The sequence below is a fragment of the Triticum urartu genome, chromosome 7A (assembly GCF_056163025.1).
Source record: "Triticum urartu cultivar PI428250 chromosome 7A, HENAU_Tu73, whole genome shotgun sequence".
NCBI lineage: Eukaryota > Viridiplantae > Streptophyta > Magnoliopsida > Poales > Poaceae > Triticum > Triticum urartu.
In genome coordinates this window covers 95,316,398-95,388,486 of record NC_141879.1, presented here as the reverse complement: position 1 = coordinate 95,388,486, position 72,089 = coordinate 95,316,398, and the positions used below count along the sequence as shown (strand labels likewise).

The 72,089-nt window shown below is 46.5% G+C and overlaps 2 protein-coding genes and 1 long non-coding RNA gene across 3 annotated transcripts; 2 read left to right on the top strand and 1 right to left on the bottom strand.

The window, feature by feature from the left end:
* The first annotated feature begins 14,118 nt into the window (after positions 1–14,118).
* Positions 14,119–17,727, top strand: LOC125521724 (subtilisin-like protease SBT3.9). The gene is made up of 10 exons (XM_048686787.2): positions 14,119–14,223; positions 14,381–14,472; positions 14,561–14,658; positions 14,736–14,900; positions 14,997–15,610; positions 16,038–16,105; positions 16,189–16,455; positions 16,546–16,663; positions 16,790–16,961; positions 17,054–17,727. The coding sequence occupies exons 1-10, from the start codon at positions 14,143–14,145 to the stop codon at positions 17,590–17,592; spliced, it is 2,214 nt and encodes a 737-aa protein (XP_048542744.1). The 5' UTR covers positions 14,119–14,142; the 3' UTR covers positions 17,593–17,727.
* A 23,089-nt stretch (positions 17,728–40,816) lies between these two features.
* Positions 40,817–42,226, bottom strand: LOC147958177 (uncharacterized). The gene is made up of 2 exons (XM_087531986.1): positions 41,687–42,226; positions 40,817–41,584 (listed from the first exon to the last, which is right to left on the bottom strand). The coding sequence occupies exons 1-2, from the start codon at positions 42,224–42,226 to the stop codon at positions 40,817–40,819; spliced, it is 1,308 nt and encodes a 435-aa protein (XP_087388112.1).
* Positions 42,227–67,305: 25,079 nt separating this feature from the next.
* Positions 67,306–70,113, top strand: LOC147958176 (uncharacterized). The gene is made up of 3 exons (XR_015611855.1): positions 67,306–68,424; positions 68,560–68,758; positions 69,576–70,113. It is a non-coding gene; the product is annotated as an uncharacterized LOC147958176 (long non-coding RNA).
* The last annotated feature ends 1,976 nt before the right edge of the window (positions 70,114–72,089 follow it).

Genomic DNA, 72,089 nt, shown 5'->3' with positions numbered 1-72,089 from the left:
ACTCTTATCCACTTACATGCCTCAAGTCAAGTCTAACAAGAAAGATTCTTCCTCTAGTAGTAACAATGATCATGCTAAATCCAATATTGTTGCTTCTAGTAGTTCTCTTGATTCCACTAATGATTCTCTTAGCCAAGTTACACTTGAGCAATAAAATAGCTTATTGAAGGGAATTATAGAGAAAGGAGTGTACAAAAGCCTTGCCGGGAGTAAGCAATTCGAGGAAATTGTGCGCAAGCAAGGAATGCACCAGAAGAATCAAGGTGTTGGTTTTGAACGAAAGTTCAATGCCAATGGAGTTGAATGGGAAGAAGATCAATACCCCAAGACAAAGTTTGTCCCTCAACAAGAGAAGTATGACACTTCCTTCAAGGGGACACAAGCTCAAGATGATCTTCCACCACAAGACTACGAGCAAAAAGGCAAGGACAAGCTTCAAGAGGAAATTGATGCATTTGAAGAAGCTCCAAAGACCTTAGTCAAGTGGATTCCCAAGACTACTTCAAGTTCCACTTCATCAAGTACGACTACAACTCCAAGGATTCCCATCAAGATGATGTGGATCCAAAAGAAAAAGAACTAGAAAGTTCTTGAGGGTGACTCCGCCAACATACTTCATTCTTATCATTTTGGCAAGAACAAGTGCAATCAACTTCCACATCTTGCACTAGTTCAAGGAGTCACAAACCCTCTTGTTGGTAAGACAAGGGACAAGGTAACCTAAAAGTTTTCATGGACATCATCCTCGTGTGCATCACTCTATGTCTATGGATATCCTTGTTTGTTCCTTGTGGGACTAACCCATGTAGGTATTGAAAGTGCAATTCACTCAAATGGATAGCTCCAAGAGATCTACATCAACATTGAGCATCCACATCTTCAATATCTACATGAAGTCATCATCGACAAAACCAAAGGTTAGTTCATCCCTCTTAGGGGGGATATCACATCTAGGGGGAGCTTTACTCTAAGACTTGAGCTAAAGCAACTCTAAAGATGTGAACAAATCAATGCTTTATGTAAAAGTGGTAACCCCACTTGAGCTTAAACGATGAGTATGACCTATGATCAAGTGTTCTCACTTGACTCCTAAGTCAATATACTCATATATAGATGACCTAGTCATCGCAAATTGCTTGATAGATGCTAGAATTGGTTGTGCATGCCTTGCCACATATTTCATTTGCCATCTTATTGTGTGAGCATGCTGGTTGCATAATTTACTCATTCGAGGACATCCACTTGTTGTTTTTGATTGTTCGGCTTTATTTGTTTTTGCCAAGTGGATGGACAAGAATGCCTAAGAACCTCCTCTAGCTATCTATGCTTTTCTCATCTCAAACTCCATTCATGCTGCATCACAAAATTTGATCAAGTCAGATTCGAACCACTCTGTGTGAGGAGCGCTCGGTGTCCTCGATTCGTCATAGACTTAAACTTCCAAAACCTCTTTATGATTCTCGGTCTGACCGATACTCCACTTTCGGTCCTACCGAGATCATTAAGTTGATCTAGGTTTTCGATCTCGGTGCAACCGATTTGAACCTTTCGGTCACACCGAGTTTCAGTAACTGCACGCAGTTATGAATCTCGGTGCCACCGAGTTGTTCCACTCGGTCACACCGACAGGGTCGGGCTATATATAGTCACTGGCAAAATTTGGAAATTTCTCCGAACCCCTTCGCCCGCGCGATAGCCTGCTCTGCCCTTGAGGTCTCCGGATCGTCTTCTCGCCGCCAGCAGCCTCCAGTCGCTGGTCTCCATCGCCGTCAACGGGAATTCTGCCCCGCCGTTGCCGCTGTAGCAAGTCCCCGCCGAACTAGGGTATGGACTTGATCTTTGTGCTATTCCTCAATATGAATCCTAGCACATTGTGATCATACTGTTTCTAGCCACGTTTGATAAACTTCTATCCAGTCAAAACGCTCATAGGTTAGGTTTGATTCGAAAATTCTAGGTTTAGGTTTCCGCCGAAACCATCTCGGACCCACCGAGTTGAAAAACTCGGTCCCACTGATTTGGCTTATGCCATTGCACAAGTGAGACTCGGTCTGACCGAGAATTACTTATTGGTGTGACCGAATTTTGAACTCAGTGAAACCCTAGCAGTCTCGGTGCCATCGAACTGTGACTCGGTCCTACCGAGTTCACTAGTTTAGGTTCCAAAACTGCTTCGGTATCACCGAGTTTGAAAATCGGTAGATCCGAGATGATTTCAGTGGGAAACTAAAACTAAGTTTTTGGATCATTCTTTTTGCAAAAATCTCTGCATTTTGTGATGCTCATCCACTCTATCTCTTCTATAATCTACTCACAGGGTCAGCAGTCAGTTTGCAGCATGTCAGACTAGAGTGATAGCCAGAATCTGTTAGAGCAGCAAGTGGTCATGAGTGAGGGCACTAGTCCCTCCAGTTCATCTGATGAAGGCAGCAGGAGCACTCCTAGCAATTTGCCAAAGGCTGCCACGAGACAAAGGAAGAAGAAAACCTCAGACTCTGAAGATGAGGACTATGTGGCAGAGGAAGAGGCCACTTCCAAGAGAGTTGAGCCAGCTCAAGGCACAAAGTCAGGGCTGAAAATCAAAAGGCCAGCAGGCAGGCAGCCCATGTCAAAGGCAAGAGCCTCAACTGAGAAGCCCACTCCCCAAGAGCCAGTTGTTCATAAGGCAAGAAGAGAAAGGAAAGGGTAAAGAAGACTGTTGCTAGAGTACTTGGCAAAGCTTCCATCATGGAAGAGGAAGAAGAAGAAGAGGCAGCTGCACCAACGCCCAAGGCACCCAAGCTAATGGGAGATGCCATAAAATCAGGGGGAGCTGCTTCCAAGGCCAAGCCAGCTCCAAAGCCAAAGCCCAAGAGGAACACACGGAGCATTCCTGCAGCTGAGAAGAACAAGGCCCCAGTGCCTGAGACTATTGCTGAGGATGAGGAAGAGAATGTCCTTCGTAAGCTCAAGCCCAAGATCCTAGACCACAACGATGCTCATCCTGTGGCTGAGGATATGAAGCTCAGGAGAGACTCAGGGCTCAGGAAGTGGAGAGAAGCAGATCCATATGCTTCTAGGAGAAGGACTGCAGTGGACTACAGGTTTCATACCAAGGAGCAGCAGGATTTCTATGAGACTGTGCTGCTAGATAAGAAGCTCATTGTCTGTGATATGTGATGGGTTGATTGGACGTATATCAAGGAGAATGAGGAGTACTACCCAGGAGTATTTGACAGCTTTAGTGCTTGTGGAGTAGCTGACTTTGTTGGGCAGAAGCTCACAAAGTGGAACGAGGAACTTATCATGCAGTTCTACTCCACAGCACACTTTTATCCAGATGGGAGGATCACATGGATGTCTGAGGGTACAAGGTACCAATCTACAGTGGCTGAGTGGGCACAGATCATTAATGCCCCAGAGGAGCAAGATGAGGACTTGGATATCTATGCCAAGAAAAAGATGGACCACAACTCCATGTCCAACATGTACAAGGAGATTCCGAATGAAGCACTTGACACATTCAAATTTGGCTCAGTGCATTATCTGCTCTCAGGACTGCCTACGATCAACTGGATCCTTAGGCACACCCTTCTGCCCAAGTCTGGAGATCACAAGATGATCAAAGGCCATGCTATCAACTTGCTACATGTGTTTGATGTGCCTCAGAAATTCAAAGTCATAAGCCTCATAGTGGAAACAATCAAAAGGACTGCGGCAGATCAGAAGAGGAGCTGCGGATATGCCCCTCAGATTCAGGAGCTCATCAACTCCAAGATGGGCACGGGCGTATATTTGTTGGATAAGGAACACCTGCCCATCCGTCCAGATTTCGAGGACAATGAAGTTATCATGACTGAGAACGAGCCATCATCTGCCCAAGCATTTGCAAAGAAGGAGAAGGCGAGGAAGGAGAAAGCTGCCAAGATGCCTACTCAAGAGGAGGCATCTGAGTACTTTTTGAAGACCAAACAAGAGCAGCTTGGTTACTTGATTGCATCCACGCTGAGGATTGAGCAAAGTCTGGCCACCCTCACTAAGAACCAGCAGAGCCTAGAGAGAATCATGGAACAGAAGTTCTATGACTTGGATGTCAAGGTAACGGAAGTTCAGTCTGTAGTGGAGCAGCTCCAGGAGGACATGAATGAGAGGAGAGGCAGGACCATGACTCATGCTTTTTCTAGAGTGCCACGAGGCCCGAGGTCGTCTGCCGTGCCAGTTGCTGACACCAGAGCCATCACTTCAGCAGCAGCTACAGCCTTAGCTCCAGCACCTACTTCAGCTCCAACTCCAGCGACTACTTCAACATCTACAGAAGCCTTCGTCCTTGGAGTGATCCGGACTCCACCACCACCTGAAGATCAAGCATGAGCGTCGATCTAGTGCTATGCATTTTCTAGGAACTTTTTGGTAACTTGTTGCCAAAGGGGGAGAAGATGTATAGATCATAGGCCTCGAGAGAGAGAGAGTGTTGCTTTTCTTTCTTGCTTTATTTGGTGGTTTTTCGAACTTTTTCTGCTTTTGAGTGCTTGATACTACGTCATTATTTGTGAGACATTGATGATCATGTGTTAGATCATAAGCTACACTTAATGCTTGCTTAATGCTATTATCCTATCTATCCTATGTGATCATTTATTATTCTTGGTGATGAGTGCATGTATTTCACTCTTATCATTTTGAGCGCTCCACCAAGATGTATGTGACATGGAAGAGTAACCCATGACTCTAACTCTTTGTGCATTTGCAGTCCAAAGCAAATTTTAAATATGCACAAATCTAGGGGGAGCTCTTACTTATCACATACTTCTCAAAGCGACGATATATTTCATGCTTATTATCATTTGTCGAAGCTTTAATCTATGTGTTGTCATCAATTGCCAAAAAGGGGGAGATTGAAAGTGCAACTATCCCTAGGTAGTTTTGGTAATTCATAACAACATATAGCTCATTGAGCTAATACTATTCCAAGATAATTATTTCAGGAAAGCTCAATGATTGGCATGGCATGGATGTGAAAGTGGAACCCTCAAAATGCTAAGGACAAAGGATTGGCTCAAGCTCAAAATCTCAAGACTCTTCATTTTATATTTTAGTGATCCAAGATCACATTGAGTCTTTAGGAAAAGCCAATACTATTAAGGAGGGATGAGGTGTTGCTTAATGAGCCTCTTGCTTCATGTGCTTAGTGATATGCTCCAAAATCCTCAACTACTTTCCCATATCCACATATGACCTAAACCCTAAGCCAAACTCGGTCCTACCGATTCTTCCTATCCGGTGCCACCGAGTTTTCACTTGTCATTAGCCACTGCCAAACCCTAGCAATTCGTTCCTACCGATAAGGATCTCGGTCTCACCGAGATGGGGTTGCAAACTCTCTGTTTCCCTTTCATAACTTTTCGGTCTCACCGAAAGAGCGAATCGGTCCCACCGAGATTGCAATGTAAACTTAGTGTTTCCCCTTTGTAACTTTTCGGTCTCACCGAGTTCCACTCCGTCTCACCGAAAGAGCAAATCGGTCCCACCAAGTTTGCCTGACCAACTCTCTGGTTAGCTAATTACCAAATTCGGTCTCACCGAGTTTGTGTAATCGGTCTCACCGAGATTACGTTATGCCCAAACCCTAACCGAATCGGTCCTACCGAGTTGCATGTCAGTCCCACCGAAATTCCTAACGGTCACTAGGTTTACTACTTCGGTCAGACCGAGTTTTCTGATTCGGTCCCACCGAGATTGGTAAATTGTGTGTAACGGTTGGATTTTGTGTGGAGGCTATATATACCCCTCCACCTCCTTCTCATTCGATGAGAGAGCCATCAGAACACACACACCATTCCTACTCATATGTTCTGAGAGAGAACCACCTACTCATGTGTTGAGACCAAGACATTCCATTCCTAGCATATGAATCTTGATCTCTAGCCTTCCCAAGTTGCTTTCCACTCAAATCTTCTTTCCACCAAATCCAAATCTTATGAGAGAGAGTTGAGTGTTGGGGAGACTATCATTTGAAGTACAAGAGCAAGGAGTTCATTACCTACACACCATTTGTTACTTTTTGGAGAGTGGTGTCTCCTAGATTGGCTAGGTGTCACTTGGGAGCCTCCGACAAGATTGTGGAGTTGAACCAAGGAGTTTGTAAGGGCAAGGAGATCGCGTACTTCGTGAAGATCTACCGCTAGTGAGGCAAGTCCTTCGTGGGCGATGGCCATGGTGGGATAGACAAGGTTGCTTCTTCGTGGACCCTTTGTGGGTGGTTGCTTCTTCGTGGACCCTTCGTGGGTGGAGCCCTGTGTGGACTCGCGCAACCGTTACCCTTGGGTGGAGCCCTGTGTGGACTCGCGCAACCGTTACCCTTCGTGGGTTGAAGTCTCCATCAACGTGGATGTAGGATAGCACCACCTATCCGAACCACGGAAAAAACATCCGTGTCTCCAATTGCGTTTGAAATCTCCAAACCCTTCCCTTTACTTTCTTGCAGGTGGCATGCTTTACTTTCCGCTGCCTATATACACTTTGCATGCTTGCTTGAATTATGTGATGATTGCTTGACTTGTCCTAAATTAGCTAAAATCTACCAAGAACTAAAATTGGGAAAAGGTTAAGTTTTTATTTGGTCAAGTAGTCTAATCACTCCCCCTCTAGACATACTTTCGATCCTACAGCCGCCCTGACGACACTGACGACATCGACACCGCCAGGCTGCCGCCCCCGACCGTCGTCGTCGTCGCCCCTACCCCGGCCTCACTGCACCCTGCCCCGACCTCGCCGTCGCCGCGCCCTGCCCTGACATCGCTGCCGCTCGCCTGCACTGTGAGCCTCACCGCGTCGTTCCCCCTCCTCTCCCCCTTCCCCCCGGCGCCCCAACGCCGCCGCGCGCCCGCCCCAACGCCGCCGCCCGCCCCTACGCCGACGACGAAGGCCCTGTTCACATATATAGATTTTTCTGTTCATATTGTAGTAGCAGATGGTATGTATGTATGTTCATATGCAAAAGTTAGGATTTTTTCTGTTCATAGAATTTTTTTGGGTGATATTATTGTAGAATATGCAAATGTTTGTATGTTCATATGCAAAGAATATGTCATTTTTTATAGAATTTTAATGATTTTTTTCTATTGTAATTTTGTTCATAGAATTTTTATTGTTTTTTCTGTTGTAATTTTGTTCATGAAGTTTTAGGATGAAAAAAAAAGAAGAAGAATAAAAAAGGGAGGAGGAGAAGTTTCGTTTAGTTTTAGGATTATTTTAGTTTATGTTTAGTTTAGGAAGAAGGAACAGAAAAAGGAGAGGAAGAGGAGAGGAAGAAGAGGAGAAATAAATAAGAAGAGGAAAAAGGAGAAGAAGAAAAAAAATACATATTCTATTTTTCTTCTCCTCCTCTTTTTTTCTTCTTTTTTTCTTCGATCTTCTCCTCTTTTTATTTCTTCTTCGTCTTCTTATTTTTTTATCGGGTATGTCATTGTCGATATATCCCCTCCCGATAACTTCAACACGAGGGGGGTCGATACACCCCCTCCCCGATAACATTATTTTCCCATGTATGTATGTCGTCGTTGTCGATATAACCTCCTCCGGATAACTTAGACATGAGGGGCGGTCGATATATATACCCCCTCTCGACCATGATAACTTATACCACGGGAGCACCCCCGGCCCTCTCGCTCGACCAAAACTCTCAAGAACACCCAAACCCTAGAAAAATACGATGTCGGTCTCCTACCCCCTCCCGCCGCGCCCCTACCCGACAAACTCTCTTGAGGCCACCCAAATTTACCAAGTTAAAAGAGCGTTGTCGTCGAGGCCACCCCAAACCCTTGAAGCGTTGCCGAGGCCACCCCAAACCCTAGAGAAGCGTCGAGCCACTAATATGATTCCTTATTGTGATTAGCTAGCTAGTTCTACATTTGCCACTAATGTATCCATCTGTCATGTTTGAATAATAATTGCCATGTTGTAAATATTTTCAGAAACTATGGAGCACCCCCGAGACGAAGCAACAGAAGCGGTGTTGAGGGACATAATCGCAGCCGGAAGTGATGCCGTCATGTCGTTTCTCAACGAAACCGGTGGTCTGGAAGGACAGGGTGAAGAAGCAGGCTACGGTGATCGAACAATGGAGGAGGAAGGACATGATTATGATGGCTCCGGTGACCGAATGCCAGTGGAAGAAGGACACCTTGATGACGGCTCCGGTGACCGAATGCCGGTGGAAGGACACCGTGACGATGGCTCCTATGACCGAACGGAGTCTGGCCAGGTATATATATTAATTAAGCATGTGCTGACTATAGCTAATTGATGCATTAATTGTTTTTGGTATGTACACATATTAATTAATAACTCTTGTCTTTCTTCTTTTTTCTAGCCCTCCGGATCGAGCACAACTTCGGTAAAGAGACGAGGCCCGAAGAAAAAGTTGTGCTTGGATGAAAGGTTTGAGATCACAGCAATCGTGCGCGATGGCCAACCGGTTGAACCCATCCGGACAAAGGAAGCATTTGCTGCTCAGTGTGGGGTTCCTGTTAGGGACAAGATCCCGATCAGCATCCACCAATGGTATAAGCGGGCTAAAGATGACCCTGAGGTGTCTTATGTCAATGATATGCAGAAAGATGATCTTTGGACCGCGCTGAAGGCAAATTTCACCCTACCACTAGAGGAGGATCCAGAGAAGCCAGTTAAAGAGCAATTGATCAAGTCTCATGCTCTTAAGAAGATGGCAGAACTATTCAGGAGGTGGAAGAATGAGCTGAAAACAACGTTTGTCGACAAAGAAGAGACACCAGAATTCACCGGCCAGTATGAGGAGATTAGAGATCAGTGGGACGAATTTGTGGCCCACAAGACATCAGACAAGAGTAAGAAGATGTCAGCGACAAACAAGAAAAATGCTGCGAAGAAGAAGCTTCACCATCGCACGGGGTCAGGTGGCTACCTCAAAGCCCGGCCATTGTGGGCCAAGGCTGAGAATGACCTGCTTGATAAAGGGGTCGAACCAGAGACATTGAACTGGCCAGAACGTTGCCGGACTTGGTTCTTTGGGGTTGGCGGAACCTTGGACCCTGTATCAGGGAAGTGTCATTGGACGAACGAGCAACTGCGAATACCCGTCACGAAGCTTCGGTAGTATATCGATGCAGCACAGCAAGGGACGTTCATTCCAGACAGAGAGAACGACGAGCTCACAATGGCCCTCGGGAATCCTGAGCACCCTGGACGAACACGAGGCACGCTAGGCTCCGTTCCGTGGAAGGCTGGGTTTCCGGACGCAGGCAGTTACAAATGCCAGGAGAGGAGGAAGAAAGTGGAGCAGACCCAAATGCAGGGGCTGCATGCAAGGGTACAAGCGATAGAGGAACGAGAAGCATATCACGGCAAGTGACCTGCCGAAGCTTCCCCCGAAGCTACCCCGCCATCTCAGCGGAGAAGCAACGTGGCTTCCACCGAGCTGCTTCAGCTAGAGCCTGTCTTCATGGCTCCTGCTACCTACCCCGTGGACTTAATCACGGAGTCTCAACCTTATGACACAATGGATGAAATTGAAAGTCAAGGAGGTTGTTGGCTCTGTTGCACCTCCTGAACCTGGCGCAACTTTTCACTGCCGGCCGATTCCAGAAGGATATGGTAGGGTGATGGTGGATGCAATAACTGACGGATTTGAGGATCTCGAGCATGACCACCCTACGGGTGAAGGTGAGACTCGGCTGGGTTCTTCTCTGAAGAATCCATGCCTATGGCGGAAGGAGCTCATCAACCTTCCGAACTGGACACCTCCGCCTCCTCCTCCTCCTCCTCCGGCGAATCAGGGCACTCCGCCTCCTCCTCCGTCGAGTGATCAGGGCACTCAGCCTCCTTCTCCGGTGTGTGGCGGCACTCCGCCTCCTTCTCCGCCTGCGCCGGCGCGCCCGAGCAGCCAGCCTCCTCCTAATCTGCCTCGCCAGCAAGGGCGGAAGAGACCCGCCGCCGCTCCGGCTGCTCCGACGCATCGTAGTCCTTCTCCTCCGCCTCGTAAGCAACGAAAGAAGACAGCCGCAGCCGCTCCGTCTGCTCCGGCGTCTAGCAGTACATCCAGAGGCGGGAGGCAATATATATTCGGTCCATCTCTCAAGTCTCTAGAGAAGTTACCATACGAGAGGACCGCGGAGGAAAACGTGAAGATCATGGAAACCGAATTGAAGGACTTCTTTGATGGGTTGAAAGCAAAGGAACATCCACCTCCGGAGGAGAAGATAGATTAGGTGAAATTAAAGCGCACTATCGATGCCCTGAGGAAACCACCAAAGTCTCGCCCAAAACAAACTATGAGCGCATTACTGAAAAGGTCTATATCGAAGCGGAGCGGTCGGGAAGTACTATCAGTGATCGAAGGTTAGAAGAACGACGAGCTGGAAAAAAAATTGCCCAGCTCGGCGAACAAGCGAACCAATTGTGCCCCCTGCTCAAGGTGTCTAGCGATATCGTCGCTAATGATCAGAGGATGGTGCCCGGTTATACCAATCTTGATGATTACCTACCCGACGATGTACATTATGAATTCTTGGAGGTGGACGAACACAAATACCATTACGGGAAGCCTCTCGTCAAAGATGAAAAATCTCTAACAACGATGATGCGAAGTTTTCATGATTGGTACATGAAAACCTGCAGAGAGTCTGGGGGATGAGTACTTTGACGCTGAGAGTTAAAGAGGAGCACGACCTCGTTGGAATTGATCTGTTGTCTATTCCATTTGAGAAGTTCTTCCAGTTTTTCAATCAAAAGACCCTCGATAAATTAACGGTCACTTGCTACTGTCTGTAAGTACTACTTCTATCATTAAGTCTCTATATATAGCTCAGCTCTTTCATTGCATGTATTTATAATTATCCTCACTATATTATGCAGATTGAAGATCGTCGAGTGCTGAAAAGCAGAAATATATGATATTGGGTTCATTAACACAAATCTCATAGATGAATATGTTGTTAAAAAGAATGCCAAAGGAGCCGAGGCCAACTTGCTCAAATCGTTGGTAATAAATCAAAACAAATATAAAATACTCTTTTCTTACAACTTCAAGTGAGTGTTACTGTCTTGTGCATATTCGGTTTCCCTTATTACTCGAGGTTATAGTAATGTAATTAATTGATGAGTTATGCATGCGTGCGCAACTTCCACTATATTCTCCCAGAGATTAAGCTTGAGCAGGGACTAGTAATCGTCTTAGACTCGAGACGAAAAGATCCCGAGACCTACGCGGACATGACTAAAATTCTCAACAAGTAAGTTCAATCGATCATTATCGCACCATATCAGCAACTTTTTGTTCATTTCCTGATATCTCAAGTAAGAATTATTATCTTTGTCTTGCAGGGTTTGGAAAAAGTTCACCGCAGAAGCTCCGGGACTGCCAAAGGAGCTGCGATATACATACCCGAAAGTAAGTACTACTGGCTAGCTACTTTCGCGCATCTCCCGTTGATTCTAGCTGCTTTCATCGATGCCATTTATAATGCTTCATTATCAGTTTGATTGACCTCTATTTCTCGTAAAGTGCTTGTGGCAGAAACAAGGAAATGATTTCTTTGGATACTACGTCTGCGAGTTCATCTACAACGCGACTTGCAAAAATAAGCGGGGCTACTCTCAAAGACAATTTGATATGCGTAAGCAATAATATTCACAATTTCATTTTATTACACCATAATTTCTGTTGAGTTTCATTCATATATATGTATTAACCCCTTTCTTCAAATTAGATGTGGCAGATGCGGAATGAACTCCTACTAGAAGATCGCATGAAAGCAATTCAAGAGGAATTGGCGGGATTCTTTGTTGACCACGTCATCAATAAAGCCGGAGAATACCATGTTGAAACTGAGTTCTTACATAATTAGGGGAGATTGTATTGTAAGAGATCTTATTGTATATATGTAGCCAGTAGCGTCGGATAGATATACGAAAACTTGTTGTTCGCGCAATCTCTCGGAGAAGGAGAGGTTCACTTCTCTTGGTATGCATGACGAACTTCTGTACTTAATGGTTTCCTTCATTTGCTTACTAGCTAGCATGTCGAGGGCCTCTTTATACGTATACTACGTAGCATCGACCAAGCACGAAGATAAGAGAGGACACTTCTCTCTATTAATTAATTAGCTACCTAACACAATATGTGAAACACCTTAATTAACCATACAAAACCCCCAAATCCCCCCTTTAGAAAAAAAGCAAAAACCCTAGCCCCTGAAAAGCTGACGCGTGGATGCCTATAGGTCTCGGTTGGTGCCACCAACCGGGACCAAAGGCCCTCCTGCCTGGGCTCGCCGCAGCGGCCACGTGGAGGCCAATCTGTCTCGATTCGTATAAGAACCGGGACTAAAGGCCAAGGGCTTTAGTAACGACTCTTTAGTCTCGGTTCCTAAACCGGGACAGATGGACCTTACGAATCGGGATAAATGGCCCTTTTTTACTAGTGATGCTGGATAGCGGTCGATGTGTGGAGTAATAGTAGATGCAGAATCGTTTCGGTCTACTTGTCACGGACGTGATGCCTATATACATGATCATGCCTAGATATTCTCATAACTATGCGCTTTTCTATCAATTGCTCGACAGTAATTTGTTCACCCATCATAGAATTTGCTATCTTGAGAGAAGCCACTAGTGAAACCTATGGCCCCCGGGTCTATCTTCCATCATATTATTTTCCTGTCAACTTGCTATTTCTATTTTGCAATCTTTATTTTTCAATCTATACAACAAAAATACCAAAACTATTTATCTTATTATTTTTATCAGATCTCACTTTGGTAAGTGACCGTGAAGGGATTGACAACCCCTTTATCACGTTGGTTGCGAGGTTCTTGTTTGTTTGTGCAGGTACTAGGCGACTTGCGTGTAATCTCCTACTGGATTGATACCTTGGTTCTCAAAAATTGAGGAAAATACTTACGCTATTATGCTGCATCACTCTTTCCTCTTCAAGAGAAAAACAACGCAAGCTCAAAAGGTAGCACTCCTTGACTTCTAGTTTCCTTGATGATTAGATTTGGATAGCCGAAGAACACAGATTCTCACTGATTTAAACAGCAACCTCCAGGTCCCTTTGTTCATTTTTCTTGCAAACATGTTGCCCAAAAAACATTTATCTGGTTCCCAAAAAAGAAGAAAGAGGAAACGAACAGATGAATTTATTGGATTGCAGAAGGGTGCTATCAATGATTTTATTATAGCTTTTCACGATTGTTTTTATCAATGTATGGAATCAAAATTTTCCTCCAATGTCTTCGCTGGGCCCATTCATTTGAGTTCGCCCTGGGGCCTCTGAAACTCCAGGACCGGTGCTGCTTCCGGCCTCTGCGTCATACCGCTACTGCTTCCGCCAGCTGTTTTCCTCGAATCGCCATCGTGACCTGGGAGCGAGGTCGACTTGCATGTAGGATCTTCAGATCTAATTTGCTGACACTGACATCATTTTCTTGCCAAGAATATAAATGCAAAGGAATTTCCAAACAAAAGAAAACAAAGACGAGAGACAGCTCACGGAGGCCACCACACCACACTACATCCGCTAGAATTAATTGATTGTTACTGGAGTATATAAGATCGATATCAGCAAACTAATATTTACCAAGGAATGTTTGAATGTGTCATAAGTCAAGTCGCTTTCCCGGCCGTGTGTATTACGTACTGCCAACCGCCGCGTATTTAGAATTAGGTCCAAAAAGAAGATCCTGGCATCCAAGCCGCCTCTATTCTTTTATGCGTACCGAGCGGCGGAAGATTGTACGAAAGTCGATCGATCAGGTTAATTAGTAGGTCATGGCATCTTTGTCGCCAATATTTTATGCCCAACGAGCCGCCCAAAAGCTTGTTTAAAAGTCATTACATCAGAGACCACAATTAATTATAAATGGTTTGGCGCTAGTTGTTTAATCCTGGCAGACCTGATCAAACCACGGAGCCTTCTTCCCTAGAAGCAACGGACAGACAAGTACAAGGTGATGTAGTCTTTCTTTCTCACGTGTGCCACCTAACAACGCGTAAACAAATACTCGGTTTGAGGTGTTCTTGCAGACTTGCACCCCAGGATTATTTTTCCTGCTGGATGCTATATATACTTCGAAACGAGAAACGAGGGAGCACACAAGAAACATAGCACTCTTCTCCAAGTCAGACATGGATTCCAAAACATCATTCTGCGGTGCTCTCCTGCTACTTGCGGCGCTGCTGCCTCTTTCAGCTAGCGCGTCGAGCAAAGTAAGATGCATGGCTGATCCCTCTTAATTTCACAGCATTTAACTTAGCTTCCTTTCCAACTGCTTTCATATATACCATCTCTTCAAAAGGAGTTTGCGTCAAAATTTCAGCTCTGGTATTGTTTGTTAAAAACTTATGCAAACAAAATGAATTTCAGCTCTATATCGTGTATATGGGGGAAAAGAAGCATGATGACCCGTCCGTGGTCATCGCGTCGCACCATGACATACTAACATCTGTTTTTGGGAGGTACCAGCTACAATTTCAAGTTGCATCATAGACAAATCAGCAGGAAACTGCAGTGATTTGCGCTCACCTTTTATTTTACTTGCAACAGCAAGGATGAAGCCTTGAGGTCCATAGTTTACAGTTACAAGCATGGATTTTCTGGGTTCGCAGCCATGCTTACCAAGTCTCAAGCTGAGGCAATCGCAAGTAAGTAATTGTCAACCCTAGTTGTTTATATCTACTTGCATGATCGATATAAACTAATCAGCATATTCTCAATGCAGAATTTCCCGAAGTTGTCACTGTGAAGCCAAACACTTTTCATGAAACACACACAACTCGGAGCTGGGACTTCCTCGCCCTTGAACATAACCAAGGACCACAACAACCGGGACTCCTCAAACAAGCGAAGTATGGTGAAGATGTCATCGTGGGTGTGATTGATTCAGGTTTGTAATCCCATCCTTAAGCTTTTGAATTCAAAACATGAGAAATCCCAACAGCAGGAATCAGTTAACTCCATGCATATGCATGCTTATTTATAGGCATATGGCCTGAATCGCAAAGCTTTGATGACAACGGGTATGGTCCTGTGCCGGCACGGTGGAAAGGGAAATGCCAGACTGGCCAGAAGTTCAACGCCACAAGTTGCAACCGAAAGATCATCGGCGCGCGGTGGTATGGTCCTGGCATCAGTGCAGAGGTGCTAAAGAGTGACTACAAGTCGCCTAGGGACATCCAGGGCCATGGCACACATGTCGCATCGACTATCGCTGGCACGGAAGTGCAGGGTGTGAGCTACGGAGGCCTAGGCATGGGCGTGGCACGCGGCGGGGCGCCACGTGCGCGGTTCGGTATCTACAAGGCGTGCTGGGTGGGTGCGGGTTGCCCCGACGCAGCGGTCCTTGCGGCCATCGATGACGCCATATATGATGGTGTGGATGTTTTGTCGCTATCGATTGCAGGGGTTGGTCATGAGCTCCCAGGGACACTGCATGCTGTGCAAAGAGGGATATCCGTCGTGTTTGGTGGAGGGAACGATGGCCCGGTGCCACAGACTATAAGTAATGCCGTACCATGGGTTACGACGGTGGCCGCTAGCACGATTGACCGTTCTTTCCCGACGTTGATATCGCTCGGAAACAAAGAAAAGCTTGTGGTACGTACCAAGCAGTTTTTCTCTTTTATTTATGAAAATATGTAAACTATTTTCCGTTTTATGACATGTCCAAAATAGCGAAGTATCCCATGGAATATACTAACCCCCCAAAAAAAACTACTAAAAATGTTAGTACTGGATAAAATGTACTCCAAAACCGAAATAGTAGCATCAATATGTTTAGTCAAGTTGGTGTCACCCTCTACATGCACAAACTTACATATAGTTTCTCTAGAAAAACTTTTGGCTCCGATTCATATCATATGCATACAAAAGGGACTACAAAACTAGCCAAAAAAAATGTTTATCTCATCCCTATTCCTTAAAGCTTTCCGTAATCCTCGATATACAAGAGAAATTGCTGGTTCCATCCCGTAGCTTTCCTAGCTTTACTTGCTCTTTAATCTGTAATTGATTTCAAATGCAGGGGCAGTCTATAAACTACAATGCGGCTATGAACAACAGCGGCTTTCAGGACCTTGTATATGCGGGGAGGTAATGAATCGCTTGATGACATTTGATTGATCGTAAATGCTGCGATTTATGAAACCATGTTGAATTTTAAAACTTATGTGCAGCTGCGACGCCGAATCACTGGCGTTGAGCAATGTCACTGGCAAAACCGTCCTCTGTTACGCACCAGCCCAGACAGCCACCACGCCCCCCAGGCAAGCACTCCCTTTGGCAATCAAAAGCACCGTCGAAGCAGGGGCCAAGGGCCTCATCTTTGCACAGTACACAGCCAACAATCTGGACCACCTGGCCACGTGCAAGGGAGTTATGCCTTGCGCTCTGGTGGATTTCGAGATCGCACAACGAATTCTCTCCTACTGGGACATGACTGAGTGAGAATTAGACACACTGTTTGAAACTCAAGGGTGAACATATGTACCTTCTTATCCAAGAACTAATTCATCTCTGTGTCATGTGTTTAGGAATCTGGTGGTGAAGGTGTCCCCGGCAGCAAGCGTTGTCGGAAACGGCGTGTTGTCGCCGAGGGTCGCCTCGTTCTCGTCCAGAGGTCCAAGCATGTTGTTCCCTAGCATACTCAAGGTATATATTATTCTCAACTTCCTAACTTGAGACAATTGTTGCCATTGTCTTGTTTGTTACCTAGCATCTCTAGTTTTTCTTAACTTAAAACTTCTTATCTAATTCTCTATACACATGTTTGAACAGCCCGACATTGCTGCACCTGGCGTCAGCATCTTGGCAGCTGACCGCAACTCCTACGTGTTCAAATCCGGGACATCCATGGCGTGCCCACATGTCTCCGCTGTGACCGCACTGCTCAAGTCGGTTCACCCTGGCTGGTCACCTGCCATGATCAAGTCTGCCATCGTCAGCACAGGTACGAACATTGAAATACAAAAAATAAACACACACCAAAACAACTCGTCAAAATATATAACTGACTTGATTGTTCCTTATTATTGGTTGCAGCATCTGTGACGGATCGTTTTGGCATGCCAATCCAAGCAGAAGCGGTCCCAAGGAAACTAGCCGACCCCTTCGACTTTGGTGGTGGACATATTGACCCAGAAAGAGCTGTTGATCCTGGCTTGGTTTACGACGTGGATGCAAGGGAGTACAACAAGTTTTTCAACTGCACCCTTGGATATTTAGATGGTTGTGAGTCCTACTACCTCAATCTCAACCTCCCGTCAATTGCCGTGCCAGACCTCAAAGACAAGGTGGTGCTTCAGCGCACTGTGACTAACGTTGGGCCGGCAGAAGCAACATATCATTTAGTGGTTGAAGCTCCAGCGGGGATAGATGTGTTCGTGGAGCCATCTGTGATTAATTTCACCCAAAGCGGTAGTAAAAGCGCGAAGTTTATGGTGAGATTCACAGCAAGGCAGAGAGTACAAGGTGGGTACACTTTCGGGAGCTTGACATGGTCAGATGGAGGTACTCGCTCAGTGAGAATTCCTATTGCGGTGCGGACTGTGATACAAGACTTTGTTGCAGATACATCTTAAACTCCGAACTAGTTATTGTACACCTTATTTATGTATCCATGTAGTTGGCATAAAAAATGTAGGAGAAACACCGAGTATTAAATTTGTATTTCATCACAGGAAATGTTATACTGGAATAATACGATTCTTTGTGAAGGGGTGGTTTCTTCAGAAACTTGTACAAAAACTACAATTAATGAGAAATTCTCGGATCATATAGATCATAGACATGAACTAGACAAAGGCACATCACGGAACTAAAGTTCCCAAACCTTTCTTTCTTGATGAAAAGGTTTCTAAACTCGAAGTGAAAAGAAATCAACACAGTCGAATTTCCTTAGCTAGTCAAATATCACTAACTTCGTAGATGGCTGCTAATGTCCAAAATGCTCGTGATAGACTGAGAATGTTAGTTGATTCATGTTTATTTGACCAGCATGAATGTACTTCATTATACTAAAGAAGTTAATTCATATTTATATTGTTTTTCACAAATTTTTTGTGCTATCACGATCTTTAGCGCTAAGCGCTAGCAAGCTTCTTTTACTCTCGTTCCTTAGACAACAACATTTCGGCCGGAGTCGGGAGACACCCCATCGCCAGCCCCCATGCGACGATGCAAAGAGGTGTCAGGCCAAGTCGCTGCAAGAATGCCTCATCATGCCTATCAGTCATGGTGCGATTGAAATCCATAGAGTAATGTATGTTCTATCTATATAGGAAACATATTTTGTAGGCGATTTGGCCGTGATAATTGATAAAGATTTTTTTGCGAGAAATTGATAAAGATTTATGAACGAATTAATAGTGCATCTCAATTGTTTCAACATGGTTATTGATAATCGATCAGCTGAACATTGTTTAGGAGTATAAATTATCTGGAATTTGTCCTTTATGAGTTTGACATGATAATTAGTAAGATTTTATTGAGTTGATCTGCTACCTTCACAACTTTGCACTACTTTCTTAATTGCTGTTATGTCAGCATTGTTATGTCATCCAAAAAGTATACATCTAGCAATATTAGAAGAAAACTTCAGGTAATATGCATAAACTATTTTGTATGAATATTCGTTTTGGATGCATTTTAAGTGTTAGTTGACAAAATATTACTGCCACATCCCAAAATTTGCCCAATTTTGGAATATGAATAATTGAATTAGATTTTTTTGTGCATTTTTTCTTGTGATTGTTTTGATCATAGCGTGTTTTTACTAGGAGATGATCAAATTGATTGTTATTTGTAGCTCAAAATAATTTTGGAATTATTTAAAACCCTCAAATTATTTTTAGGGATTATTCATAATGCCAAATTAAGCTTACGAAATGTATATGACCTTTTATTTAATATTTTGGGCTGGCAATTTTTCCCAGGTCCCAAATATTAAGTCGACCCCTGTGAAATGTTTCCCAAAAGATTTGGGCCAAACTTGATCTTTGAATCATATTCAAAGTAAAAAAAGGGAAATATAAAACAGAAGGAAAAGAATTCATATTCTACCCAACCCAGCCATGTAGCCCAGTAGCCCTAACCCTATCGTACGGTTAGTAGGCGAGCACAATGCTCAACACCAAGCCCAACGCAAAGGCTCATGGCTCATTACCCCAAGGCGAGCACACAACCCCCTCGCTCACGGCCGCTGACACATGGACGAGACTTGTCTGCTCCTCCAGCATGCTCCCATCCGTGCTCCCATCCGTGCTCCCGCATATGTGTCATGATTTGATTGGAACAAAATAAGGCCCGGCCCCACCCCTTTAAAATCAGGAGAGGAGATGATTAGATTAGAAAGAAAAAGAAGAAAAAGACAGCCATAGGATGGAGTGGGAGCACGGATGGGAGCATGGCGAGGAAGCAGGCAAGCCGGATCCCTGACACATCGGCTCCAAGCATCAGACCTATCGTCCACCTCCCACGCACAACCCACACGATGTCGAAACCGCCGGCCACCACCCCATAGAAATTATGCCTCCCTGGACCTCCTGCCCACGCCTATAAAAAACCCCAGCTCATGCGCCACCTCACCACAGCCAGGCCACTCGATTCCGAGCTCAGATCGGCGTCATCGCTGCACCACTCCGACAACAGATTTCGGTGTTGTGCGTGAGCAATCAACCCTCCTTTTCCCATGTTCAACTCGTCGTGATCCCAACTCTCTCCCTCACCCTCTGTTTTGTCCAGGAACATGCCAGAGCGAGCACAACGTCAATGAACTTAAGGAGGATCAAAGCCTTTGCCACTCCAGTTGCTCGTCGCCATCACCAGAGGGGCCAGTTGACGACGTCAACGTTACCATTATGATTGCCTCACCGAGCTTCACCCCATCAAGTCCTTCCCATTTGCTGGAGAATCAGCAAAGAGGAAGCCCGTGGACAATCCCGAGAGTCACCGCCATCGTTGTGCCATCTTCGGCGACCTAGCCACCGCTGGGTTAGCTCCCATTTGCCTTAGCCATTCGATCTCGTACGGGCTCACGATTTTATATCTCAGTGAAGTGGTATAGGTGCACGTGTCTATGCGACGTGGCCAAAATCCTGTCGTCTGAGCCCCTTCAAATCTAATGACGGTTATGTTCTAGCCCCAAACCGGTATCAACCAATAGAATCAGGCCACACGTCCCCTATTTATTTTAGTTTCTTTTTGCCAAGTTAACCAATGTAACTTCTGCAGAAAAGCCCATGTAACTTCAAAACTTTATAACATTTTACATGTAGCTCCAAGTTGAGTGAATCTTTTTTTATTATTGATCATCATGGAGAGCATTGTTCACCAGAACCAATTAATTTCACATTTGCATACTTCAAATTTGAATTTAAACCTTGTGTAGGGTCTAAATTGCAAACCATATGTCCAATTAAATTGGATATTTTTGCACATTGATCCTTAGGACGTAAGTCTTCAAATAAAAATCTTTAGTTTAATAATTAGAATTCGATCCAGCCTAAATTTGGTAGCATATCATATACTGTTGTCATGGCAGCAATTTTTGTCACTATGTAGGCTTTTGAGCAAAACAAAATTAAGTTCGAATTTGACATAACTTAAACCAGTCACTCAAATAAGCCGATTCATTTTGTTTCGTGTTCCATAAGTTCACAAATGGCTATTAGAACCTTATTACCAAAGTTTGAAACTTTTCTGGTACAAATTATTTGAATTTGAGTTCAAACTTCATTTGAACCTGGAATTCAAACTACAAGTCCAATCAGATGAATATTTTTGCAAACTGGTTCATAAGATGTTCTCAACCTACTTAAATCATCGTGGAATCTAACCTAACCTATCCAGTTTGAATTATTTAAAAATTTAATTCAAACCTAGTATAAACTATAACTTTCAAACCTATTTGAATTTCAACATGAATCCTTTTGTGCATTGATTCAAATGTTGAACCCAAACCATTTGAATCTAACAAAGGACATTCAAATTTGAATATGAACATGTTTAAATTTAGTTCATAAACCACACGCCCAAAAGCAATGATTCCTTTTGCATATTCAATCATTCAGTGAACCTTACCCATTGGATATCTTATACCCAAAACTTCCAATCAATTCCATGTTAGATCAAATTAAATTTGAATTGTACTTCAAATGTTCATAACCTTGAAACCATGCACCGAATTTAATTGAACTCAAACAAGCCTCATTCCACTATTACCTAAATTGTTGTGACCCTACCCAAATAATTTTGGGAGTGATCCATGAAAGTGATGAGTGCTCATTATAGTATCCGGAAGACATAATTGAAGCATCCGAAAGATTCTATCATCTCAACTCCAAGCTATCTGTAAGTCAACTGTAGATGAGTAGAACTTCACTAGTGAGTGGAAGTAGATTGGTTTGCTGCAAAATGAAATGGGAACTTTCTTTTATCTTAAATTGCTTATTGATGTGGGTATACTTTGTTACTTAGGTGTGGCTTGACAACACATTCAATTTATTGATCCTTGTGTGGCATATTGATCCTTGATGCAATGTATCATATTGCAGGACTTATACAGATGGAGTAAGTGGTATGAAGTAGAGTAATGATGACTATACTCAACCATTTTCATGTGAGTGAATGTACGCCCCAAGATAATATCGTATTCCGATGTAACTTATTGTAAGATATCCTTGACCTAAGAAGTGCACACCAATATTTCATATAATCCTAAACAGAATAGGCAAGTAAAATGAAAATGCAAACATTAAAACCATTCAGCTACGCATCAAAGGCGATAACTCGCGATAGCCACGTCGTCAGGTCGTTCGTTTTTTTTCGAATGTCTAGGCGGATGCTGGGGCTATCCAGGTCATCACTTTTACTGTGGCGAGGCGATAGAAAAATCTCACCCGAGAAACTTCCCCAGGTAACACCTCCCTCGGTGAAAAAAGAGAGAAAGGAAACTTCCCCAGAAAGACAGCCGTCATCTCCTCCCATCTCAAACCGAGCAGTCCACGCCGCCGTCTCCTCCCATTCCCTCTCTCGCACGCCGCCGTCTCCACCCATCCCAAATTCTCCGAATTTGTCGCGCTAGCTACTAGAGGAAGGGCTTGGACGTCGTCGTCATCCTTACCCATCGGCGCGTCATCCGAAAGAACCCCGTCGGCTCCGTCGATCTGCTAGACCTGTCCAAGGAGAGGGAGAGCAGCAGTCGCGTTTGGACGCGAGGAGGGGGAGAAGCCAACCGCGCCCGGCCGGCGAGCACCGCGCCCCGTCGTCGTTCAGGAGCAGGACAAACAGCTAGTGATGGAGCTCACATCAACGCCCGCCGACCACCTCGGTAGTTGATTCAGGTGTCGGCGACGAGCAAGGTAAATCCTCTTCGCTTGGTCACTTTGACTATGTGTTAGATTTGATCCCACTCGCTCTGACCCCCTTCTCTCATTCCTCAGCACTCCGCTTAGCCTCGCCGTTCGCGCCCACCGACAGTCCCCTGGTTGTTGCGGGTTTGTGAGTGAGGGAGTCCTGGATTAGGGGGTGTTCGGATAGCCGGACTATACCTTCAGTTGGACTCCTGGACTATGAAGATACAAGATTGAAGACTCCGTCCCGTGTCCGGAAGGGACTTTCCTTGGCGTGGAAGGAAAGCTTGGCGATACGGATATGAAGATCTCCTACCATTGTAACCGACTCTATGTAATCCTAACCCTATCCGGTGCCTATATAAACCGGAGGGTTTTAGTCCGTAGGGCAACATATACATCAACAATCATACCATAGGCTAGCTTCTAGGGTTTAGCCTCCTCGATCTCGTGGTAGATCTACTCTTGTACTACCCATATCATCAATATTAATCAAGCAGGACGTAGGGTTTTACCTCCATCGAGAGGGCCCGAACCTGGGTAAAACTACGTGTCCCTTGCCTCCTGTTACCATCCAGCCTAGACGCACAGTTCGGGACCCCCTACCCGAGATCCGCCGCTTTTGACACCGACATTGGTGCTTTCATTGAGAGTTCCTCTGTGTCGTCGCCGTCAGGCTTGATGGCTCCTACGATCATCAATGGCGATGCAGTCCAGGGTGAGACCTTCCTCCCCGGACAGATCTTCGTCTTCGGCGGCTTCGCACTGCGGGCCGATTCACTTGGCCATCTGGAGCAGATCGAAAGCTACGCCCCTGGCCGTCAGGTCAGATTTGGAAGCTTAAGCTACACGGCTGATATCCGCGGGGACTTGATCTTCAACAGATTCGAGCCACTACCGAGCACGCCGCACTGTCACGATGAGCATGATCTAGCTCTGTCGTCGAACAGTGCCCTGGAGGCTGCACCCGCATCGGCTTCGACCCTTAATTCAGAGCCAACTGCGCCGATCGAGGATGGGCGGTTGGACGCCGCCTCGGGGGCTGCGATCCCCACGGTGATTGAGCCAAACACCAGCCCTGCACTCCGCGAGACTCTTGACTCCAAGGAGCCGGACTCCTCTCCGGACTCCGAACCCTCCGCGCCCCTACCGATCGAATCCGATTGGGCGCCGATCATGGAGTTTACTGCCGCAGACGTCTTTTAGCACTTGCCTTTTGGCGATATTCTGAAGACACTGAAGTCTCTCTCTCTCTTTATCAGGAGAGCCCTGGCCGGACTACGGCCAGCAAGGTTGGGATTCGGACGATGAAGAAATTCAAAGCCCACCCACCACCCACTTTGTAGCCACTGTCGGCGACCTAACCGACATGCTCGACTTCGACTCCGAAGACATCGACGGTATGGACGCCGATGAAGGAGACAATGAAGAACCAGCGCCTGTGAGGCCCTGGAAAGCCACCTCGTCATACGACATATACATGGTGGACACCCCAAAAGAAGGAGATGGTGATGGAACAACGGAGGATGACCCCTCCAAGAAACAGCCTAAGCGCCGGTGTCAGCAGCGCCGATCAAAATCCCGCCAAAACAAATACGGTGATTCCAGCACAGGAGATAATAATACTCCGGAAAGTGCCGAAACCCCCTCCAGCAAGATTTAGCACGGGAGGATGGAGAAACCAGCCCTCATGAGAGAGCGGCAGACAGAGAGGTCGAGGACGATAATTATATGCCTCCCTCCGAAGATGAGGCAAGCCTCGACGATGACGAATTCGTGGTGCCAGAGGATCCCGTCGAGCAAGAGCGTTTTCAACGCAGGCTTATAGCCACGGCAAGAAGCCTCAAGAAAAAACAGCAACAACTTAAAGCTGATCAAGATTTGCTAGTCGATAGATGGACTGAAGTCCTCGCGGCCGAAGAGCATAAACTCGAACGCCCCTCCAAGAGCTACCCAAAGCGTAGGTTGCTACCCCAATTAGAGGAGGAAGCACTTGATGCGGCCGACCGGCCACCTCGTGGCCGCGACAGAGAGGCCTCTCGGCCCTCCACTCAAGCCGCACCCCGTACCAAGGCACGGGAATATGCGCCGGACTTACGAGATATGTTGGAGGACAAGGCAAGGCAAACAAGATCGATTTACGGATCGTGTGGGCGCCCCACGGCTCGAGACGGTAACCATCACGCCGGCCACAAATTCGGCAGGGCCGAACATAGTAGACAAGTCTCATTGGAGCTACGTCATGATATAGCCCAGTACAGAGGCGCCGCACACCCACTCTGCTTTACAGACGAAATAATGGATCATCAAATCCCCGAGGGTTTCAAACCCGTAAACATCGAATCATATGATGGCACAACAGATCCTGCGGTATGGATCGAGGATTATCTCCTTCATATCCACATGGCCCGCGGCGATGATTTCCACGCCATCAAATACCTCTCACTTAAGCTTAAAGGACCAGCTCGGCATTAGCTTAACAGCTTGCCAACAGGATCAATCAGTTGTTGGGAGGACTTGGTGTTGGGGAACGTAGTAATTTCAAAAAAATTCCTACGCACACGCAAGATCATGGTGATGCATAGCAACGAGAGGGGAGAGTGTTGTCTACGTACCCTCGTAGACCGATAGCGGAAGCGTTATGACAACGCGGTTGATGTAGTCGTACGTGTTCACGGCCCGACCGATCAAGCACCGAAACTACGGCACCTCCGAGTTCTAGCACACGTTCAGCTCGATGAAGATCCCCGGACTCCGATCCAGCAAAGTGTCGGGGAAGAGTTCCGTCAGCACGACGGCGTGGTGACGATCTTGATGTACTAATGTCGCAGGGCTTCGCCTAAGCACTGCTACAATATTATTGAGGACTATGGTGGAAGGGGGCACCGCACATGGCTAAGAATATGATCACGTGGATCAACTTGTGTCTCTAGGGGGTGCCCCTGCCTCCGTATATAAAGGCTCAAAGGGGGGGCTGGCCGGCCAAGAGGAGGCGCGCCAGGAGGAGTCCTACTCCCTCTGGGAGTAGGACTCCCCCCCTTTCCTAGTTGGAATAGGATTCGTGGAGGGGGGAAAGAGGAGAGAGAGGAGGAAGGGGGGCCGGCCCCCTCTCCTTGTCCTATTCGGACCAAGGGGGGAGCGGCGCGCGGCCCATCTCTGGCCACCTCTCCTCTCTTCCACTAAGGCCCACTAAGGCCCATATACCTCCCGGGGGGTTCCGGTAACCTCCCGGTACTCCGGTAAAATCCCGATTTCACCCGGAACACTTCCGATATCCAAACATAGGCTTCCAATATATCAATCTTTATGTCTCGACCATTTCGAGACTCCTCGTCATGTCCGTGATCACATCCGGGACTCCGAACTCCTTCGGTACATCAAAACTCATAAACTCATAATATAACTGTCATCGAAACCTTAAGCGTGCGGACCCTACGGGTTCGAGAACAATGTAGACATGATCGAGACTCGTCTCCGATCAATAACCAATAGCGGAACTTGGATGCTCATATTGGCTCCTACATATTCTATGAAGATCTTTATCGGTCAGACCGCATAACAACATACGTTGTTCCCTTTGTCATCGGTATGTTACTTGCCCGAGATTGGATTGTCGGTATCCAATACCTAGTTCAATCTCGTTACCGGCAAGTCTCTTTACTCGTTCCATAATACATCATCCCGCAACTAACTCATTAGTTGCAATGCTTGCAAGGCTTAAGTGATGTGCATTACCGAGAGGGCCCAGAGATACCTCTCCGACGATCGGAGTGACAAATCCTAATCTCGAAATACGCCAACCCAACATGTACCTTTGGAGACACCTGTAGAGCACCTTTATAATCACCCAGTTACGTTGTGACGTTTGGTAGCACACAAAGTGTTCCTCCGGCACACGGGAGTTGCATAATCTCATAGTCATAGGAACATGTATAAGTCATGAAGAAAGCAATAGCAACATACTAAATGATCCAGAAATTCTATATCATTTCCAATCAGTAATATGTCATCCACATATAATATCAGAAATGCTACAGAGCTCCCACTCACTTTCTTGTAAATACAGGCTTCTCCGAAAGTCTGTATAAAACCAAATGCTTTGATCACACTATCAAAGCATTTATTCCAACTCCGAGAGGCTTGCACCAGTCCATAGATGGATCGCTGGAGCTTGCACACTTTGTTAGCTCCCTTTGGATCGACAAAACCTTCTGGTTGCATCATATACAACTCTTCTTCCAGAAACCCATTCAGGAATGCAGTTTTGACATCCATCTGCCAAATTTCATAATCATAAAATGCGGCAATTGCTAACATGATTCGGACAGACTTAAGCATCGCTACGGGTGAGAAGGTCTCATCGTAGTCAATCCCTTGAACTTGCTGAAACCCTTTTGCGACAATTTGAGCTTTGTAGACAGTAATATTACCGTCAGCGTCAGTCTTCTTCTTGAAGATCCAATTATTCTCAATCGCTTTCCGATCATCGGGCAAGTCAACCAAAGTCCACACTTTGTTCTCATACATGGATCCCATCTCAGATTTCATGGCTTCAAGCCATTTTGCGGAATCTGGGCTCACCATCGCTTCTTCATAGTTCGTAGGTTCATCATGATCTAGTAGCATGACTTCCAGAACAGGATTACCGTACCACTCTGGTGCAGATCTCACTCTGGTTGATCTACGAGGTTCAGTAGTATCTTGTTCTGAAGTTTCATGATCATTATCATTAGCTTCCTCACTTATTGGTGTAGGTGTCACAGAAAGAGGTTTCTGTGATGCATTACTCTCCAACAAGGGAGCAGGTACAGTTACCTCGTCAAGTTCTACTTTCCTCCCACTCACTTCTTTCGAGAGAAACTCCTCTAGAAAGTTTCCGAACTTAGCAACAAAAGTCTTGCCTTCGGATCTATGATAGAAGGTGTATCCAATAGTCTCCTTTGGATATCCTATGAAGACACATTTCTCCGATTTGGGTTCGAGCTTATCAGGTTGAAGCTTTTTTACATAAGCATCGCAGCCCCAAACTTTCAGAAACGACAACTTTGGTTTCTTGCCAAACCATAGTTCATAAGGCGTCGTCTCAACGGATTTTGATGGTGCCCTATTTAACATGAATGCGGCCGTCTCTAAAGCATAACCCCAAAATGATAGCGGTAAATCAGTAAGAGACATCATAGATCGTACCATATCTAGTAAAGTATGATTACGACGTTCGGACACACCATTACGCTGTGGTGTTCCGGGTGGCGTGAGTTGCGAAACTATTCCGCATTGTTTCAAATGTACACCAAACTCGTAACTCAAATATTCTTAAGTCATCTGTGAAGGTAAGAAAATAACGATATCCGCCACGAGCCTCAATATTCATCGGACCACATACATCTGTATGTATGATTTCCAACAAATCTGTTGCTCTCTCCATAGTACCGGAGAACGGCGTTTTAGTCATCTTGCCCATAAGGCACGGTTCGCAAGTACCAAGTATTCATAATCAAGTGGTTCCAAAATTCCATCAGTATGGAGTTTCTTCATGCGCTTTACACCGATATGACCTAAACGGCAGTGCCACAAATAAGTTGCACTATCATTATCAACTCTGCATCTTTTGGCTTCAACATTATGAATATGTGTGTCACTACTATCAAGATTCAATAAGAATATACCATTCTTCAAGGGTGCATGACCATAAAAGATATTACTCATATAAATAGAACAACCATTATTCTCTGATTTAAATGAATAACCGTCTCGCATCAAACAAGATCCAGATATAATGTTCATGCTTAACGCTGGCACCAAATAACAATTATTTAGGTCTAATATTAATCCCGAAGGTAGATGTAGAGGTAGTGTGCCGACCGCGATCACATCGACTTTGGAACCATTTCCCACGCGCATCGTCACCTCGTCCTTAGCCAATCTTCGCTTAATCTGTAGTCCCTGTTTCAAGTTGCAAATATTAGCAACAGAACCAGTATCAAATACCTAGGTGCTACTGCGAGCATTAGTAAGGTACACATCAATAACATGTATATCACATATACCTTTGTTCACCTTGCCATCCTTCTTATCTGTCAAATACTTGGGGCAGTTCCGCTTCCAGTGACCAGTCTGCTTGCAGTAGAAGCACTCAGTTTCAGGCTTAGGTCCAGACTTGGGTTTCTTCTCTTGAGCAGCAACTTGCTTGCTGTTCTTCTTGAAGTTTCCCTTCTTCTTCCCTTTGCCCTTTTTCTTGAAACTAGTGGTCTTGTTGACCATCAACACTTGATGTTCTTTCTTGATTTCTACCTCCGCAGCTTTCAGCATCGCGAAGAGCTCAGGAATAGTCTTATTCATCCCTTGAATATTATAGTTCGTCACGAAGCTCTTGTAGCTTGGTGGAAGTGATTGGAGAATTCTGTCAATGACGCTATCATCCGGAAGATTAACTCCCAGTTGAATCAAGTGATTACAATACCCAGACATCTTGAGTATATGCTCACTGACAGAACTGTTCTCCTCCATCTTGCAGCTATAGAACTTATTGGAGACTTCATATCTCTCAATCCGGGCATTTGCTTGAAATATTAACTTCAACTCCTGGAACATCTCATATGCCCCATGACGTTCAAAACGTCGTTGAAGTCCCGGTTCTAAGCCGTAAAGCATGGCACATTGAACTATCGAGTAGTCATCAGCTTTGCTCTGCTAGACGTTCATAACATCTGGTGTTGCTCCAGCAGCAGGCCTAGCACCCAGCGGTGCTTCCAGGATGTAATTCTTCTGTGCAGCAATGAGGATAATCCTCAAGTTACGGACCCAGTCCGTGTAATTGCTACCATCATCTTTCAACTTTGCTTTCTCAAGGAACGCATTAAAATTCAACGGAACAACAGCACGGGCCATCTATCTACAATCAAACATACATAAGAAAGATACTTATCAGGTACAAAGTTCATGATAAATTTAGGTTCAATTAATCATATTACTTAAGAATTCCCACTTAGATAGATATCCCTCTAATCCTCTAAGTGATTACGTGATCCAAATTAACTAAACCATGTCCGATCATCACATGAGATGGAGTAGTTTCATTGGTGAACATCACTATGTTGATCATATCTACTATATGATTCACGCTCGACCTTTCAGTCTCCGTGTTCCGAGGCCATATCTATATATGCTTGGCTCGTCAAGTATAACCTGAGTATTCCGCGTGTGCAACTGTTTTGCACCCGCTATATTTGAACGTAGAGCCTATCACCCCCGATCATCACGTGGTGTCTCAGCACGAAGAACTTTTGCAATGGTGCATACTCAGGGAGAACACTTCTTGATAATTTAGTGAGAGATCATCTTATAATGCTACCGTCAATCAAAGCAAGATAAGATGCATAAAAGATAAACATCACATGCAATCAATATAAGTGATATGATATGGCCATCATCATCTTGTGCTTGTGATCTCCATCTCCGAAGCACCGTCGTGATCGCCATCATCACCGGCGCGACACCTTGATCTCCATCGTAGTATCGTTGTCGTCTCGCCAATCTTATGCTTCCACGACTATCGCTACCACTTAGTGATAAAGTAAAGCATTACAGCGCGATTGCATTGCATACAATAAAGCGACAACCATATGGCTCCTGCCAGTTGCCGATAACTTGGTTACAAAACATGATCATCTCATACAATAAAATTTAGCATCATGTCTTGACCATATCACATCACAACATGCCCTACAAAAACAAGTTAGACGTCCTCTAGTTTGTTGTTGCAAGTTTTTACGTGGCTGCTACGGGCTTAAGCAAGAACCAATCTTACCTACGCATCAAAACCACAACGATAGTTTGTCAAGTTGGTGCTGTTTTAACTTTCGCAAGGACCGGGCGTAGCCACACTCAGTTCAACTAAAGTTGGAGAAACTGTCACCCGCAAGCCATCTATGTGCAAAGCACGTCGGGAGAACCGGTCTCGCGTAAGCGTACGCGTAATGTCGGTCCGGGCCGCTTCGTCCAACAATACCACCGAACCAAAGTATGACATGCTGGTAAGCAGTATGACTTATATCGCCCACAACTCACTTGTGTTCTACTCGTGCATATAACATCAACACATAAAACCTAGGCTCGGATGCCACTGTTGAGGAACGTAGTAATTTCAAAAAAATTCCTACGCACACGCAAGATCATGGTGATGCATAGCAACGAGAGGGGAGAGTGTTGTCTACGTACCCTCGTAGACCGATAGCGGAAGCGTTATGACAACGCGGTTGATGTAGTCGTACATCTTCACGGCCCGACCGATCAAGCACCAAAACTACGGCACCTCCGAGTTCTAGCACACGTTCAGCTCGATGACGATCCCCGGACTCCGATCCAGCAAAGTGTCGGGGAAGAGTTCCGTCAGCACGACGGCATGGTGACGATCTTGATGTACTAATGTCGCAGGGCTTCGCCTAAGCACTGCTACAATATTATCGAGGACTATGGTGGAAGGGGGCACCGCACACGGCTAAGAATATGATCACGTGGATCAACTTGTGTCTCTAGGGGGTGCCCCTGCCTCCGTATATAAAGGCTCAAAGGGGGGCGGCCGGCCAAGAGAAGGCGCGCTCCGGGAGTAGGACTCCCCCCCCTTCCTAGTTGGAATAGGATTCATGGAGGGGGGAAAGAGGAGAGAGAGGAGGAAGGGGGGCCGGCCCCCTCTCCTTGTCCTATTCGGACCAAGGGGGGAGAGGCGCGCGGCCCATCTCTGGCCACCTCTCCTCTCTTCCACTAAGGCCCACTAAGGCCCATATACCTCCCGGTACTCCGGTAAAATCCCGATTTCACCCGGAACACTTCCGATATCCAAACATAGACTTCCAATATATCAATTTTTATGTCTCGGCCATTTCGAGACTCCTTGTCATGTCCGTGATCACATCCGGGACTCCGAACTCCTTCGGTACATCAAAACTCATAAACTCATAATATAACTGTCATCGAAACCTTAAGCGTGCGGACCCTACGGGTTCGAGAACAATGTAGACATGACCGAGACTCGTCTCCGGTCAATAACCAATAGCGGAACCTGGATGCTCATATTGGCTCCTACATATTCTACGAAGATCTTTATCGGTGAGACCGCATAACAACATACGTTGTTCCCTTTGTCATCGGTATGTTACTTGCCTGAGATTCGATCGTCGGTATCCAATACCTAGTTCAATCTCGTTACCGGCAAGTCTCTTTACTCATTCCGTAATACATCATCCCGCAACTAACTCATTAGTTGCAATGCTTGCAAGGCTTAAGTGATGTGCATTATTGAGAGGGCCCAGAGATACCTCTCCGACGATCCGGGTGACAAATCCTAATCTCGAAATACACCAACCCAACATGTACCTTTGGAGACACCTGTAGAGCACCTTTATAATCGCCCAGTTACGTTGTGACGTTTGGTAGCACACAAAGTGTTCCTCCGGCACACGGGAGTTGCATAATCTCATAGTCATAGGAACTTGTATAAGTCATGAAGAAAGCAATAGCAACATACTAAACGATCGGGTGCTAAGCTAATGAAATGGGTCATGTCAATCAGATCATTCAACTAATGATGTGATCCCGTTAATAAAATGACAACTCTTTGTCCATGGTTAGGAAACATAACCATCTTTGATTAACGAGCTAGTCAAGTAGAGGCATACTAGTGACACTCTGTTTGTCTATGTATTCACACATGTATTATGTTTCCGGTTAATACAATTCTAGCATGAATAATAAACTTTTATCATGATATAAGGAAATAAATAATAACTTTATTATTGCCTCTAGGGCATATTTCCTTCACCTGGAAGCCGCATTCCTCGACAATTTCCAGGGCACCTATGTGCGACCCCCAGACGCCGATGACCTAAGTCACGTAATTCAGTAGCCAGATGAATCGGCCAGGCAATTCTGGACACGGTTCCTAACAAAGAAAAATCAAATAGTCGACTATCCGGATGCTGAGGCCCTTGCAGCCTTCAAGCACAATATCCGTGACGAGTGGCTCGCCCAGCACCTTGGACAGGAAAAGCCGAAGTCTATTGCAGCACTCACGACACTCATGACCCGCTTTTGCACGGGAGAAGACAGCTGGCTTGCTCGTAGCAACAATATGACCAAGAACCCTGGTAATTCGGACACCAGGGACAGTAGTGGCAAGTCGCGTCGCAACAAGCAGAAGCGCCGCATAAACGGCGACAATGCTGATGATACGGTAGTGAATGCCGGATTCAGAGGCTCTAAATCCGGTCAGCGGAAAAATCCATTCAAAAGGAATCCTAGGGGCCCGTCCAGTTTGGACCGGATACTCGACCGCTCGTGCCAGATACATGGCACCCCCGAAAAGCCAGCCAATCACACCAACAGGGATTGTTGGGTGTTCAAGCAGGCAGGCAAGTTAAACGCCGAAAATGAAGACAAGGGGCTGCATAGCGATGACGACGAGGAGCCCCGGCCACCGAACAACAGTGGACGGAAGGGTTTTCCCCCACAAGTGCGAACGGTGAACATGATATACGCAACCCACGTCCCCAAAAGGGAGCGGAAGCACGCGTTAAGGGGCGTATATGCGGTAGAGCCAGTCGCCCCAAAGTTCAACCCATGGTCCTGCCCGATCACCTTTGATCGAAGGGACCATCCCACTAGCACCCATCATGGCGGATTCGCCGCATTGGTTCTAGACCCAATTATTGATGGATTTCATCTCACTAGAGTCCTTATGGACGGCGGCAGCAGCCTGAACCTGCTTTACCAGGATACAATGCGGAAAATGGGCATAGATCCCTCGAGGATTAAGCCCACCAAAACGACCTTTAAGGGCGTAATACCAGGTGTAGAGGCCAACTGTATAGGCTCAGTCACACTTGAAGTGGTCTTCGGATCTCTGGATAATTTCCGAAGCGAGGAGTTAATCTTTGACATAGTCCCATTTCGCAGTGGTTATCACGCACTGCTCGGGCGAACCGCATTCGCTAAGTTCAATGCGGTACCGCATTATGCATACCTTAAGCTCAACATGCCAGGCCCTCGAGGAGTAATTACGGTCAATGGAAACACCGAACGCTCCCTCCGAACGGAGGAGCACACGGTGGCCCTTGCAGCGGAAGTACAAAGTAGCCTCTCCAGGTAGTTCTCTAGTCCGGCCACTAAACAACCGGACACCGTCAAGCGCGCCTGGAGTAACCTACAACAAGACCGCCTGGCACGACCCGAGCAGGCGTAGCAATGCGGCCCCGACCCCAACCCTCGAAAAAAGGCGACGCCGGTACTTCGCGTACATAACTATGCTCTAGAAATACCATGGGCATAGGGGGAGGGGCACCATCACGGCACGCCCAAAACACAGCTTAAATCGTACCAGGGGCTGCCGATTTTTTTTAATTTTCTCTTACTTTTAGGACTCCATCCTTCGGAAGGCCTGTTCAGCAGTTCAATTGCCGCACAAACGATGCAAGAACCAGGGAAGCAGACAAGCCACGCCGCATTACGGAACTCCTAGGTGGTCTCTATCACGAGCAGTATACCCGTTCCGCATACTATTCCGCAGCTTGCCCCTGGAACGGACATGTTAACTAGTCCAACCTTCCACTTATCGCATTACTTGTATCGTTCTGCCTAGATCGCACCCCTTTTTAATAAACAATGCATAGCTTTTGTCTATTTTTGCATTACCTTTTTTTCTTTATATATGTTCCTTAACGACATGTTGCACCCGTACACGTTGGTACGGTCAAAATACGCCAGGGGCTTTAGTACCCCTCAATATGGTGTGAGAAGTCCGAACACTTTAACAAGTGCGGCACCCCGAACTTATAGCATTATATGCATCGGCTCCGAATCATGTCTTGGGTCAATAGTTGGATTTGCCCGGCTCCTATGTTTTGGTGCCTTACGTTCCGCTATATCGGCTAAGGTAGCACTAGGAGAACCACTGCGATTGTGCCCCAGTTGAGCTGGGTCGAGCACCTCAGTGGAGAAAGCTAAAACTGACTGTCATGATGAGGTGAGAGCTGGTCGCTGTTCGAGAGGTTTTTTCGAGTTCCTAAAGACTTATGCCGCTTTGGGCGAGGAACCGGTTTTGTCCGGCCAAGGCGTGGATAGCGCCCCGAACTCGGTCTTCCGAATACCAGGGGCTTCGCCGAAATTTAAAATTATAGAATTCTATGGCTAAGTGAGAGTGTTCACGCATTATAGTCTGATTGCCTTGTTCGTTGGGCTAGGCGCCTCCCTCGACGGACCCAAACATGGGAAAAAGAGCGCTCAGGTTTTTCCCCGAACACCCCAGCACTAGCGGCACGGGGGCAGAAGCCGACGACTTGCCATCTCTCAGAATTGATAAACAGCCGCACAGAAGGTAATATTTTAAATTCACACAGCATTGCTTAGCGCATATGAACAAGTTCTGCTTTAGTGTGTCCACTTCCGGAGTCAGTGCGGCGGACGCAAGCAGAGAAGCCTGCATACGCATATTGACTCCTTTCTGTTAGACTCCTGCGAATTTTATTTGATCCTCTATTCGGCTTTTCTTCCCGAACGCCAAACAGAGCATCAGGGGATACTGTCTATGCGGTAATATTATTTACACATTCTTTACTTACCTCAAAGCCTGTTAAAAGGCTAGTACAAGCTTCAGTCAGTCCGCTCTTGGCGGACTGAATCTTCTGGATCACTGCACTCATAATAGTGCGGTGCCCTTCGTCGATGGAGGCGCCTCCGGTTGGATGGAGGTCACCGGCACGGCGGGCTTGCTCCTCTTGGAAGGAGGTCGCCCGCCGGACTCTGGAACCTTTGAAGGTTCCGGAGCGGTGTCCGGCCTAGGGCCGGACTTGGAGCCCTGGGGGTTTCATCCCCTTTACTCCTGGAGTCTGGGAGGTCGCCTTACGGCACCTCCAGGACCACCTCCTCCCGGCTTGGAACCTGTTGGGACAACACTTCGTTGTCGTCCGTAGGGCGGGGGGAGGAGGCCGTCGGAAGCGAGCTCACATCCGACGAGTCCAGTGAGCCGCTCGACGACGCGTCGAGCCGGTCTTTGGGTGGGCTGCATGAACATATTCGACGTAAGGGAAAGCTATGCAGTAAACGAATACTATGAATTACTCTGGTATCCAGATACTTACGATTTGGTCAGGGGCTTGGCCCTGGGCACCCACTCCTCTCCGCCATCGTCGGCGTCGGTGGAATACTCCGGAGGAAGGGTTTTCCCCTTCTTGGACCCTTCGGCCTCCCCAGTTGGGGCGGCCTTCCTTTTCTTCCCTTCCCCCGTGGAGGGGGAGGGGTCTCTTCTTCCTCCTCCTCGTCTTCACGGGAGGAGTGCGTCTTAGATTCGTCGGATGATGAATCCGACACCTCCGGGCGGCGGGCACTCTTTCGAGTCCCCGTGGCCTTCTTCTTGACCTTCTTCTCCGGCACCACATAGGGTGCCGGAACCAGCAGCTTCCCAATTGAGTGTCTGCTGGGCCTTCGGGCAAAGGAGCCGGACAGTTGATCTGTCCGGACGTCACCTGCCAATCCTGTCAAAGGAAAGGGAGCTTAGATCCCGCATGGAGTCAAACTATGAAAAACTGATACCCTGTAAAAGGGAAAAACAGCTTACCGCAAGAGCGTGACGCTGTGCACTGACTCCGCGATCCTCAGTAGCGGATGCGGGAGCCACGGCGCCCTTGAAAAGCACCTTCCAGGCATCTTCATACGTCGTGTCGAAGAGCCTGCTCAAAGTTTGGTGCCGCGCCGGGTCGAACTCCCACAGGTTGAAAGCCCGTTGTTGGCACGGGAGGATCAAGCGGATGAGCATAACCTGGACTACGTTGACAAGTTTGAGCTTCTTGTCTGCCAGGGTTTTGACGCATGTTTGGAGTCTGGTCAGCTCTCCTTTTTTACCCCACGACAGGCCCATCTCTTTCTAGGACGTGAGCCGCGTTGGGGGTCCGGACCGGAACTCGGGGGTTGCGACCCACTTAGGGTCGCGCGGCTCGGTGATGTAAAACCACCCCGATTGCCACCCCTTCAGGGTCTCCACAAAGGAGCCCTCGATCCATAGGACGTTGGCCATCTTGCCCACCATGGTGCCTCCGCACTCCGCCTGGTTGCCGCGCACCACCTTCGGCTTGACATTGAAAGTCTTGAGCCATAGGCCGAAATGGGAGCGGATGCGGAGGAAAGCCTCGCACACGACGATAAACGCCGAGATGTTGAGGACAAAATTCGGGGCCAGATCGTGGAAATCCATGCCGTAGTAGAACATGAGCCCCTGGACAAATGGATCGAGAGGGAAACCCAGTCCGCGGAGAAAATGGGGAGGAACACCACCCTCTCATGGGGCCTAGGGGTGGGGATGAGCTGCCCCTCTTCGGGAAGCCGGTGCGCAATGTCGTTAGACAGGTATCCGGCCTTCCTTAGTTTTTTGATGTGCCCTTCCGTAACGGAGGAGACCATCCACTTGCCTCCCGCTCCGGACATGGCTGGAGAAGGTTGAGGTGGGGAGTGCGGACATGGGCGCTGGAGCTCGAGTGCGTAAGAATGGATAGGCAAAGGAGGAAGAAGGCGTAGGTGAAAAGGTGGATCCTTATCCCCTTATATGGGTGGACGCGACTACGCGTCCCCACCAGCTTGGTAAAACTCGCTTATCTCCCAAGCGCCGTAATCAATGGCGCGGTTGGGTTACCCACGCCCGTATTGATGAGAATCCCGGAATGAGGGGACACGATCTCTGCTTTAACAAGACATGCCAAGGAAACCGCCTCGCATAATGCGCTGAGATGGGACAGTAAAACGGTTCGAATAAAAGCTTGGCCGTGGTGTGATGCCACACTACGGACTACGTCAGCAGATTAGATTTTTGTAAATATTATTCTCTCTATTGCAATATGTGGAAACTTATTTTGCAGAGCCGGACACTGTCTTTGTGTTCAAAATCTTCTATGAAGTACTTGGAGGAGGAACCCGCCTTGCAATGTCGAAGACAATATGCACGCCGGACTCGTCGTCATTGAAGTCTGGTTCAGGGGCTACTGAGGGAGTCCTGGATTAGGGGGTGTTCGGATAGCCGGACTATACCTTCAGCCGGACTCCTGGACTATGAAGATACAAGATTGAAGACTCCGTCCCGTGTCCGGAAGGGACTTTCCTTGACGTGGAAGGCAAGCTTGGCGATACGGATATGAAGATCTCCTACCATTGTAACCGACTCTATGTAACCCTAACCCTATCCGGTGCCTATATAAACCGGAGGGTTTTAGTCCGTAGGGCAACATATACATCAACAATCATACCATAGGCTAGCTTCTAGGGTTTAGCCTCCTCGATCTCGTGGTAGATCTACTCTTGTACTACCCATATCATCAATATTAATCAAGCAGGACGTAGGGTTTTACCTCCATCGAGAGGGCCCGAACCTGGGTAAAACTACGTGTCCCTTGCCTCCTGTTACCATCCAGCCTACACGCACAGTTCGGGACCCCCTACCCGAGATCCGCCGGTTTTGACACCGACAGTGAGCCTTCGATGCTTCCTGGTGTGGCTTTAGTTAAGTTCAGCCCCTGCACCCATGGATCTGATCACACTTTTTTGGCTTAGATTTTTTCTCATTTGCATCTCCTGTTTCTCTTTTGTATTCTTCTTCTTTCTTTTGTTGTTCCATTGGAATTTCGTTGGGGTATTTTGGCTGGTTGTTGAGAGTTTGTTCCTTGTATTTTATCTGCCCACTTTATTATTTCTTACCCTTCTTTGATTTTTCTTTGGATGATCTGGCTCTCATCCTCTTTTGTGGTATTAGTGGTTGTTTTTTATATTCAAAGGGTTGTGCATCTTTGTAGTAGGATTATCAGCCCCAGTGACAATTGCGAAAAATATATCATTCAAAGCTTGGTGTTCTTCACTGTTATTGTTCCTAATTTGAACGGGACTTATGTATACCTAGGAAGTTTTAGTAGATTTACCTTCAAATGATCTATCATGTGAAATAAATTGGATATTAGTAAATCTGTTACTAAGACAAAGACATTGTGTTGTTTTTCATAAATTTTCTGAACTGTCTTGGAGGAAGCTCAGTCATTGACACTCCAGCATGAGCCGAGGGCTCAGACCGTCTCGCCGCTGGTCGAACTGATCTTCTTACATTTAGTGCTCTTGAACAGCGGCTGATTGATTTCCTGTACTATAAATACAAATATATGTGATACACTACTTTCCTGGACTGCAACGTCAAGGCACTGGTTACTATGGTGCTTGTCTTGGTCATCCACAAGCACCAGATACAGAACACAAGAGTCAAGACTTGCAAGTTTGCCCTATGCTCACACCCACAATATGTTTGTTGAAATACTCTAGAGATAGCTGCAACAAGGATGTAGGACTATGCATTAATTGCAGTTTCCGAATAACAAACAAGATTGCCAAAAAAATATTTTGAGGCTTCATTGCTCCAAAATCAGGAAATTCGTTCACCGCACAAATATGGTGTCTCAGTCATCGGCTGCAGATTTCTTCATATCTCTGTGGCATGTTTTTCATCGTGCTCTCCTGTTTTTTATTGCATCTGATTCATGTTTGTTATCCTTCCTTGCTTTTCCTTGTACAGGAAACAACCAAATAGATGTTGTCAAAGCAGCTTGATTCATCTTTGTTCTCCTTCCTTGCTTTGCCTTGTAGATGAGACAACCAAATAGATGTTGTCATAGCTAGGAGAGGAGGAGGTGGCTGCGTTGCTGCAGCATTAGGAAGAGCATCATGGCTTCGAAGGTCACACCCTGACGGTGCCTGCCCTGCCACACGATCCACGCATGCTGGTATGTCGGCCGCGTACAGATAGCTGAGCTGCGCTCTCCCTTCCAAAGGGACGACAGTTCCTCTTTCTGAATCAGATGAATATAGATATTGGATATTTACTAAAAAGGGATACTAGATATTTTGGATTAAAAAATTAATTATCTGACCAACTTCTTGTACTTGCAATTTACAACTCTAAGTCAATGTGGAGGAGGAAACTGACCTGAAACATCCTATTTCCTTAAGGTACAAATGGTTCCCTCCTGTGGATGACAAGGATGAACATCGCTGTCGTCACGGCCAAGGGCCTTGCCTTTCTCCACGACGCCAACCTGCCGGTGATCTACAAGGCCTCCAACATCTTGCTCTACTCGGTAACTCACACATAACTTCAGACTTTCTGCTAAGAAAAGTAGCAGTTTTGAAATGTCTCACATTTTGGAACTGTAGTGATGGTTACTGAAAAATGGGGTCGAATAGTACTTCACACCTCTTATGCTGAAATTACAACACAAATGAAAAATAATTTGATCATGAATCTTAATTTCAAATCTCTATCTTTTGACCAGTTGAACCATCCAAGATGCCATGCTTCTGAACTTAGCTAGCCCGGCGCGTTTAACTGTAGCTCTGACCTGACTGGAACTCTGAATATTCTTGGATGAATGCCAAACCCGAGAAATCTTATATTGTCATAGCGCCTCACCATCCAATTTATCAAGATACATTTTGCCGTCATGGTCACATAATTGTCCAGTGAGATAAACCTTCATGTGTCTTTGTCTATCTATATTTGAGAATGAATCCACTTCCTAAACAAGAGTGCTTTGAAGTATTTTACTCTAGCAGCTATCTGTAAGCCAAAGTGAATTTCCAATGGACAAGGATCTAATTTATTTCCATCCTTCCTCCGTGTTGTGGGCTGCAGGGTCAGTTTGAGCCTCCTTGAGCACGACGTGATCGGGGGCCAGTGCTCTACACGCTTGCCGACGTGGTGGCCGTCGAGGTGGTGGTCGTCATGGTCGACTTGACGGCAAGGATAGCAGGAGGAACAGATGTGAAAAAGCGATGGTCCTCGAGGTCGGCTTTACCTGCTAAGTGCATCTACTTTTCGCCAGTGCTAACCATTGTTTTGAAGCACCTTTCTTCTTTGTAATCATTCATTTAGGCTGCAAGACTGCTGCTTCTCTGTTCATACTCCTTCCTTTTCTTTTTAGTCTACATATAAGATTTGGTCAAAGTCAAACTTTGTAAACTTTGACTAACTTTGTAGGAAAAGATATCAACATTCACACTATGAAATCAATATTATTAGATGCATATCCATATGTACCATGCTCCTGTGATCATGTCTTTGCTCACCTGATGTATTTTATGAATATGCACTGCCAGCAATGCATTTTTACTGTTGTAGCTTTTTTTATAAGATGGTACTGTCACTTCTACTGGATTGCTCTACTTTCTAGAGATCAATAAGTTATATAAGTTCAGCAATAGTTGCATGCACACGTGCTGCCCACAGAACAAAAAACAATTCAAAAGAACACCGCACAGTGACGCCTCAGCAAGCATTAGCAAGATTGGTCCGCTCAGTCACGCAGAGGAGGCGCGCCCAGCGCACGCCCCATCCACTAGTATTTTAAATAGACGAACAACCTAAAACATACCCAGACAAGTTTTAATGGCGCGTAGAAGACCCAGGCAACGGTAGTGCTCTACCCTTCTTGTGAAAATCTTCCTTAATTTTACCAAGATCAAGACTTTTGAATATCCCTCGCTCAATGTAACACACCATCAAGTCATTAAGCCAGCCATCGGACATCTTGCTGCGCAACTCAGTCTTGATGATTTTCATTGCTGAAAAAGCCCTTTCAACTGTTGCCGTCGCTACCGGTAGTAGCAATGCCAACTCAATGAGGCGATAAACCGTGGGAAACATGATGTGCCTTTCAAGTTCAACCATCTTTTTAGCTAGGCTTGCAATATCATGACATTCTCTAAAATCTTCAATTCTTCTCATATGAATAATGAATAGCTCAAGGTGATCTTGTATATGCTCACGGTCATAACTAGAAAAATCCTCATAATAAATCTCTGTGAGTCGAGCAAGTTTACTAATACTGAACCTAGAAAAGGAGTCTCTTGGGTCAAGACAAGAGAAGTTCTGGAGGAGCTCCGAAGATACCTCATTAAAACGATGATCAAAGTCCATGATGATGGAGTCTATAGCAACATAGAAGGTGTCCACATGGAAAAAATGATCAGCAGTTACATTGTTTCTTCCACCTTTTCTTGATTTCCCCCATTTTGTGAAGGTGTTATCCATACTTGGTATTGGAATTTCATTTTTGGTGCAGAATGCTTTGACATCTTCCAAGAGTAGCTCCCAACCATCATTTCTCCAATTGATCAAACGTGTTCTCACATCCGTAACCAATGACATAGCCTGAAATCATACAGTTGTGAGTTTAGATGCAACTCTACTTACATGAACAGAACATATCAAGCAAACTAGATACATATCAAGCTCCATCTGTCTATCACATACCTGAACAACATTTTGATCCTTCTTTTGCAATAGAAGAGATAGATCATTTGTCATACGAAGGATTTTTAACATCATCTTTAGGATGAACACAAAGCTGAAAGTCTCCATTTGATGAACCAAACCTCCTGCCCTACATGGAACACGCACATCCTCCTCAACAATGCCCAAAACTTCTATCACTGCATCCCACATTGATTCAATGCGAGATAAAGTTGTGTAATGAGAGCCCCAACGTGTATCTCCAGGTCTGACCAATGAGGTTGCTTGATTTTTCCCTCTTCCCGTGGGCATCTCACCCCTCTCAATCTTATCCAAAAGAATCTGCTTTTGCTTATCAAGCAATTTATCCTTCCTCCTGCAAGATGAACCACTGACATTGACAATCATGGTCACATACTCAAAAAAATCCTCAACACCCTTGCAACATCTCGAAACAGCAACAACTACCAATTGTAGTTGGTGGGCAAAGCAGTGAATATAGAAAGCATAAGGATTCTCATCACGGATTAACTTTTGAAGGCCGTTGAATTCTCCTCTCATATTAGATGCACCATCATACCCTTGCCCTCGCAGTTTTGCAACAAGCAAACCATGTGTACCAAAAACCTCCAACAGAGCCTTCTTCAAAGATGCTGATGTTGTGTCTGGGACATGCTTGATACCCAAAAATCTTTCAATGGTCTCTCATTTTTTGCTCAAAAACCTACAGGGAAAACTTACAATGAGTTCACCCACTCTACTACTCTAGATTGAACAAAACTAAATAAATGCAGAAGTAATTAAAATACTAAAACATGTACCTGACAACCACAGCCATTTGCTCTTTCACTGAAATATCACGGCACTCATCAATAAGAACAGTGAAAAGGCAACCATCCATCTCTTCTTTGATTGCTTTGGTGACCGCCATTGCACAATATTTAGCAAGTTCTTTTTGCATGGTTCCTGAAGTCATTTTGGCATTTTTAGGACATAGCTCATCAAATGAAAGTTTAACTTCCGGGCACCTTTCTTTGACCCAATCAAGTAACTCTAAAAAATTCCCCTTGTTCAAAGAGGAACTAGATTCATCATGCCCACAGAATGGTTCACCTTGCAATGCTAGATAACTTACAATGCCCAAAGATGTATCCACATGAGTTTCATACTTGACTAGTGACTCTTTGTTGTAAGTTGTTACTTTAGTTTTCAAACTTGCCCTTTGATCTTTGAAATCTTCATGTGCTGTCTTTGACATATTGTGGATGCTAGTTGCCCCACCAACATGCTTACTGAATGCCGTGACTGCATTTTTCTAATTGTCATACCCCAATTTGGAGAAAACCTCATAACAAAATTTATCATCCATTCGGTCATGTTTAAAAAGAAAACAATAGTGACAATAAGATTTTTTTCTTGGGAACACTATATTCCAACCATTCAAAATCCTTATACCATGCTGCTCGAAAGCATCTTTCATCTTTATTTGATGGAAAACTGGGACACATTGGTTGAGTTGGACCCATCTCTACGTAAGCAAATCTAACATCATCTCTAATATTGGGGCTAAATCTATCAAGTGGAATGCGAAGTCCTGGATCATCCTTTATGTAATCCACTGAAAAAACGGTTATACCTTCATCTCCTAGAACCTCAACATTCTCCTGAACTATGGCTTCCATGGAATCTGGAATCTCTTCTTCCACTTGTTGAGAGGGCAAAGAATTTGCATTCTCTGTTTCCACGGTATTTGCTTGATTTTGATGAACAAATTGGCCCGGCGCATTACTACTTTCCCGGGTACTTGGATTGGAGTTGGAGCTGCTGCGACTGCCACCAAGTACCTCAAAGTATCTCTTCAAATCTGCAATTCATCACATAAAATCTGTAATTAATCACTGCATTCTATCCTCTTGGACCTTCCTGCCCTAAAATTCAGAGAATACCTATGACCTTCTTCTTTGCCATTCCTTTCCCCTTCCTTTCCATCTTCTCTTTCTGGCGGCCGGGAACAGCGCGCCCTCCTGCTGACCGTCGACCTGGAAGAGGCCCCCGCCCCCACGCGCGCTCGAAGCTCCTGCTGCCCGCCTGGAAGAGGCCCCCGCCCCCACGCGCGCTCGAAGCTCCTGCTGGCCGCCGCGGTGCCGCCCTCGCGCTCGTTGCTGCTGGCCATCGCCCCCTCTCGGCCTCGCCTAAGCTGCTGCTTGCTGCCGCCCCAGCACGCCGCTAGGGTTGTCTTTTCTCCCGTGGACGAGTGGATGGAGCGAGGCGAGGGCGTGGCGGCTTGGACGAGACGAGACCGTGGGACGGATCGAGCGAGGCTACGAGGCTGTGTGTGCACGTGTGGGCTGGTGAGGTTGGTTTGGGCCGGCCTGATAAGGTGTCCACGATAAATCACAGCCCAACAAAATGTTTGACGATTATTCTAGCGATCAGACAAATCAGATCGATGTGTATAGGTATACCTAGTAAAAAATTACGAAATATCAAGGTAGGGCGAGCGCCCCACCTCGCCCTACCGCGTCCTCCGCCTATGTGTGAATACATAGACAAACATAGTGTCACTAGTATGCCTCTACTTGACTAGCTCATTGATCAAAGATGGTTAAGTTTCCTAGCCATAGACATGAGTTATTATTTGATCAACGGGATCACATCATTAGGAGAATGATGTGATTGACTTGACCCATTTCGTTAGCTTAGCACTTGATCGTTTAAGTTTACTACTATTGCTTTCTTCATGACTTATACATGTTCCTGTGACTATGAGATTATGCAACTCCCGAATACCGGAGGAACACTTCGTGTGCTACCAAATGTCACAACGTAACTGCGTGATTATAAAGGTGCTCTACAGGTGTCTCCGATGGTGTTTGTGGAGTTGGCATAGATCAAGAATAGGATTTGTCACTCCGATTGTCGAAGAGGGATCTCTGAGCCCTCTCGGTAATACACATCACTATAAGCCTTGCAAGCAATGTGACTAATGAGTTAGTTGCGGGATGTTGCATTACGGAACAAATAAAGAGACTTGTCGGTAACGAGATTAAACTAGGTATTGAGATACCGACGATCGAATCTCGGGCAAGTAACATACCAATAACAAAGGGAACAACATATGTTGATATGTGGTTTAACCGATAAAAATCTTCGTAAAATACGTAGGAACCAATATGAGAATACAGGTTCCGCTATTGGTTATTGACCGGAGACGTGTCTCGGTCATGTCTACATAGTTCTCGAACCCGTAGGGTCCACACGCTTAAAGCTCTATGACGATCGGTATTATGAGTTTTTGTGTTTTGATGTACTGAAGGTAGTTCGGAGTCCCGGATATGATCACTGACAGACGAGGAGTCTCAAAATGGTCGAGACGTAAAGATCGAGATATTGGAAGGTTATATTCAGACACCGGATGAGTTCCGGGGGTTATCGGATAAATACCGGAGAACTGGGAGGTTACCGGAACCTCCCGGGGGGTTATTGGGCCTTATGGGCCCAAGTGGAGGAAGAGGAGAGGCGGCCAGCTAGGGGCGCGCGGCCCCCCTAGCCCAAACCGAATTGGACTAGGGACCCCCCTTTCCTTCTTCTTCTCCTCCCCTTCCTTCCCGTCTCCTACTAGGAGTAGGAAAAAGGGGGGATCCTACTTCGAGTAGGAGTGCCCCCCTTGGGCGCTGTCGTGGTTCTAAGCCTGACAGTGATGTAGGGGGGTAAGTATGGAGAGGCAAGATCTTAGCTATGGAGAAGTTGTAAGCACTCAAGGTTTACGAGTTCAGGCCCTTCTCGGAGGAAGTAATAGCCCTACGTCTCGGAGCCCGGAGGCGGTCAACTGGATTATGTGAGTATGAGTTACAGAGGTGCGAACCCTTGTCTCGGAGGAGGGGGGTGGCTTATATAGAGTGCGCCAGGACCCCGGCCAGCCCACGTTACGAAGGGTTCAATGTACATTAAGGCAGGGCGTTACTGATAACGCTGGTAATAAAGTGCTATGATGACCATAAAAGCTACTTAATGACCGACCGTTAGCGTGCGGAGTGACCTTAGGTCTCCTGGCCGTCGAGTGGTTGGATCTTGGTCGAGTGATTGCTTCTTGGTCGAGTGTCTTCGAGTCTGTCGAGTGGAACACCTCCAAGTCGATTGAAAGGTGATTTCTTCTAGAGATGTCCTAGGGTAGGGCAGTTAGGACAGGTCTGTGACCCTACCCTAGGTACATAGCTTCATCATTAGCCCCCGAATGGATCGAGGTTTGAGTGGGGAAGGAGTTGAGGACTTCTCCGACTCGTTTTCCATGCCGTGAGCATATCTTGTTTCGGATCAACGGACCTGAGTGATGACAGCAACTTCCTTTTCAGTCGCCTTGATCCATTCTTAATTCTTCGTCGAGTGAGTTTCTTTACTTGTAGGGCTCCGAGTGACGGTGCGGAGGAGATCTTTGGTCTGACAAGTTGTTTGCTGCCCGCGGATTTCGTGGGATCCGAATTTTGGGAAGCGCGCGGGACGGGGAAGGCCGCAGTAATCGGATGGGATAGAGAGGAGCCGCCTCGATCCCCGCGCCACCTTTTTCACCACGTATCGCTCGCGCGGTCGTTACGGGATTTGACAGAGCCATCTGGGCCTACCTGTCAGCCACTCGGAAGCGGCCTCATATAAGGCGTTGGACCGGAGTCTCCCGAACAGTGCGCCCCATTACCTCTTCTACTCCTCACGCCTCTCCGCTGCGCTCGCTCTCGGCCCAGCGCCACCGCACCACACGCGTCTCGCCGATGACAATGGTGAAGGAGAAGACCGCGGCTCTGGAGCAGGCAAAGAAGGCGAAGGCGAGGTCGAAGGGGAAGGCGACGAGCCGGGGCGGATCTTCCTCGCGGACTGGCCTGCCGAAGGGTTGGATCCAGGGCGACTGGATCCACTCCAGGATCTCCCAAGAAGACCTCGACGACCTGGCCGAGGGAGGGTTGATCCCCTACGACTCGGCACGGCTTCCGGGGAAGGAATCCGAGCCGCAACCCCGGGAGGGTGAGCGCGTTCTTCTTGCCACCCACTCGACCGTGGGTTTTCCTTGCCTCCTCATCCTTTCTTCTGAGGGTTTCTGAACTTCTTTGGAGCTCAACTCCACCATTTTACCCCCAACTCAATCGTTTATCTTGCCGCGTTCATTTCCTTGTGTGAGAACTTCCTGGGTTGTCGGCCTCACTAGGGTCTTTTCAAGCATATTTTCACTTGTCGCTCCCAGACAGTGAAAAAGGCTAATCCGAGTGATGAGAGGACCCAAGTGATCCAGATGTGTGGGGGTCTTGGCATCCAGACGAGGGGGAAAAGCTCCTTTTCGGACATGATTCTTCCCGACTCAGTTCGCGGATGGCAGTCGACTTGGTAAAGACCAGTCGACGCCGGGGCAATCGACCGGCCTTCCTCCCTTTACCATGGACCGAGTGGAAAAACCCTCCCCTTTGAAGGTGCTCCCGGAGGAGAAGGCGCACATGAAGGTGTTGGTCAACCGAGTGGTCTAGCTTATTCGTGACGGGGTCACTGGTATGGATCTCTTGGAGGTCTTCCTTCAGCGGCGCATCCAGCCTCTCCAAGCCCGAGACCATCCGATGTGGATGTATTCGGGTCTTGAAGACTCCACTCGGATCCACCCAGAGGAGGTCGACGACGACACACTGGAGAAGTGGCTGTCAAGCATTACCGGGAACAAGGACAATCCCAGAGGAGCCAGGAGAGTTCCCCCATTCGACCAGTCGCATGCACCAGAGCAGGTCTGATTCTGAGTTTTTGCTCGTAATCTGAATTCACTCACGCAGCTGTCTGTATTGCGTCGACTGACTTTGTCCTCCCTGCTTTCTTTCAGGCCATTATTGAAATGTATTCGATGCCCAACGGGGCGCAAGAGCAAGCTCTGGAAGGCGAGGCGAGTGGTGGCGAAAGTGGCGAGTGGACTTCCGATGGTGAAGGGGATGGAGGAAGCGATGACTCAAGTGATGGGGAAGAAGTCGAGTCACCTCCTCGCATAGAGAGACAATCCAAGGTCGACCAAGATCGGCTGAGTGCCCGCAACAAGGCAACTGCTCAGGCTGGTCAGTCTTCGAAACGTCGTCGGATCTCTTCACCAACCACGACTAAGAAGGCTCCAAAGCACCTCAAAGTTGCAGAGCCGAAGACTCGGAAGGCGCTGCCGAAGATCAAGATCGATATCTCTGTCGCCTCCGCGTGAGTGTCTCTCCTTGTATTCACTCGACGCTTCACGCTGTTTGTTTTTCTTCTTTTAACTGGACGAACTTTGGAATTTTCAGCGCTGCCACTTCTGGGACCTCAGCTTACAGGGATGACGATGAGGTGATGGAGGATGCGGTCACTTCTAATCCGGGTATGACTTCTGCCATACTGTCTTTGTTCAGTCGATTCAACTGCAATGTGCACCACTGGGTGACGTGTTTTGGCAATTGAACTTTCCACAGCTCCCAACATTATTGACCTCCCTGATGATGATGAAGAGCCCAAGAGGCCTTTGACGAGGAAGAATAGGTGAGCTCCTGCAAGCGAGGCGCCACAGTCGACGCCGAGGGTGGAACCAGTCATTCAGGACACTGGTGACATCAATCAGGGTTCTGTTACCTTCTCCGAGCCTCTGTCGAGTGCCTTGCCTTCTTCGTCGGCTGCTAAGGCTCCTGTCGACCCGCCTTTAGTTTTTGCGACCCATCATGTCCCAGAGGATGAGGTGAATGCTGCTAGGGAAGCCATACGCCAGGCGGGCATTATGATGGAGAAGATGAAGACAGTGCGGGACACCAACCAAGCCGCCTATGATGCCAGCTCGGCTCTCCAGAGCAACGTTCAGGTTAGTCGGCTATCTGAAGATTCTTTCCGAAAATCTTTGCATCTGTACATCCATTGGGTGCGTCGATTGAAGTTTTTGGACTAGTGGGGGCACGCTGAGTGCACCCACTGGGTGTAGTCCCCGAGGCTATGGTGGACTGCTGGCAGTCGACTGTAGTCTTTGTATTTTGTTGAGTAAAAACCGAACTGGTAGTTTGTTTCTTCCGCTCGATCCAGTCGAGTGGAATCGGAACCGGTGGGGCCACGCAAAGTGCACCCACTGGGTGTAGTCCCCGAGACCGCGGTCGACTGCTGGCAGTCGACTATGGTCTGAGTTCTACTTTGTCTCTCTTTTTTTTTTGAACTCGACTCCGGCGGACCGGTCGAGTGGAATCAGAACCGGTGGGGGCACGCAAAGTGCACCCACTGGGTGTAGTCCCCGAGACTATGGTGGACTGCGGGCAGTCGACCGTAGTCTTAGTACTTAATGTCTTTGAAGTTTTTTGCTGTGGAATAATTTCTCCCCTTTGATTTCAGAAATCTTGTGATCTTGGAGCTCGCTTAGCTGATTTGGAGGGGCAGCAGATTCAACTGAAACTTGACTTGGAGCTGGCTAGGATAGAGCTGCAGAAGGTCAGAGACGGCGCCGCTGGTAAGACAAGTTTGTCGACTGGTTAGTTTTAGGCACGAGCACCCTTCTGCTATTTCTGAATCAATCATCATTTCTTTGCAGAAAAACTGAGAGAAGCTTTGGCGAAAAAGGATCAGGATTTGGCTGCTGCCCAGAAGGAGGCTGACGACAGGACCGCTCTGGCCGAACAGAAGCTGGCTTCAGTCGGCCAGTTGGAAGAAGAGAATACCAGGCTGAAGACCGCTCTGAATGACTCCAACAAGGAGTGCACGCGCTGGAAGAAGGCGAATCTCGTTCAAGGCGAGAAAATGGAAGGCATTGCTCGCAGGAGGGATGACCTGGAGAGCTATCTGAGGAGTCTTGCCAAGAAGTTGTACATCAAGCTTGAAGGTGCACATTCTGTTCCGACTGACTTTTTTATGTCGAATCAGTGTATGAAAATTGAATTATCCTTGGATCGTGAATGCAGAGTTTTGCCACAACTTTAAAGAGGAGACTGGGCGGATCGAACCAGATTTGGACCCAATCAACTCTCCCGTGAAAGATGAAACTACCACGAATCTGCTCCGACTAGAATCTCGCATCGACGGTGCCGTGGATTACCTGGCTCGACTGAAGGTCGCCATGTCACGGATCGACCCGGCACTTTGTCCAGAGGCTACGCTCCAAAACGATCTTGAGTCTCTGATGACTCGACTTAACGGAATCCCTGAACCAAGTGAAGGAGTGGAAGAAGTCTTCTGCTTGGTCTGGCGCTGATGTGGCTCTGTCCTTGGTTCGTGTCCACTGCAAGGAGGTGCGACAAGACAAGCTGGCCGCAATCAAGGTCGCCAACACCCAGAAGCACAACTTCCGAACTTTCATGGAGACTTTCATAGCTACCGCCACTTGGATTGCCGATGGCGTCGACCTGGATGAGTTCGTCGAGCCTGCCAGCCCTCCTCCCGCGGAGTGAACAAACTCTTATGTCCCACCTTAAATTTTCCTCGGAATGCCGAGTGGTTTTTGTAACCGTTAAACTTTTTCGGGATGCATGCCCGAGTACTTCGATCTGTGATCCGGAACTTTTAGAATTTATTTGAACTTGGTTTACCGTTGAATATCTTTATGAATCTCCGGCCGAGTGAACCCATTCTTCATTCGTGACAACTTTCTGTATTTGCAGCGCGGCCCCGAAGGAGAGGGAAGCAGTCGACCCATGTCTTGTATTTGTGGCGAAGCTCTCCAGCAGAAGGTGGCGGTCGACCCGCACCCTGTTACTGCAGAGTGGGATGGAGCGCACATTGTATTTGTGGCGAAGCTCTCCAGGAGAAGGTGGCGGTCGACCCACACCCTGTTATTGCAGAGCGGGACGGAGCGCACGTTGTATTTGTGGCGAAGCTCTCCAGGAGAAGGTGGCAGTCGACCTGCCCCTCGTTGTCCTTGAGGACTGAGATGTGTTTCGTACTTAGGCGCGTACTGGACTGCAGCTAAGCCCCCGAGTGGGAGGATTGCTCTCCACTCGGTAGGATTTTTTCAAACTTAGGCGAGTGCCGGACTGCAGCTAAGTCTTCTAGTGAGAGAACTTAGGCGAGTACTGGACTGCAGCTAAGCCCCCGAGTGGGAGGGTTGCTCTCCACTCGGTAGGATTTTTCAAACTTAGGCGAGTGCCTGACTGCAGCTAAGTCTCTAAGTGGGAGAACTTAGGCGAGTACTGGACTGCAGCTAAGCCCCCGAGTGGGAGGATAGCTCTCCACTCGGTAGGATTTTTCAAACTTAGGTGAGTGCCTGACTGCAGCTAAGTCTCTAAGTGGGAGAACATAGGCGAGTACTGGACTGCAACTAAGCCCCCGAGTGGGAGGATAGCTCTCCACTCGGTAGGATTTTTCAAACTTAGGCGAGTGCCTGACTGCAGCTAAGTCTCTAAATGGGAGAACTTAGGCGAGTACTGGACTGCAGCTAAGCCCCCGAGTGGGAGGATAGCTCTCCACTCGGTAGGATTTTTCAAACTTAGGCGAGTGCCTGACTGCAGCTAAGTCTCTAAGTGGGAGAACTTAGGAGAGTACTGGACTGCAGCTAAGCCCCCGAGTGGGAGGATTGCTCTCCACTCGGTAGGATTTTTCAAACTTAGGCAAGTGCCTGACTGCAGCTAAGTCTCTAAGTGGGAGAACTTAGGCGAGTACTGGACTGCAGCTAAGCCCCCGAGTGGGAGGATTGCTCTCCACTCGGTAGGATTTTTCAAACTTAGGCAAGTGCCTAACTGCAGCTAAGTCTCTAAGTGGGAGAACTTAGGCGAGTACTGGACTACAGCTAAGCCCCCGAGTGGGAGGATTGCTCTCCACTCGGTAGGATTTTTCAAACTTAGGTGAGTGCCTGACTGCAGCTAAGTCTCTAAGTGGGAGAACTTAGGCGAGTACTGGACTGCAGCTAAGCCTCCGAGTGGGAGGATTGCTCTCCACGTGGTATGATTTTTTCAAACTTAGGCGAAACGGATTCGCAGCTAAGCCCCCGAGTGGGAGGCTGGCTCGCCACTCGGTAGGAAATTGTTTTTACAAACTTAGGCGAAGCGGATTCGCAGCTAAGCCATCCACTGGGGGATTTCTTACGCAAAAAAAACAATAATAATCACTGGGAAAATTATAACGCTCTTGTCTTTGATAAATAAACTACAGGAGTTTTTCTTATTACATCTCATCCGAGTGAGAATTCAAGTATAAAAGGGGCGGAGTAGCTCTGCATTCCAGGATCGTGGCTCATCAATCTGGCGATCGATATTGTAGAGGTGGTATGCTCCATTGTGGAGGACTCTGGTGACTATGAAGGGGCCTTCCCAAGTAGGAGCAAGCTTGTGTGGTTTCTGCTGATCCACTCGAAGGACTAAGTCTCCTTCTTGGAAGGCTCGGCTCTTCACGTTTCTGGCATGGAATCGATGCAAGTCTTGCTGATAGATGGTCGATCGGATCAGGTCCATTTCCCTTTCTTCTTCTAGGAGGTCGACTGCGTCCTGCCGGGCTTGTTCTGCTTCATCTTCTGAGTAGAGCTCGACTCTGGGAGCGTTGTGAAGCAGGTCACTCGGTAAGACTGCCTCGGCTCCGTAGACCAGAAAGAATGGGGTTCTTCCGGTCGATCGATTCGGGGTTGTCCTCAATCCCCAAAGGACTGATGGGAGCTCGTCGACCCATGCACCTGCTGCGTGCTTGAGATCGCGCATCAATCGGGGTTTCAGTCCTTTGAGAATTAGGCCATTTGCCCTTTCTGCTTGCCCATTCGACTGGGGTGAGCGACCGAAGCATAGTCGACCCGAGTGCCTTGAGAGGCGCAAAAGGCCCTGAACTTGTCGGAATCGAAGTTTGACCCATTGTCCGTGATGATACTGTGCGCAACTCCATATCTGAATATCAACTCTCTGATGAAACTGATAGCGGTGCAAGCATCGAGATTCTTGATAGGCTTGGCTTCAATCCATTTGGTGAACTTGTCGACTGCTACCAGCACATGAGTGAAGCCGCTCCTGCCTGTTCTCAGTGGCCCAACCATGTCCAGCCCCCAAACAGCGAAGGGCCAGGCGAGTGGAATGGTTTTCAGGGCTAACGCGGGCTTGTGCAGCATATTGGAGTAATACTGACACCCTTCACATTTGTCAACTATCTCTTTTGCCATCTCATTGGCCCTTGGCCAGTAGAACCCCGCTCGGTATGCTTTAGCCACAATGGTCCGAGAGGACGCATGATGACCACAAGTCCCCGAGTGGATATCGTTAAGGATCATCTGACCTTCTTCTGGTGTGATACACTTCTGGCCGACCCCAGTCACGCTTTCTCTATATAATTGTCCCTTTATGACTGTAAAGGCCTTGGATCGACGGACGATCTGTCGAGCCTCTTCTTTGTCTTCTGGGAGTTCTTTCCTTAGGATGTACGTGATGTACGGTTCTGTCCAGACGAGAGTGATAACCAACACTTCCATGATTAGATCGACCATAGCTGGAACTTCAACTTCAGTCGGATCCGTGGCGCTTTTTGGCTGCGGGGCCTCTTCCGTGAAGGGATCCTCCTGGACTGATGGTGTGTGGATGTGTTCCAAAAACACATTGCTGGGAATGGCTTCTCTTTTGGAACCTATTTTTTCCAAATCATCAGCTGCTTGATTTTTTAGTCGGGGTATGTCATGAAGCTCTAACCCCTCGAATTTCTTCTCCAGCTTTCTCACTGCATTGCAATAACCAGTCATGGCTGGACTTCTGACATCCCATTCCTTCATCACCTGATTAACCACCAAATCTGAGTCGCCATAGACCATGAGGCGACGGACGCCGAGTGAGATGGCCATGCGCAACCCATATAAAAGTGCTTCATATTCTGCCTCGTTATTGGAGGAATCAAAGTGGATTTGAAGAACATATCTGAGTTTATCTCCTCTGGGGGAGACCAACACCACTCCGGCACCGGAACCACTCAGCATCTTGGAGCCGTCGAAGAACATAGTCCAATGCTCCGAGTGAATCTGAGTCGGCAGCTGCTGTTCAATCCACTCGGCGACGAAATCTGCGATTGCCTGGGACTTGATAGCTTTCTTTGCCTCAAACATGATATCTAGGGGAAGGAGTTCAATCGCCCATTTTTCCACTCGACCAGTTGCATCCCTGTTATGTAGGATCTCTGACAATGGAGCGTCGCTGACGACTGTAATGGAATGATCAGAGAAGTAGTGAGCAACTTTCTTGGTGGTCATATAAATCCCATATACAAGCTTCTGATAGTGAGGATATCTTTGCTTCGATGGGGTCAAGACTTCAGAAATATAATATACTGGGCGCTGAACTTTCAAGGTTTTCCCTTCTTCTTCCTGCTCGACCGTAAGTACTGTACTGACGACTTGTCCTGTGGCTGCAATGTAAAGCAGCAAAGGCTCCTTGCTGATTGGGGCAGCAAGCACCGGCGGGGTGGAGAGGAGAGCTTTGAGCTCTACAAACGCTGCATCAGCTTCAGGAGTCCACTCGAACTTGTCGTACTTCTTCATCAATCGGTAAAGAGGCAACGCCTTTTCACCGAGACGAGATATGAATCGACTTAGGGCGGCCAAGCAACCAGTAAGCTTCTGGATGTCGTGCACTCGCACAGGGCTTTTCATTCGGAGTATAGTGCCACCTTTTTCTGGATTGGCGTCGATTCCCCATTTGGAAACGAGAAAACTAAGTAACTTTCCGCCAGGGACTCCGAATGTACACTTTGATGGATTAAGCTTGATATCATACCTCCTGAGGTTGGCAAAAGTTTCAGCAAGGTCAGTCAGCAGGTCGGAACCCTTCCGTGACTTGACCACAATATCATCCATGTATGCTTCCACGTTCCGACTGATTTGAGTGAGTAAACACTTCTGAATCATCCTCGTGAATGTGGCTCCGGCATTCTTGAGGCTGAACGGCATGGTAACATAACAGAAGCACCCGAATGGAGTGATGAAAGTTTTCTTGATCTCGTCAGGCCCATACAGACGGATCTGATGGTACCCGGAATAGGCGTCTAAGAAAGACAGTCGCTCACATCCCGCAGTCGAGTCGACTATCTCGTCGATGCGGGGGAGAGGAAAATGATCTTTCGGGCAGGCCCGATTGATATGTTTAAAGTCAATGCACATGCGAAGTGACTTGTCCTTCTTGGGGACCATGACAACGTTGGCGAGCCACTCGGAGTGGTAGATTTCTCGGATGAACTCTGCTGCTAAGAGCCGAGCCACCTCCTCGCCAATTGCCTTTCTCTTTTGGACGGCGGACCGTCGAAGATGTTCCTTGACAGGTTTTACTTTTGAGTCAACTCTCAGGCGATGCTCAGCCAGCTCCCTGGGAACACCTGGCATGTCAGAAGGCTTCCATGCGAAGATGTCCCAGTTCTCACGGAGGAACTGGATGAGCGCTTCTTCCTATTTGGAGTCGAGTGTTGTCGATATATGAGTTGGGGCGGCGCTAGGGTCGGTCGGGTGGATGTGAGCTGTCTTCGTGTTGCCAGTCCACTGGAAAGCTGACTCTGTAGCGGGCTTCTTGGCTCGCAACAGATCACTCGGGTCTGCAGTCTTCTGGTATTCCTGCAACTCCACCACCGCCATCTGTGCGTCGGCGATCTTCGAACCCTTCTGAAAACATTCTTTCGCTTTCTTCTGATTGCCCGTAATAGTGATCACACCTTTGGGGCCAGGCATCTTCAATTTGAGATACACGTAACATGGTCGGGCCATGAAGCATGCATAAGCCGGCCTGCCCAAAATAGCGTGATAGGCACTCTGGAAGTCTACAACTTCAAATGTCAACTTTTCTTTGCGGTAATTCTTGGAATCACCGAAAACCACATCAAGAGCAATCTGGCCGAGTGATTCAGCCTTCTTCCCAGGAATGACTCCATGGAAACTCATGTTGCTGGCATTGAGTCTGGACATCGGAATGCCCATCCCCTTCAACGTCTCAGCGTATAATATGTTCAAACCACTGCCACCATCCATCAGGACTTTGGTCAGTCGAGTGCCTTCAACAACTGGGTCAACCACCAAAGCTTGCCTCCCAGGGGTGGCAGTGTGCGTTGGGTGGTCGGACTGGTTGAATGTTATGGCAGTCTGAGACCATTTCAGGTAACTAGGTGTCGCCGGAGCGACCATATTCACCTCTCAGTTAATAACTTTCAGTCGAGTTTTGCTCTCAACATCAGCAAAAATCATCAGGGTGGAATTGACTTGAGGGTATCCGTCGTCACTGTCTTCTTTGTCCTCGACCTTGTCTGACTCCTTTTCCTTACCCTTGGGCTGCTTGCCCTGGAATTGCTGGATCAAGAGTCGACACTGCCGAGTGGTATGCTTTGGGTAAATGAAAATACCCTCTTCATCTTTCTTTGTGTGGACGAGACATGGTAAGTCCAATACATCATTTCCCTCCTGGTCTTTAACCTTTTGGGGGTTCCAAGGCCCTTTAGGTTTCCCTTTAGACTTTCCTTGGGCCAAAGCTAAGGCTTCCCTAGGAGCCGCTGGCTCGGCTTTCCGCTTCTGTTTCCGATTGGAATTACCTCCGGTTTCTTGGGCGACTGACTTGAGCTTGCCACTCCTGAGTCGATCCTCAACTTCACCATTAGCGTACTTGGTGGCAATCTCCATCATCCGATTCAGGGACATATCTCCGGTTCGACCGAATTTCAAATTCAGTTCTCTGTACTTGACGCCTTCCTTCAAGGCACAAACTGCTTGGTGGTCAGGCAGATTCTCCATCGAGTGATGTAACGTGATCCATCTCTGGATGTAATCCCTCAAAGTTTCATTCGGCTTTTGCACACATGACCGCAGTTCCGTCAGTCCTGTCGGTCGCTTGCATGGGCCTTCAAATGTGGTGACGAACACTCGGGAGAGATCTTCCCAAGTGTAAATGCTGCTAGGTGCATCTCTGTCGTGGCCTTCTCGGTGAGCCCTGTTCCTGTCGACCAGACCTTGGACGAGGATAGATCTCGCGTCAAAGCCTGGCCCTCTGGGGTCGACTGGAATCCTTCGCCCACCACTATGAGGGCGCCTGTCATCCTGCTGGCGAGGCACATACGACCCGCTCCTCGGGGGAGGCGTCGGCACTCGGCATCGACCGTCACGATCGACTCGGTGATCATACTGCTCATGGTTCCCATACTGATCACGCCTGTCTCCACGTCCCTCGCGCCTCAGGGGCGATCTCGGGCTATGAGCCGACTGCACTGTGTCCACGGCAACGGATCTGCTGTGAATTCTGTTCCGCGACTGAGAAACAGCGGAATTCTGGTCTCCTACTGCCCGAAGTAACGCTCTGATCTGCAGCAAGCCTCTACCAGCCTCCGACTGGGAAGGCTGAATCGACTCCGCTATACGGGCCACAGCTGCTAAATTCTGAATCGGAGTTCGATATACCTGCGGGGGCGGGAAGAGCTGACGTCGACTGGATTCGGGAACCCGTTGTTGCGCACGCTCGTCGAGTGCTCGCTGGAGGTTCTCCAGTCGAGTGCGCTCGGCCAAGTTTGCCAGGCGCGCATCCTCCAAGGCATGAGCCTCGGGGGTTTCTCCAACGATAGGAGTGTGCAGCGCATCCAAGTTCTGGCGGCGAAGTTCTTCTCTTTGCAGCGACATGAGAGGCTCGGGAAGATACTCCTCATGGGGACGCGACGGGTCGCCTCCTCCCGCGCCTCCGTCGGTGCGGGTAAAACCGGGAGGACTGGGCGGTCCATCAACCATCAGAACCTCCGCCGCCGGATCGCTGTTGTCGCACTCGGATGTAGTCTCTTCGGAGCCAGTCGAACAGGCCGTAGAGGGATTCGTCGGGCTCGATCGCCGCGACTAGAGGGGTGGCTGACTGACGTGCCACCGCGTGTCTCACCCACCGCTGAAGTCTCGACCGACCAGAGCGCTTGCGCCGGCGGGAAACGGGGAGGGAGGACAACACAGGAGCCGACCGGTAGGGGGTCGACGGTTGCCGCAGGAGAACGCCGCGGACGCATGCGCTAAAGTGTGTTGCCCCGTGGACAGGGAGTGCGTCCACGTCGAGCGGAGCCTCCTGAAGCCAGGCGGAGTCGTCGGCGATGAACGTGAGCGCGCCGAGACGGATCTCGCGGCCCTCCACCAAAACTCCGTCGAAAACCATGATGATTCGGGTCGGAAAAGATCGCAACTCCTCCAACAAAACGCTAAAACACCTGCCCCAAGGTGGGCGCCAACTGTCGTGGTTCTAAGCCTGACAGTGATGTAAGGGGGTAAGTATGGAGAGGCAAGATCTTAGCTATGGAGAAGTTGTAAGCACTCAAGGTTTACGAGTTCAGGCCCTTCTCGGAGGAAGTAATAGCCCTATGTCTTGGAGCCCGGAGGCGGTCGACTGGATTATGTGAGTATGAGTTACAGAGATGTGAACCCTTGTCTCGGAGGAGGGGGTGGCTTATATAGAGTGCACCAGGACCCCGGCCAGCCCACGTTACGAAGGGTTCAATGTACATTAAGGCAGGGTGTTACTGATAACGCTGGTAATAAAGTGCTATGATGACCATAAAAGCTACTTAATGACCGATCGTTAGCGTGCGGAGTGACCTTAGGTCTCCTGGCCGTCGAGTGGTTGGATCTTGGTCGAGTGATTGCTTCTTGGTCGAGTGTCTTCGAGTCTGTCGAGTGGAACACCTCCAAGTCGATTGAAAGTTGATTTCTTCTAGAGATGTCCTAGGGTAGGGCAGTTAGGACAGGTCTGTGACCCTACCCTAGGTACATAGCTTCATCAGGCGCGCCTCCTCCTCCTTGGCCACCCCCTCCTCCTCTCCCTCCTTTATATATGGGGAGGGGGCACCCCTTGGAGACACAACAATTGATCTGTTGATCTCTTAGCCGTGTGCAGTGCCCCCCTCCACCATAATCCATCTCGATTATATCGTAGCGGTGCTTAGGTGAAGCCCTACGTTGGTAGCTTCGTCAACATCGTCACCACACCGTCGTGCTGACGAAAATCTTCCCCGAGCTCTACTGGATCGTGAGTTCGCGGGACGTCACCGAGCTAAACGTGTGCTAAACACGGAGGTGTCGTACGTTCGGTGCTGAGGATCGGTCGATTGTGAAGACGTACGACTACATCAACCACGTTGTTATAATGCTTCCTCTTAATGGTCTACGAGGGTACGTGGACGACACTCTCCCCTCTTGTTGCTATGCATCACCATGATCTTGCGTGTGTGTGTAGGATTTTTTTTTGAAATTACTACGTTCCCCAACGGTGGCATCCGAGCCAGTTTTATGCGTAGATGTTATATGCACGAGTAGAACATAAGTGAGTTGTAGGCGATACAAGTCATACTGATTACCGGCATGTCATACTTTGGTTCAGCGTTATTGTTGGATGAAGCGGCCCGGATCGACATTACGCGTACGCTTACGCAAGACTGGTTCTACCGACGTCCTTTGCACACAGGTGGATAGCGGGTGTCAGTTTCTCCAACTTTAGTTGAACCGAGTGTGGCTACGCCCCGTCCTTGAGAAGGTTAAAACAGCACTAACTTGACGAACTATCGTTGTGGCTTTGATGCGTAGGTAAGAACGGTTCTTGCTCAGCCCGTAGCAGCCACGTAAAACTTGCAACAACAAAGTAGAGGACGTCTAACTTGTTTTTGCAGGGCATGTTGTGATGTGATATGGTCAAGACATGATGCTATATTTATTGTATGAGACGATCATGTTTTGTAACAAAGTTATCGGCAACTGGCAGGAGCCATATGGTTGTCGCTTTATTGTATGCAATGCAATCGCCTTGTAATTGCTTTACTTTATAAATAAGTGGTAGTGATAGTCGTACAGGCAATAGTTGGCGAGACGACAACGATGCTACGATGGAGATCAAGGTGCCGCGCCGGTGACGATGGTGATCATGACGGTGCTTTGGAGATGGAGATCAAAGGCACAAGACGATGATGGACATATCATATCACTTATATTGATTGCATGTGATCTTTATCCTTTATGCATTTTATTCTGCTTTGTTTGAAGGTAGCATTATAAGATGATCTCTCACTAAATTTCAAGGTAAAAGTGTTCTCCCTGAGTATGCATCGTTGCCAAAGTTCATCGTGCCGAGACACCACGTGATGATCGGGTGTGATAAGCTCAACGTTCATCTACAACGGGTGTAAGACAGTTTTACACACGGAGAATACTCAGGTTAAACTTGACGAGCCTAGCATATGAAGATATGGCCTCGGAACACTGAGACCGAAAGGTCGAACGTGAATCATATAGTAGATATGATCAACATAGTGATGTTCACTAGTGAAAACTACTCCATTTCACGTGATGATCGGTTATGGTTTAGTTGATATGGATCACGTGGTCACTTAGATGATTAGAGGGATGTCTATCTAAGTGGGAGTTCTTAAGTAATATGATTAATTAAACTTAAATTTATCATGAACTTAGTACCTGATAGTATTTTGTTTGTCTATGTTATTGTAGATAGATGGCCCGTGTTGTTGTTCCGTTGAATTTTTATGCGTTCCTTGAGAAAGCAAAGTTGAAATATGATGGTAGTAATTACACGGACTGGGTCCGTAACTTGAGGATTATCCTCATTGCTGCACAGAAGAATTACGTCCTGGAAGCACCGCTGGGTGCCAAACCCGCTGCAGGAGCAACACCAGATGTTATGAACGTCTGGCAGAGCAAAGCTGATGACTACTCAATAGTTCAGTGTGCCATGCTTTACGGCTTAGAACCGGGACTTCAACGACGTTTTGAACGTCATGGAGCATATGAGATGTTCTGAGAGTTGAAGTTAATATTTCAAGCAAATGCCCGGATTGAGAAATATGAAGTCTCCAATAAGTTCTACAGCTCCAGGATGGAGGAGAATAGTTCTGTCAGTGAACATATACTCAGAATTTCTGGGTACCATAATCACTTGACTCAGCTGGGAGTTAATCTTCTGGTTGATAGTGTCATTGACAGAGTTCTTCAATCACTACCACCAAGCTACAAGAGCTTCGTGATGAACTATAGTATGCAAGGGATGGATAAGATGATTCCTGAGCTCTTCGCAATGCTAAAGGTTGCGGAGGTAGAAATCAAGAAGGAGCATCAAGTGTTGATGGTCAACAAGACCACCAGTTTCAAGAAAAAGGGTAAAGGGAAGAAGAAAGGGAACTTCAAGAAGAACGGCAAACAAGTTGCTGCTCAAGAGAAGAAACCCAAGTCTGGACCTAAGCCTGAGACTGAGTGCTTCTACTGCAAATGGACTGGTCACTGGAAGCAGAACTGCCCCAAGTATTTGGCGCATAAGAAGGATGGCAAGGTGAACAAAGGTATATGTGATATACATGTTATTGATGTGTACCTTACTAGAGCTCGCAGTAGCACCTGGGTATTTGATACTGGTTCTGTTGCTAATGTTTGCAACTCGAAACAGGGACTACGGATTAAGCGAAGACTGGCTAAGGACAAGGTGATGATGCGTGTGGGAAATGGTTCCAAAGTCGATGTGGTCGCCGTCGGCACGCTACCTCTACATCTACCTTCGAGATTAGTTTTAAACCTAAATAATTGTTATTTGGTGCCAACGTTAAGCATGAACATTATATCTAGATCTTGTTTGATGTGAGACGGATATTCATTTAAATCTGAGAATGATGGTTGTTCTATTTATATGAGTAATATCTTTTATGGTCATGCACCCTTGAAGAGTGGTCTATTTGTGTTGAATCTCGGTAGTAGTGATACACATATTCATAATGTTGAAGCCAAAAGATGCAGAGTTGATAATGATAGTGCAACTTATTTGTGGCACTGTAGTTTGGGTCATATTGGTGTAAAGCGCATGAAGAAACTCCATACTGATGGACTTCTGGAATCACTTGATTATGAATCACTTGGTACTTGCGAACCATGCCTCATGGGCAAGATTACTAAAATGCCGTTCTCCGGAACAATGAAGCGAGCAACAGACTTATTGGAAATCATACATACTGATGTATGTGGTCCGATGAATGTGGAGGCTCACGGCGGGTATCATTATTTGCTCACCTTCACAGATGATTTGAGCAGATATGGGTATATCTACTTAATGAAACATAAGTCTGAAACATTTGAAAAGTTCAAAGAATTTCAGAGTGAAGTGGAAAATCATCGTAACAAGAAAAATAAAGTTTCTACGATCTGATTGTGGAGGAGAATATTTGAGTTACGAGTTTGGTCTACATTTGAAACAATGTGGAATAGTTTCACAACTCACGCCACCCGGAACACCACAGCGTAATGGTGTGTCCAAACGTCGTAATCGTAATTTACTAGATATGGTGTGATCTATGATGTCTCTTACTGATTTACCGCAATCATTTTGGGGTTATGCTTTATAGACAGCTGCATTCACGTTAAATAGGGCACCATCGAAATCCATTGAGACAACGCCTTATGAACTGTGGTTTGGCAAGAAACCAAAGTTGCCATTTCTTAAAGTTTGGGGCTGCGATGCTTATGTTAAAAAGTTTCAACCTGGTAAGCTCGAACCCAAATCGGAGAAATGTGTCTTCATAGGATACCCAAAGGAGACTGTTGGGTACACCTTCTATCACAGATCCGAAGGCAAGACATTTGTTGCTAAGAATGGATCCTTTCTAGAGAAGGAGTTTCTCTCGAAAGAAGTGGGTGGGAGGAAAGTAGAACTTGATGAGGTAACTGTACCTGCTCCCTTATTGGAGAGTAGTTTATCATAAAAACCGGTTCCTGTGACACCTACACCAATTAGTGAGGAAGCTAATGATGATGATCATGAAACCTCAAATCAAATTACTACTGAACCTCGTAGGTCAACCAGAGTAAGATCCGCACCAGAGTGGTATGGTAATCCTGTTCTGGAGGTCATGTTACTTGACCATGACAAGCCTACGAACTATGAGGAAGCGATGAAGAGCTCAGATTCCGCAAAATGTCTTGAAGCCATGAAATCTGAGATGGGATCCATGTAGGGACAAAGTGTGGACTTTGGTTGACTTACCCGATGATCGGCAAACCGTCGAGAATAAATGGATTTTCAAGAAGAAGACTGACGCTGACGGTAACGTTACTGTCTACAAAGCTCGACTTGTCGCGAAAGGTTTTCGACAAGTTCAAGGAATTGATGCTAACCCTTGAGCACTGCTTTGGTTTTCCCTTGAAGAGGAAAGGGTGATGCAGCAAAGTAGCGTAAGTATTTCCCTCAGTTGTTGAGAACCAAGGTATCAATCCAGTAGGAGGCTACGCGCTAGTCCCTCGCACCTGCACAAAACAAATAAATCCTCGCAACCAACGCGATAAGGGGTTGTCAATCCCTACATGGTCACTTACGAGAGTGAGATCTGATAGATATGATAAGATAATATTTTTGGTATTTTAATAATAAAGATGCAAAGTAAAATAAAAGGCAATGAAAATAACTAAGTGTTGGAAGATTAATATGATGTAGATAGACCCGGGGGCCATAGGTTTCACTAGTGGCTTCTCTCAAGAGCATAAGTATTTTACGGTGGGTGAACAAATTACTGTTGAGCAATTGATGGAATTGAGCATAGTTATGAGAATATCTAGGTATGATCATGTATATAGGCATCACGTCCGAGACAAGTAGACCGACTCCTGCCTGCATCTACTACTAGCTATTACTCCGCACATCGACCGCTATCCAGCATGCATCTAGAGTATTAAGTTCATAAGAACAGAGTAACGCCTTAAGCAAGATGACATGATGGAGAGGGATAAATTCATGCAATGTGATAAAAACCCCATCTTGTTATCCTCGATGGCAACAATACAATATGTGCCTTGCTGCCCCTACCGTCACTGGGAAAGGACACCGCAAGATTGAACCCAAAGCTAAGCACTTCTCCCATTGCAAGAAAGATCAATCTAGTAGGTCAAACCAAACTGATAATTCGAAGAGACTTGCAAAGATAACCAATCATACATAAAAGAATTCAGAGAAGATTCAAATATTGTTCATAGATAAACTTGATCATAAACCCACAAGTCATCGGTCTCAACAAACACACCGCAAAAGAATATTACATCGAATAGATCTCCACAAGAGAGGGGGAGAACTTTGTATTGAGATCCAAAAAGAGAGAAGAAGCCATCCAGCTAATAACTATGGACCCGAAGGTCTGAAGGAAACTACTCACACTTCATCGGAAGGGCTATGGTCTTGATGTAGAAGCCCTCCGTGATCGATGCCCCTTCCAGCGGAGCTCCGGAACAGGCCCCAAGATGGGATCTCGTGGATACAGAAAGTTACGGCGGTGGAATTAGGGTTTTGGCTCCGTATCTGATCATTTGGGGGTACGTAGGTATATATAGGAGGAAGAAGTATGTCGGTGGAGCAACAGGGGGCCCACGAGGGTGGAGGGCGTGCCTGGGGGGGGGGGGGTAGGCGCGCCCCCTACCTCGTGGCCTTCCTGTTGGTTGCTTGACGTAGGGTCCAAGTCTCCTGGATCTTGTTCGTTCCAAAAATCACGTTCCCAAAGGTTTAATTCCGTTTGGACTCCGTTTGATATTCCTTTTCTTCGAAACCCTAAAATAGGCAAAAAAATAGCAATTTTGGGTTGGGCCTCTGGTTAATAGGTTAGTCCCAAAAAATAATATAAAAGTGTATAATAAGGCCCAATGATGTCCAAAACAGTAGATGATATAGCATGGAGCAATCAAAAAATATAGATACGTTGGAGACGTATCAAGCATCCCCAAGCTTAATTCCTGCTCGTCCTCAAGTAGGTAAATGATAAAAACAGAATTTTTGATGTGGAATGCTACTAGGCATAATTTCAATGTAATTCTTCTTAATTGTGGCATGAATATTCAGATCCGAAAGATTCAAGATAAAAGTCTAATATTGACATAGAAATAATAATACTTCAAGCATACTGACTAAGCAATTATGTCTTCTCAAAATAACATGGCCAAAGAAAGTTCATCCCTACAAAATCATATAGTTTAGTCATGCTCCATTTTCTTCACACAAGAATGCTCTCATCATGCACAACCCCGATGACAAGCCAAGCAATTGTTTCATACTTTATAAACCTTCACGCAATACATGAGCATGAGCCATGGATATAGCATTATGGGTGGAATAGAGTATAATGATGGGGGTTATGTGGAGAAGACAAAAAAGGAGAAAGTCTCACATCAACGAGGCTAATCAATGAGCTATGGAGATGCCCATCGATTGATGTTAATGCAAGGAGTAGGGATTGCCATGCAACGGATGCACTAGAGCTATAAATGTATGAAAGCTCAACAAAAGAAACTAGTGGGTGTGCATCCAACTTGCTTGCTCATGAAGACCTGGGGCACTTGAGGAGGCCCATTGTTGGAATATACAAGCCAAGTTCTATAATGAAAAATTCCCACTAGTATATGAAAGTGACAAAATAAGAGACTCTCTATCATGAAGACCATGGTGCTACTTTGAAGCACAAGTGTGGGAAAAAAGGATAGTAACATTGTCCCTTTTATTTTTTTATTTTTTTATTTGGCCTTTCTCTTTTTTTATTGGGACAATGATCTATTAAATGATGATCATCGCACTTCTATTTATTTACAACTCAATGATTACAACTCGATATTAGAACAAGGTATGTCTCTATATGAATGCCTCCGGCGGTGTACCGGGATATGTAATGAACCAAGAGTGACATGTATGAAAGAATTATGAACGGTGGCTTTGCCACAAATACGATGTCAACTACATGATCATGCAAAGCAATATGACAATGATGAACGTGTCATGATAAACAGGATGGTGAAAAGTTGCATGGCAATATATCTTGGAATGGCTATGGAAATGCCATAATAGGTAGGTATGGTGGTTGTTTTGAGGAAGATATAAGGAGGTTTATGTGTGAAAGAGCGTATCATATCACGGGGTTTGGATGCACCAGCGAAGTTTGCACCAACTCTCGATGTGAGAAAGGGAAATGCACGGTACCGAAGAGGCTAGCAATGATGGAAAGGTGAGAGTGCGTATAATCCATGGACTCAACATTAGTCATAAAGAACTCACATACTTATTGCAAAATTATACAAGTCATCAAAAACCAAGCACTACACACATGCTCCTAGAGGGATAGATTGGTAGGAAAAGACCATCGCTCGTCCCCGACCGCCACTCATAAGGAGGACAATCAAAGAACACCTCATGTTTCAAATTTGTTACATAACGTTTACCATACGTGCATGCTACGTGACTTGCAAACTTCAATACAAGTATTTCTCAATTTCACAACTACTCAACTAGCACAACTTTAATATCACTACCTCCATATCTCAAAACAATCATCAAGCATTAAACTTCTCTTAGTATTCAAAACACTCATAAGAAAGTTTTTACTAATCTTGAATACCTAGCATATTAGGATTATTTCAGCAAATTACCATGCTATTTAAGACTCTCAAAATAATCCAAGTGAAGCATGAGAGATCAATAGTTTCTATAAAACAAATTCATAACCGTGTTCTAAAAGATATAAGTGAAGTACTAGAGCAAAACTATATAACTCAAAAGATATAAGTGAAGCACATAGAGTATTCTAATAATTTCCGAATCATGTGTGTCTCTCTCAAAAGGTGTGTACAACAAAGATGATTGTGGTAAACTAAAAATCAAAGACTCAAATCATACAAGACGCTCCAAGCAAAACACATATCATGTGGTGAATAAAAATATAGCTCCAAGTAAAATTACCGATAGAAGTAGACGAAAGAGGGGATGCCCCAGAAGGCATCCCCAAACTTTGGCTTTTAGGTGTCCTTAGGCTATCTTGGGGGTGCCATGGGCTTCCCCAAGCTTAGGCTCTTGCCACTCCTTCTTCCATAATCCATCAAATGTTTACTCAAAACTTGAAAACTTCACAACACAAAACTTAAAGTAAAAAATCTCGTGAGCTCCGTTAGCGAAAGAAAATAAAAGACCACTTCAAGGTACTGTAATGAAATCATTATTTATTTATATTGGTGTTGAACCTACTGTATTTCAACTTCTCTATGGTTTATAAACTATTTTACTAGCCATAGATTCATCAAAATAAGCAAACAACACACGAAAAAACAGAATCTGTCAAAAACAGAACAGTCTGTAGTGATCTGTAGCTAGCGCAAGATCTGGAACCCCAAAAATTCTAAAGCAAATTGCTGGACGTGAGGAATTTATATATTAATCATCTGCAAAAATAATTAACTAAATAGCACTTTCCAAATAAAAATGGCAGCAGTTCTCGTGAGCGCTAAAGTTTCTGTTTTTTACAGCAAGATTAACAAGACTTTCCCCAAGTCTTCCCAACGATTCTACTTGGCACAAACACTAATTAAACACAAAAAACACAACCAAAACAGAGGCTAGATAAATTATTTATTACTAAACAGAAGCAAAAAGCAAGGAATAAAAATAAAATAGGGTTGCCTCCCAACAAGCGCTATCGTTTAACGCCCCTAACTAGGCATAAAAGTAAGGATCTCTATTCCTAAGGGAGCAGTTGGTAGTCTCACTTCCAGATTTTTTTTTAGTCCCACCTCCCACGGTTTATTTTGGTACCTCCTCCCACCTCTGATTAAGCCACAACAAATCAAAAAAACCTCCTCCTGAGGCCCGAACCCGCACATATCCACATGCGACCCTCAATAGACGTACGAAGGTTAACCTGCGACAAAAAAACCCACTACGGTTAACCAGGGACAGAAAAACCATGCGGCCGCACGTAGGAGCGACGAGTGTTGTTATCGAGCGAGGTCTCCCTTCGTGGCCGCCCTACATCCCTGCGCCGCCGCGCTTCAGTCGCTGCCCTCCATCCTCGCCGCCCTCCATCCTGGTCGAGGTCGCCGCCCCGCTTCACTCGCCGTCCTCCATCCGCGTCGATCCTGGACAAGGTCGTCGCGGCCCTCCATCACTTCGCCGCCGCGCTGAACACCTCGACGATCCGGTGCTGGTCCCGATCCGCTCCTCCCCCTCTCCCGAGGATACGCAGCCGCCGCCTTCGCCGGATTCGCCGCCGTCGATCTGCCGATCCGGGCAGCGCAGCCGCTGCTACCGCCGCCGGCGCCTCGAATACGTCGCCCCGCTCGACATGGATGGCCGCCCCAAGACATGGATAAGCTCTCGTGATCCCCGCCCCACCCCTCTCATCCCCTGAATCCATATCCTCCTTCCCGTCTTCATCCCGCCCACGATCTGATCAGGAAGCTGCCCACGATCCGATCCCCTGGTTTCTTATCCGGTTATCCACCTCTCTTGTCTCGCACGGGCATTCTAGCAACCCCCATCTTCGGTGTGGCGACGATGCTGACGTCGTCGCGGCCTCCCGCAATTCTAGGCTCGGCCTTCCTCGACTCCATGCGCGGCTGACGAGGTGGTCTTCTCCAGAGGTGGTCTGCTCGTGCTCTCCTGGTCCTCCCGAAACGACGAGGGGTAGTGCTGGTCGTGGCTCAGCAGGATAGCATAAGCTTGCCCTTGTTCTTTTGTGTTTGAATCAGATTTGCTGGTTCTTAGTTTTACATACACCTATCAATCTTTCTTCTGTATGCAGGTTACACACCTGATGATGTTTACGGCGAGGCGCGGGAACAACCAGAGGCCGAGGAAGTGTGGGCACACGCGAGGAAGGTTCAGCAGGCTGCAGAAGTCGGGCGACGCCCGGAGCGCCGCGCCAACACATGTGTGCGTGGTCGGTGGGTTGGCCAAGATCTGCATTCTACACATCTTCAAGTATTGTAGTAGTATGCTAATTAGGCTTAAGGCATCTGCGAATGTGACCAGACAGGTGGAATACTAGAATGCCTACATAGGGAGCACACTGGATGGGTTAAGGTCAGTCGTTCTAACGAATTCCACCAAGAATTTTCATGAAACCTTCAGAGATTAATTCCTCTTTATTTGGTAAGTTACTTAAATGTGTCACCAGATTAAGTGAACCGCTGACTTAAAGTGTTTCTGTTTGCTTAGATTGATGAGTCAAACAAGAACAATACTTCTCTTAATCAGTTGAGGGGCAGAGTTGTGGTCTTTGATTGTGAAGATGATTGCAACCAAAACTGAGCTACATGGATCTCCACTGCAGGGTCTTGACATTCTGAAAGCAAGGCACTAACTGAACTTCTGTTTTTCATCCTTATATATCTGCAGTAAAAAATAGCAGTTCTAGGTAAGGGAGGTTCTTTGCATTGGTTCCCTTTCTGTATGGTGTTCTTCCATCCATTTCCTTCCTTCTCTATAGTCATGTTTGTTATCAGTTCGATTACTGCGATAGATATGTATATGCGGATTGTGGTATAATTCTAGGTAAAAATGGAGCAGTTGTTCACTTGTTCTATAACAGTCGAAAGGGATTTCCAGTGAAACTCTAGGTATGTAGCTGTGTTTTATTTTGAACCAGTAATAATACTAGAATGATTTCCTGGCCAGGACAAATTGACGTGTGTGAATACCATTAAACTGCTATGATAAAATATTTAGTCTAATAAGAGTCAAAAAATACGATTTTGGGGAAAGTTTTCATATCCCAATCGTGGTACATTAAGATATTGAGTACCTTATACATGTATTGAGTACCTTACTTTCTTGTTATAGTTGATCTGCTGATGGTGCTTCACTACAAATTACTGGAATTTTGTGGGCACTACTAACAATAATATCATTCTTTCCGCGAGTTGCGGATACAATATTGAATGTTACAAGTCTATAAATCGGCCGCCTACCCATTTTCTGTTATTTAGTTACCAGTTTAACTCATAAAACTAAAGTATGATTGGTGCTCGAGATAATGTTGTTGCTAAGAATTTGAAGGTACTGCATTTCTCTCATTTTTGTCACCTGGCAAAATGTTCTCCCATTAATAGACTTGTAATTCAGTTTCTGTTGTCACTAGATTTTTTTTGTTAAAATTGTAGTTTGCAAGGAAACTGTAATGTTTGATTTTTTTTAATTTGAGGTAAAGCTAATTGTGTCTTGCATACACTCAGGTTTGTATTTGGGTCTGGTTGAATAACTCATATCAGGCGGCATGGAGCTAATTTGACTCCTAAAGCCAGTAAGAGGGTTCCTTGGATGGTCAATAAGGGGATGATGCCAATTAGTCTGGATTCTGGAACAATGCTAACATTCAAATCCTTGAACTTGTTGGTGCATCCGTGCTTTGAGAAAAAAACAGTTAGGTATGCTTCTCAGTTCTCACTACCTCCGCGTGAAAACCAAAATTACAAATCCTTATTTGTTATTTCCAACTATATTTTGTGGCTGCTTGGACAATATTTCCGTTGCTAACTTCCTTCCTTTGAATGACTTGCCAATGATCTTTCACAATTTATAGCGTTTTACTTTATTTCTGTAACTGATATCATTTAAATTCAGTTTGTTTTAAAGGTTCACCATGTTTCTTTAACAAAATTTATCCAGTGAATTGGTATGTCTGCTCCACTGGGCAGCAGCTGCAACCTTTCAACTTTGGCGCTTGCACCATTGTTTCATATGTGTATGCTCTATTTTCCTGTCAAGTCATTTGGTCTTTATATTCAGCTTGTGTTTGTCAAGAGCTTATTCGGTCAAACGTTATAAGAGATATGACATTGCCGCTGTTGCGCTAAGGGATACGGGGTCATGAAAAATCAAGGTTTGTTCGTGTTTCCCACCAATTGTTTTGTTATACACCCTGTTCTTACTACTTGCATGTGACAGCCCGAGCAGCAGGCAAAATTCTATTTCTTCTTCTAGATTGCTATACCATTGTGCAAGAATCAGAATACCAATGCAAATGTGCCTTTTCAGTCCATATTTAACAATGACAAAAAATTATTTTCCTTTTGTTTCCGTTTCACTTGTGTCTGCACCGGAGAATGTTCATCCTTGCCTTCCATCACCGGAGAATATTCATCCTTACCTTCCATCACTTGCGCTACTGTAACAATGCTAATTTCTCTGCCATCTAATTGCTCCATACACTTAGTTTGTTTATATCTAGAGTTCACATAGGGGTTAGTAAACAAATAGTCCTTTTTAATCAAACGGCCATGCAGGTTTGAGCAAGCTCAAAGTAGGCTGGGGGATGACCAATGATTATGCTGGTCAAAGCCATATTTTTTATGCAGGTCCTAGCAAGCTCATCGCCCACATAAAATATTCCTTGATGGTGGTCCATATTTTTTGTGCATATTTAGCTCGGTATTCGCCCAAACACTTTAACTTGTATATCATAAGAAAGAAAATGTACATTTTTTACTCGAGAAGCAGTAAATCTCTTGATTACTAAAATTGTCAGACACCTTTATGATTCAGAAGTATACTTGTCTACGATCGCGGCCGCCCACGCATTCGAGCCACCAGGACCGTTAAGGAGACCTTGCAAGGCAATACTTGGGCGCTGGACTTGGGACCAGTTATTGATTTGCCATGCCTGCAACAGTTTTGGATGCTATGGCCACGGATTGCTGATGTTCAGCTCATGGGAGGAGCAGAGGCCCCCATAAGATGGGCGTGGAAGAGTAGTGGCATGTTCTCCGTTCGCCCTGCCTATGCCTCAAAATTCGGAGGAAGCGATGTGGTACCGTACGCGGACTTCGCATGGAACTCGAAGGCCGCCCTTCAATGTCGGTTCTTTACTTGGTTAGCCATGTGAAACCGTTGTTGGACGTTCGTTCGACTCACCAAGAGAAGCTTGCCCACCACGACACATGCCCCTTTTATGAAACCGACGAGACCATTAACCATCTTCACATCGAATGCACCTCCACACGATCATCGATCGGTGTCGCATATGGTGTGGTCGGCTATTGGGAATCCGGACCAAGCTCCCACTGTTGATGATAACTTGGGAAACGAAACGAGGGCCATTATTTTCTTTTTTGTGAAATGAAACGAGGACCATTCTCTCGCTCATCACTTGGGAACTTTGTAAACACTGCAATGCTATTGTCTTTGGCGGAGCAACACTTTGTGTGCTTACGATCATCAAGAAAATTGTGACCGAAGGGAGGACATGGCAGCAAGCTGGGCTACTCAAGGGTAGGTGGGTTAGTAGAGAGTAGTCAATCATTGTGGCCGATAGATGGTGGGCTACCGTGTACTAATATATGATTAGCACACTCTCCGTGAAAAAGATGTATATGTATAATCTGGTCTTTTCTCTATTTGTGATTTTCCGCACTAGATTTTTTGTGGACCTTGGATCGTGCTGAGTCGGCTAAAAATGCTATATCATCAGTACCTTAGCTATTATTTTCATTTATTACCAATACATTAAAGACCCAGTTGGTGATGCTATATGTCATTTCTGACCATATGAGCGAACGCACGTGAGGTAAATTGCATGAGTGAGCAGTTCATATTTTTTACATAAAGTTGTATAATTTTTTGATTAGGATACAAGGGTAAATGCGTTGGTTGATTGTGTCAAGAGTTAATAACGAGCATGGTGGTGTATCAGTCGCATGCCCAACACTGGATATGATATTTTTGTTTCCTGGTAATGCTCGACATTAAAC

Coding starts and splice junctions, on each gene's coding strand:
- LOC125521724 (XM_048686787.2), top strand. CDS start 14,143: ATGGATTCCAAAACATCATTCTGCGGTGCTCTCCTGCTACTTGCGGCG. Junction 15,611..16,037: donor GAAACAAAGAAAAGCTTGTG/GTACGTACCAAG, acceptor TTTCAAATGCAG/GGGCAGTCTATAAACTACAA. Junction 16,664..16,789: donor TGTTCCCTAGCATACTCAAG/GTATATATTATT, acceptor ATGTTTGAACAG/CCCGACATTGCTGCACCTGG.
- LOC147958177 (XM_087531986.1), bottom strand. CDS start 42,226: ATGAGAGGAGAATTCAACGGCCTTCAAAAGTTAATCCGTGATGAGAAT. Junction 41,585..41,686: donor AGGATCAAAATGTTGTTCAG/GTATGTGATAGA, acceptor GTATGATTTCAG/GCTATGTCATTGGTTACGGA.